At 32.5% G+C, this 60,948-nt stretch overlaps 2 protein-coding genes across 7 annotated transcripts; both read right to left on the bottom strand.

Annotated features, from left to right (window-relative positions):
* Positions 1–5,553: 5,553 nt before the first annotated feature.
* LOC101221336 (transcription factor JUNGBRUNNEN 1) lies at positions 5,554–8,456 on the bottom strand. Its single transcript, XM_011658683.2, has 3 exons — positions 8,122–8,456; positions 6,995–7,314; positions 5,554–6,273 (listed from the first exon to the last, which is right to left on the bottom strand). Exons 1-3 carry the CDS (start codon positions 8,297–8,299, stop codon positions 5,833–5,835), a joined length of 939 nt encoding a protein of 312 aa, XP_011656985.1. The 5' UTR covers positions 8,300–8,456; the 3' UTR covers positions 5,554–5,832.
* A 9,834-nt stretch (positions 8,457–18,290) lies between these two features.
* Positions 18,291–52,956, bottom strand: LOC101220625 (molybdenum cofactor sulfurase). Of its 6 annotated transcripts, none has more exons than XM_011658681.2 (22): positions 52,572–52,956; positions 52,254–52,352; positions 50,617–50,679; positions 50,229–50,389; positions 49,684–49,835; positions 48,115–48,241; positions 42,333–42,435; positions 42,196–42,241; positions 41,618–41,656; positions 40,728–40,884; positions 39,955–40,057; positions 35,272–35,388; positions 32,985–33,062; positions 32,772–32,873; positions 30,429–30,531; positions 27,652–27,762; positions 26,705–26,769; positions 20,332–20,483; positions 19,912–20,144; positions 19,629–19,768; positions 19,050–19,160; positions 18,291–18,945 (listed from the first exon to the last, which is right to left on the bottom strand). In XM_011658681.2, exons 2-22 carry the CDS (start codon positions 52,332–52,334, stop codon positions 18,832–18,834), a joined length of 2,358 nt encoding a protein of 785 aa, XP_011656983.1. In that variant the 5' UTR covers positions 52,335–52,352; positions 52,572–52,956; the 3' UTR covers positions 18,291–18,831. The 6 variants fall into 6 exon arrangements, with proteins under 6 accessions (XP_011656983.1, XP_011656980.1, XP_011656981.1 ...); XM_011658678.2 differs by having other exon boundaries at positions 50,617–50,675; XM_011658679.2 differs by having other exon boundaries at positions 18,291–18,942; positions 50,617–50,675; positions 52,572–52,954.
* Positions 52,957–60,948: the final 7,992 nt, after the last annotated feature.

The raw sequence follows: 60,948 nt of genomic DNA, 5'->3' as shown, positions 1-60,948 counted from the left end.
AAATACACTTGTGTCTTTATTTAGAAAAAAAAGGACTTGGGATGACTAACCTTCTTCTTTTAGTGAGTTGATTATTATTCTATTAGTGCAGGGTTCATTGCCTTGTGGTTGGGCAGGCGAGGATGTGACCGAATACCAGCCTCTCTTTTAGTTCAGGGGTGTATTTGATTATTAGCGCTTGTTAGACTTTACAGCCTACATGTCTAATAATTACTAATCGGTCTAGGCTTCTTATTTGGTTTGGCAGTAATATTCCTACACTCCCTTCATTATTTTGGTTGGCTATCCAAGACCATTTGTAGACTCCTGACTGTATGCGTCGTTGGTGTCTCGAGACCCCTTCTGCCTACGTCCTATGTAATTTTGGTATGCAAACTAGAGATAATTCCATTTAGTAAGGCAATTTGAGGTGACATGCTAATTCTATGGGGTTGGTCTTCTCATAGGATCTCCTATTGGGTGATTCAACTTTTCAAGCTTTTCCATCATATAGCTTTAAGAATAGGTTTAGATGAGATCTGTTTGTTTGGTGTGCTTTCGTTTACCAGATTTGGTTAGCGGAGTTTGTGTACACTCTCAGGTGCTTTGTAAGACTATTATTGAGTTTGTGAATGTTGAGTCTTTTGCATGTTGTTCTAATTGGTGTGGTCATTTGCCTGTGAGAACCCAGATGGTCTTCTGACCTCTTTCCTTGATGTCTGTTTGGTTTTCCTTTCCCTTTTAGCTAGTTTTTGCTGCTTTTTTGAATTGACTATACACTGTGGGGCAATACATCACACTTGCAAAGCATTTTGTCCATTATAAGTGTTTAAATAAATTTGAACTTTTGAAAAAATATTATATTTCTAAGTCATTCTAGACGGATTATTGATTATATATATATTTGAAAATTGTACCCTTTCTTGCGTTCAGTTAAAATCTAGCTATTTAATTTTAAATTTTAAATTTACCTGAAAACATAATTTTAACAGAACCTAAAATATAAATTCAATGAAGATACAATTATATTTCATATTTACACATATATCTAGGTTTGTTATAGTAAATTCAGAAATTGAACTTTAATTGATCTTAAAAAATGAATATTCAAAGGGCTTTTATGCTATATTTATAAATTATAAAACTAACTATAATTATTACCATGAAAATATTAGGTTAAATATATACACTACCATTGACCAAGTTATTAACCTATGTTTTATATGTTAATTTTTCTTTTGTATAATTGTTAATAATATACAATATCATATGCTTATTTCAATTTAAAAGCACAAATTGAATTCTAATAAAATAAAATAAAAATACACCCTTATTTATTGTTATTTAATTTTTTAAAACATAAACACTCTTTATTCGAATTTATAATTATCATAAATGCATATTTGACTACAATAATTTAAAAGCGATGACAATCTCAAACTAAATCTATATAGAAAAAAGTTACAAATGCAAATATAATAATCAAACTCAAAATTTGTTTAGATATAACACAATACAATTTTTTCTTTTCTTTGTAGATATGACAAAATTTAGATATAGTTATGAAAGTTTATCGGTGATAAACCATATCACCAGTAGAAATTCATAAGTCATTGAGTTATCATTGATAGACACTAAGATAGTTGTGATTCTATATAAAAATTGTTATACACTTAATGATTAATCCTTGAAAATGCATTCTTGATGTAATTATTCTTATAAAAAGACATAATATAGAGTTGGTAATTAGAGAAATTATCATATATCCTTGGTAAATGCTATAAAATTTCAAATTTTCATATAGAATAATTTGGTGTATTAAAAAAATGAAAAAGAAACAAAGGAGATTTAAAACTTAAAATATTATTAGTTAGCTAAAGTGGATAAGCCTAAATATTTAATTATCTTTAAAATAACTAGAGATCTTCTAAACTAAACCAATTCAAAACCAATTACCATATTAAATAATAGTGTAAAATTAAAAGACCACTGACTATTCTTCCACTGATCTCCAATCAATTTTTTTTTACAAAACATTACTTTAAACCTTCATGTCTCCAACCTAAATCATACGTCTCTTTCTACATCTTATAAATTGTCAAAAGCTTTAGGAGTTTGTTTCCATCCAAATAAAATATTAGTTTATATTTAAAGCTAAATTATTGTTTTGAATATTGGCTGTGTTTTGGATATGATTACTACTAATTTTAATCTTTTCCTCAGCGATATAAAGACTTTTAATCATCAGAAGTTACTGATGTTTGGACTATTAGGACAACTTCGATCTAAGAATTAGGCTTTTAAGGCCAAGGACATCTTGACAGATATTTGGGAGTCAAAATCTCGAATAAATTTTGTCATCCATATCACACAAGTATTGGAAACGCGACTTGAAAGTCTCACGTTGGTTAGATAATTAAGAAGATGATGATGATGAGTACATAATTAGTGAGGACGTGGTACCAAAAGTAAAACTGCAAAGAGTCTATACTAAAAAGTAGAGAGAGTTGGTTGTTTTAATAAGTAAAATAAATGTGAGTATAATAATTAGTAATATGGAAGGGACTACATAATATCCACGTAAACAAGAGTAAAAGGTGGTAAAATGAAGAATATCAGAAGTGAAAGTTGATTAGTTCATAGTCAAAAATGCTTGGAAGGGAAAAAGAAAGTGATATAAATCCAATAGGTTATGGACAAAAAGATGAAAAGAAAGTCAAAGTGATTTGGTCAAAAAGTCGTGAGATTATGTCTTATTTCAGAACACAACAACCAATTTTATTTAAGATGGAATAAATAAAATTCATTTTTTTTTCTTTTCTCTTTTTCTTTAAAACCCACAAATAAAGAACAAAAAAATAAAAAATAAATAGAAATAATAAAAAGAAATAGAAAGTGGCCGGCTTCTTTTAGCCTCTTCTTTTCCATCATTTATGAAACTTTCTAAGGCTTTCTAATTAAACAAAAATTTCTAAAATTCTTTTGCCGGCTTCAACATTCTTATATATATAATCAAACCCTACATAACATACATCCTTTTCATTTAATCACCTCTTAATCTTTCATTCTTTCCAACTAATTAACATATAATTTGAATTATCCCTCCATTAATATTAATCACACTCCAATACAAATACAATATTTTCACTTATGTTATCAAACCTAAACTTCTTATTTTCTACCTATTTCTCCTCAACTTAATTATGACCTTTTCTTTAGTTTTTGAAAGAAAGTCATATATATGTCTAGAATTAATGGAAAAATGTTTTGAATTTTGATTCCCCTCTCAAAACTAAGGTTTTTTTTTTTTTTTTGGTTGAAACCCTAATTAGGAAAATGTCAAATATTGCCTTTTAAGTACTTAAAAAAATAATTAAGAAAAAAAGACAGAGCTTGATTTATTTGTAAGTACAACTTAATAAATATGTAGGATTTTTTTAAATACACTAAAATTGAATTAATTCTTTTATAAAATATAGCAAAATATTATATACTATCAAGTAATAAACATTGATAAACTTCTACCGGTATCTATCGGTGCATGTCTTAATTGATATATAAACCAGTTAAAGCCTATTAATATCAGAAATCGATAGACTAATAAAAATTGATCGGTATGCATTATTGATAGAATTTATAAATACTTTCAACCGGTTTTTTTCATTTACAATAACTTCTCTTGCTTCTATGTTTATGGTACGTTTATGGAGAGAAAAAATCCATCCGTCAATTTAGAAAAAAAATTGGAGTGGGTTAATTAGAAAATTTTATTTGTTAAAAGTGTCTGCCGTTGAACTAAACTTAAATATTCCTAAGTTTGTAGGCAGTAGGTTGAAAGTTGACAATCAAATTATAGGGTTAAGTGTTCTGACTTTAAGAAAATATATATGTGAAGGCTAATACAGTATGATGATCAATAATTTTTCTAAATTAAGTTAATAATAATTGTTTAAAATATGTGGAATAGAAAACATGAATATGAATATTAGGTCTAATACAAGAAAAGTCAATTTTTTCCATTGGCTTTCTATATGCTCCACCTTTTGTGGGTATGAAATGTTGACATGATATTTGTTAAATACACACATATATATACTCTTTTTTGAAACCTTCGGATTTGGAAAGAATATTGATTTAATTCTAATTTGAAATGAATCAAGTGTTTGAATGCACGACAGAAATAGGCAGAGGCTAAGCAAAGATCAGAAACGATACTGAGTCCAAAGTAATCAACAAAATAGACTTGGGCTCCAATAACTTCTTAGCCAATTACTCGTCATTAGGCTAATTAACTTATAATCCTAACATTGTTCAGAATTAAGAAAAAAAATTCATATCCTATTTTTTTTTTAATCTTGATAGAACTAATTAACTTGAACCACCTTAGGTCAATTTTTCAATAAATATATCATCATATCTAGGTAACTTGTTCTAAGCTCATTCTTGAACTTTTTTTTTTAGTTTTTAACTTATCGTTTTAGTCTTAGACTTAATCATCAAAGTGTATATGACAAACACTACATTGATATATACAAAAGTTCTTTTTTTTCTTTTGTAAACTACATATTTCTCCTCTTTAAACTAAGTTCATGTCCCGTAAATGTCAAATACATTTTTCCAATTTACATTTTAACATTTTGTTATGAAAAGATACGTTGGGTCAATAGGTGCACCAAGACATCTCCACTAGGTAAACGAAATAAAGTCATATCTTAATTCTAAACGGTTTACATTGTTTTAAGAAAAAGATATACTACGTCACAAGAGTACTCAGATTAGCAGTTTACATTTTAACATTCATAAAGTAAATGAGATTTGAATTTGAAATTTTGGTTTTGTTTTTTGTTAAGAAGGAAAAGATTGTTTCAAAGAGACAGATTTGATCAGATTTTTAAACTTCAAAGAAAGATGTTTTCAATTTTGCTCCAAGAAAAGTCAAATGTTTCTCCATGAAGGGAACTTTTTTCTTCCCTATCAAGAACAGTCAACATGAATCCAGAAACTCAAATGTTTATACTATCATTTGCTAAGACGAGCTTAACTAATGGTATTGATATGATTATTATCTTTGGAAGTAGTGGTTCATTTTTTTTTATTGTTATTGTTGTACATTAAAATTAAGTCTATATAAGTACCACTTTTATCTCTAAATAATATTTTTATCATTGTTTTACCATTGTTTTTTATTTTGCTAAGATCTTTACTTGAAAAAGATGCAAAACGTTGAAGAAAATTGTGAATTAAGGAATAAAATTAACTTTAAAAAGTCCAAGAGCCAAAGAGTACTTACTAAAACGAAGTCTTTAGGTTTCTCTATTTTGTTTGTCTATTATATTTGTTTGCCATTTCTTTTAACTAATAACAACAAATTCCAAACTTTTCAATGCAACATTTTTATCCCAAGTCACCTAATCCAAGCACACTAAAGGGAATTTTTTATGTTACAATATGTGCTTTTAAATTAAATTTTAAAAAACAGATCAAGTCATATTTAAAATGGTTAAAAGTTTTAAATCATTCTAAAATATATTACTAAATTAAAACTTAATTTGATAATTTTAAACGTACTTTTCATACTATTAAAATTAATTTTATAGAATCATTCTCAAACATACCTACAACAACATCCTTCTAATATTATTTAACCACGACATCGACGACATTAAAGCTACATAATTATATCTCAGCGTATAAAACTCTCCCACCAAAATGGAAATTAGGTATAATTGAAATTAATCAAACCCAATATATCATAATCATATAGTTAACGACTAAATAATATAAAAACTTCTTCTAATTTTAGGAGATAATTTTAGTTTATTTACACATAATACATGATGGGGATGAAGATAATCAACGATGATGATGAATAAAACTAGAAAAATCTTGGTTAAGTAATTGAAGCTTGTTCTTATCTTTGTATCCAAATAGATCAGTTGCATCTCCATCAAAATTTGAGTAGCTTGATGGCGATAATTCTTCAATTGTAGAAGAGGAAGGAGCTTCTTGTTCTTCAGAAATGGAGCTAAAATTCATCATCATCAATGGATTATGGTTATTATTATTATTATTATTAATTATAGGTTTCTTTTCCTCAAAATTAATTAAGGAAGAGCTGAAACTTATGTAATTGCTTTCATTATCATAACATTCTTCACTATATGCATTGCCGTTATTATTATTCATTTCTCCAAATATTGAACCTCCATTTCCTCCTGCTATCTCCCTCCAATTTGGTGCATATTTTGTACTTGAAACACTTCTTTTGAATATTCGACACAGTGTCCAAATTTCCTGCAATTAATTCAAGTGTTCAATGTAAATATTAATATACAAAAGACTATAAATATACATGATTTGTTTTTATTTTTAAAAAGTGATGATCTTATTGGTTTAGAGTATGGCCATGGGAGTTTATATTTTACACACACACCAAAAAAAGCAAGTACTAGCGAGGTTAAACAGCTATATGAACTAAAAAACTTAATACTAGAGAGAGAGGAACTGTTGTATAATATTATGAAAGAAGTGTAATATGTTATTATAGAACTTAATTATAAGGTACATCTTAAACTTTGCCTAAACTAAAAAAGTTAAACCAAGAGAGGAACAAATTGTTGTATGAAGTTTAGTTCATATTCAAGAGTAATTTGGAAATCGTTAAAAATCAAAATTTTCATGTTCAAAATCACTATAAAACTGTATTTGCATGATTAAAAACATGTTTAAGATTGATTTAGAAAGTGAAAGAAGGAATGAAAATGCAATGGATATGTCGCCCTAATTGAAATATATATCCATATATGGTACCTACTAATCCTTCCACCTCTCATATTTTGTTAGAAAAAACACCATTTCGGATCGATATACTGTGAAACACATGCCTTAGACAGAGGAAATATGAATTTCTATCCAAATTTAATTTTTTTTAAAAAAAATCTAGCTAGAAATGTAGAAACAAAAATGATTAGGAAAGAGGTAAAGAAAAAGGATATGAGAATAATATTGAACTTACAGCATCTTGGAGTTTATTAGAAGAAGTAGTGATTCTTCCAAAGATAGAAGAAGTAGTAGTATGAGGATTAGGAAGACGAAATTCATGCATCATCCACTCAGTTTTAGTGCCTCTACCAGCATTTCCTTTGTAATAAACAAGAGTTTTCTTAAGCCCAATAATATTGCTTCCTTGTGATCCATTATAAATTGCTTTGTCAATTCCTGTTGCTTTCCAAAATCCTGATCCTGTTACCCTATTTGGTCTTATACTGTTCTTGTATTTTCTTCCTCTTTTGCAAAAAAAGTACCATTCTTTCTCTCCTAAATTATTACTCCCATCTGCAGTCACATTATTACACAATTATTAGTTTTCATTAATTAAAATTAAACAGGTATATTTAATTTCGTTTATGTATGTATATATTTAGAGTTCAATGAATGCAGAGAAAGATGACAAAACAAAGGAAAATTAAATAATATATATTGAAAGATGTGTACATAGGGGTTTAACGTATTAAAATATTATATAACTGTTCATCAATAATGTTTATCTTAATGTCTCCGAATACCATTTAAGAAGCAAGCAATCTATGGAAACATGGGACACAGATCTAATAAACCTTTAGAATAGATCTAAATTGCTTTGGTAATTGTATTTCTTATATCTCCTTTGTTAAACTACAAAATTGTTGTTGCTGTTGTTTTTTTGGATTAATTATAGTAAATTATACTGATTTTTTTTTTGGGAGAATCCAACACCAAGGTCATTTGAATGTTTTATATCTCTTGTTCAGATTAAATCCAAGATCAAAACTTCAGTGTTTTTTTTCCTTTGAAACTATATAAGCTAAGGTTAGTCATTTCAAATCTTTAAACTAATTCCATCTTTAAATAAATGAACGCAAAATTACATCTTTTTAAGAAAAGAAATCAAAAAATTGAAAATTTTAGCTCTTGATATTAAACCCAAAATATATTATTACTTAAAAAGAATATCTATATATGAAATTATGAAAGTACTTTTTACTTAAAATCATTAAACTAAACCTATATAAAAGTATGCAAAATTAAATACGTTTCAACGAAAAGATAAAATGAATTTATGGAAATGAAACATATAGGTACAAGAGAGTAATTGAATCATACTAGGAAGATCCCAAGGATTATGCTTATAGATATCAATGGACTTGATGAGCTCGGTACCGATAGCCTTTTTATCGACCTTTCTCCGGAGATAAAATCCGACGAGTTCTTCATCAGTAGGGTGGAATCTGAACCCTGGAAGTGGGAATTGATAATCATCAATCTCAGGCTCTGCAAACATTTTTCTTTTAAACAATGGTAAAGAAGAGGGGGGAAAAAGGACTCAAAATGAGAAAGGGAGTTTAATTAGAGAAAATTAAGTTAAAGTAATTGGCATTAGAATTAGAACCTTAAATTTATAGGGTTATGGATGGAACCTGAGATGAAGGTGTGGAGTGTGTATTAAAAATGTTGAGGATTTTTTTTTTATTTGACTGCAAGAATTATAAATTAATACAAAATTAAACAAACCCCTTTAATTTCCCTCCCCCACACCACGTTCTTGAAACGCTCCAATCGGTCTTTACAAAATATTCAATTTTCTTTTGGAGTTTTACAAGTGAAATATGATCTACATAGATTATTATTATTAGTGATATATATTTGGCACTTAGTCTATTTCTAGATTTTGTTTCTTTTGGGAAAGTGGTTAGATGTTTCCTCTCTCTTTTTAGTTCAGTAACCCATGATATGGATTTTTCTTTACCAAATTGTATTTTTTGTATTCATACCTTTTCTTTTTTTTTCTTTTAAGAAAGATTCTATGTCAGCTACGGTCTCCACTAAATTAACCCATATTCATAGCACTCTCATCACAAAAGTAATCAACAAAGAACAAGGGAAAATTGAGGAGTACATGAACGAAAGTGGAAATAGAAGCAATGAATAATTAAGGCTAGAGAGAAGCCTCATAACAGGAAGAACAAAATAGAGGCGGTTGCATAAACATAACCAAATTAGTTTCCCATGTTTGATTTACACTGTTTGAAGTATTTATTGAAGGTGTGATTACTTCTTTTCAGGTAGGTAGACCAGCAAAAAGCAATCAATGTTGTTTCTTTTGAGTAGACAAGTTTAAGCCAACCGACGTTTTTGCAAAGGGTGGCAATCTCATTTGCGTTGAAATAATTTCACCAAAATATTATTGATTGTAATTGGGAATATGATAATTTCTCTTCTAAAGTCTTTATATGCTGCAAAAATGAATATATCCCAAACTATTTGCAAAGAAGAGGAAGTGATTCTAAGACCACCTTTACCTTTTCGGGGTCACATTTTATTTATTTTAAAAGAGTAAAGGATAGAGGGAAACTAGTCACTATAATTGCAAGCCTCAACAAAGGCAGAGGAGTGAAAAAAAAGACACAAATGGATCTAATAGACGACAAAATGTCAAGCACGATGTGATAGAAAATATGTATAACAAATATAGGCAGTCACGAGAGCGAAACTGAAAAATAACAACACAAAGATTGATAACCTAGTTCGATGTAAATTCATCTACTTCTGGGGGCACGTTGTGTTTAGTGAAACAAAACTTTTTCACTGTATAAAGAGTTTAGTAACTATAACCAAAATATTTATTCACAGACTCCCTCTCCAGTGACTCCGATAAAATTACACAACGATCAAGCTGTCATCATACAAACCACAAGTGTCGACAATATGTATTAGAATCATTCAAATCAGAGTTAAATCTCGATGTTACAATGCCCTACTTCAAATTCTCACAAACGTCATAAAATAGATTGAAACCATAGAAACTCAAGCTAGAAAAAATAGTACCTTAACTTCTCATTCACATGTCGGATGATGAGAAAGAATTAGAAGACATAAATGAAGAAGAAAAACTCAGAAAATTGGGAGAAAACGTGCTATGGTTGCTGGATCAATTTCGATATGGATAATGTTGGTGATATATAATTAAATTTGCCTTCAACCACCGGCTTAAGCTTTTGGGTGAATTGGTGGTTTAATATGGTATCAAAATAGATGGTCTAGGGAGGTCCCTTGTTGGACCTTTCAAATATTCGCTGATAGACTCGTATGAGTGATAGATCAATATTTGCATTAATAGAATTTGACAAATTATAAAATGTTGCTGTATATTTAATTATTTTGAATCTAATTGCTAAAGCTTTTTGGTGAATTGGTGGTTTAATAGATAAAACTTAGTGGCAGAAACAACTTTTATAAAAATGTTATCGCAACACTTTGATGTTGTGCGCCTTTTGTAAATTCTGATCATTCTGCCTTACAGTATCATGCATAACGTCGTGGGGCATCGCGATGCTACAAGGTAGAAGCCCATTTGACTTCTCATGCTTTTGTCCTGGTTGATGCCTTATGACTTCCATTTTGCCCAATTTAACTCTAAATTGACATCAACATTGAATTTTTATCTTTAGTTGTTCGGAATTTACAAGATAGCAAAATAGGAACAACGTAAAATCATGGAACGATCCCGAATTAAAAGATATTAGATAACACATTTTTGGTGCTGTCAAACCAACTTAATCCATAATTATCATGAGCAAGGTAGAATAAAACACACAGTCACACAAAATCATAGCCTGCTAAGTTGTCAAGATGCTTTTCTGATGCCTTAACGGTCAACAAGAACCAACCATGCAATCTACGATACAATCTAAAAACAAGCAATTAATTGATGTAGAAATTAGAATTATTACTTTAGATGATCTATATATTCATGCAAAAACAAATCTGAAGCTCTTCTAGTTAAGCTTAAACAAAACTCGGAATAGACTTAAAAGGACCCTCAATTCACATTCCCCTACTATGCTAAAAGTAAGATTTAAATGCAACTTCCTAATGCAAAGTGGCAAAGTCTAAGTATTCGTGCAAACTAACTTCAAGTCTTATTCTCCTTTTGTTCTTTATTTTTTTTTTCAATTCATGCTAGTCGGAATTTCCTTGGCACTAAAATATATTTTTTAACGAAAGGTAGAACAATAAGTTGGTTTAGTCCTTGCACACACATTACTAAATTGACACTAGAAAGGTTTTTCACGGTGACAACAAACATACATATATGATAAAGCTACCTCTAAGCATGACCTAGGATAAGCATGACCTAGGATAGTCAAGCTAAAGACTTAGGTTTGCATGAGAGATGGAAGAAATGTTTCAGAATATACTCAAAATCATAATTATTTTCATCATATAAATGCTTCAAACATGCAAGATTCTAAGAGTGTATTATAGGCACACGCCATAGAAAAACACACAACATCAAAGCAAACAATCATAAAAGCACGTACAATAACTCAAGCTTAGATGCTCAATGGTTTCAGCCAGAACACATGCATACCCCCACACTCCAACTTAAAATTTAACATTGTCCTCCATAAATATAAGGGAAACAAGAGTAAAAAGGAAGGGAAACATAAAGCTTCCTTGGAATTTTGGCACAATGGAGGATGTAGGGTGCGTGACTCTACAATAATCTATTCTCTTAAATTTCCTACAACCAAGAAGGATAGAAAGGATTAATTATTAGATAAAAAAAATAACATAAAAGATACTCAAATAATGATACATACATGAAGGTTGCGGTTTAGACAAACTTTAAGCTCAAAACATTCTATCTACACACTTTTCTTATAAGGTGACTAACCCTAAAAATGAAAAGATCAGTAACACACGCACAAATATATATATATATATATATATGGCTAGCCTAGAGAATATTGATTTAGAAGAGAATAAATAATTCTTGCATCATAAAAAAATTTGTGTTTCATGTATGAAAAGAGTATTTCGTTGAAGTTGCTGTCTGACGATCCTAATGTTATCACCAATGTCTTTTACATGTTGCTCAAATTTTATCTTTTGATAAAGTTAGGCAACCAAAACAGTGAGTTTTTCAATACTTATCGAATGTCATTTATACAAGTAAGGAATTTAAATATTAATAATAAGAATAATAAAACGTAACTAATCCTTGTTGTAGTACTTGGAAACATATACTGATTTAATATATATGTTATTTCATTGCACTCCAAAACAACATTATTTGCCATAAATTTCTAAGGTCAATAAAAGAAAATAAACTTGTCATAATAATAAGCTTCATTACCCTTTATCGTCTAATATATATTACGATAGAGTTTTAGAATGCCTTGTTGAATTTTTCTAAGAAAACAAAACGATAAACGATAAAAATTGATAGATGCATATAGATATTTCAGTTAAGTTGACACATCCATAAATATAGAGATAAAATTAATTCATATATAAGAACTAAAAGTATAATATATGTCATGTTTATTTCGTATAAAGAGTCATTTATCACGAACCAAGTTAAAAGGTAGTTAATTGTAGGGTTCACTATGAAATATATAATCAACAAAGGAAATTTGATGGTGGAGTTGAGGTGATGAATTCAATTGTATTTAAAAAGTAGATGAACCTACTAGCATCTTTTAGAAAATTTAGAATGACTTTTTCAATTGTGCTTATATGTACAAACTGAGAAGTAGTCAGTAACATTACATTATTCATCTCCGTGTGTAAGTACCAAAATGTAAATAACGTAGCTCAATTCGTTAATATAATCTTCGTGTGTAAGTATCAAAATGTAAATAACATAGCTCAATCGTAACGAAGTTGCTTATGCAAATTGACTAAGTAAATATGATAAAAATAAAAATAAAAACAATCCAATTACGTTTATAATTATAATCCATTTTGATTGATTTATCAATGAAAATCTTTTATCTTTGGTATCAAAGTTGATTATGGATCGCTAACTATGATCCTAACTCTTTAAGATCTCAATTTAGTTAAGATCATTTATGAAAATTTTAGTTTTTATTATTGAACAACTGGAAACATAAATTCATACTAAAATTGGTTCATTAAAAAGAGATTCATTTTGAAAATCTCAATTCTCAGTAGTCCAAACTTTTGAGGATACCCAAAAACTTCTGGTTTTAATTTAGTTTATATAAAATTTATTCTATGGGTAAACTTAGAAGTAAGAAAATAATTACTTTATTCTTAAAGAAAAACCATATTAGAGATTTTTAATAATAATTTAATTTCGAAGTAAGACGACAAGATTGAAACTAAAAATGGTTGGGAAGTAGCATCAAATTGTATAATTAAATTTGTATCATTAAACTCTTAAGAAATTATATTTTATTTTGCACCCACTAGCTCCAATTAATAAATCTATGGGATAAAGATTAGTTGCAAATTATGAAGAAGAAAAAAAAAAAAGAGAAATGAATTAATAATAATGTAATAATACCATAGTACTGCTGTCATTAAGTTCATAATCACATGTTATAAAGCATAAAAAGGGAACAGACAATGAAGCACCATATGTGGTGCTCTCTAGCTAAGCAATGTTGATAGAGAGCAATGTTTGATAATATATATATACTTATATATGTATGTATATATATACACATCACATCACATTAACGATAATAATAGTTCATCTGTTTAAGGAATTCTCTTGTTTTGTTAGTGTTTGAATAAAGTCAAAATGATTATTTCTAATGAAAAGACAAGATGAGGAAATTTAGTGACTTGTAGTCTATAATATTACAAAAGAAAAGGAAAATAAGAAAATGTATACACATGTGATTTTGTTGCCATCTATTGATAAAAAAGAAAACTTTCATTAAAAAATATACCATTGTATATTCTTCCTTTCTAGAACTTCTAGAAGTACTATCATAAAACAGAAAAAAGAGGGCAATTATTACTTAGAACATACTTTATAGTTCACTTCTTAATTAATTCACCAATTACTTCCATCATTCTATTTATTTTTTAACGTTTAATCTTAATTTATTGGATAATATTATTATTTAAGACATTTATATATGGATAAACTATTTCGCAAAACATGAATATATTTCTTCGATTAGAAACTGAAGTAGTTAATAGTAATATATTTTCTTTATCTAGATACTTATTATTTTACAATCCATCCAATGATATAGCGATTAGGGAATACCCATACTCTTTTTTATTTTTATTTTTATTTTTATTTTTATTTTTTGAAGTATTCAAGAGATATCTAGGATGGTCGAGAGATGATTTAAACCTTCAATCAAATTCGACCACTTGCTCAAATTTTTATCATCTATACATATATCTATGAAAACGTTAGTTTTAGAGATTAGACTGTGAAGAAAAGAGAATAAAAAGGAATGTAGAAGAGAGAAAAAAAAAGAAGAGGGAAAATATAAAGGTATATTAATTAGTTATAGATTAAAACAAATGTGACAAGAAATGGAAGAGGGAGGTGAATCAATTGATGGTGATTAGATAATCTTTTTCTTTTGATCTTTTCTTTGTTTACTTATTTTTTTGGAGAAATTAAAGATAACAATGAGAATTTTGAAAGTTAAAAGAGTATTTTTTATATGAAAACTACAAAATTTTGAAAGACATTACCTATCATTTAGCAAAAGATAAATTATGTTTTTAAATTAGCTTGATTATTTAATAATTAGGGCAGTAAATGTTGTTTGAGATCTTGATTGTGCTTGAAGGTTTATAGAAAATCAAGAAAAGAAAAAATTAATTTCAAATCTATATGGCTATGTTCATAAGTTAGAATAATACATTACAGTGGCTCCCAACAAAATAGAGAGTATAAGTGAGGGTGGTTAGATTAAGTTTTAAAATTAGTGAAACCCTAAAGTTAGCTTCTAGATTGTCAACAATAATGAACTCAAATTTAAAAATCAAGAATCTAAGCGAATTAAAAGCCCTTAAAGTGACACAGCTCAAGAGTTAATTAATTATATTTCTTTAAAAAAACGTAGCAACAATTTATTTAAATCTGCCAAGTCAACACATCATGACAAATACCATATACAAATTTAGCTTTATCATTTTAAACCCTAAACTACAGCAGTAAATTTTGAAAAGTGTATAACACTATTATTATTGTTTTAGGTTTTGTTTGAAAATTAAATTTCAATATAATTATGTGAAACTTATAAAATTTTTATAAATTAAACTCCAATTTTTTTTTTTATAAATGAGTTATGTTAGACTGAAATCATCAATGTATTTACTTTAATCATCCTTTTTGTATAACTAATATCTAAAGAAGTTAACATGTGTTTGGAAAGTTAATCATATATGATTTTCAAACGTAATTATTAATGTATATTGAAATTAATTTAAGGGTTTAATTCAAATTATAAGTTTCACACAATATTTGGTCTTACGAAATATGGAAAAGAGTGTGAATTTGACATACTTTACTATAGTTCTACACAATCATTAGTTCAAGGACTTAATTGATACAATACTAACCGTATGTTTAGATTATAAATTGATATCTTTCTCAACCAATGATTTTGATATTTTATAGCAAGATATCGTTTTCAAGAAAAGCCAATTTGATAATCATCCAGAATGAACTAAGAAAATTTGATTTGAAGAGGTATCTAATATGGTTGTATTATATTTAATATTGAATGATAATATATAGCTTTGTTTTTTTTTTCTTAATTAGTTATTTCTTTTTATATACACTCTCAAATATAATAGTTAGTTATATATTAGTTACTTCATCATTAGAAATAGTTAGTTCACTAGGCTAACTTAATTACTACAATTTACCAATAGTAAGTACGTAAATCCATGAAATAAATTTTTAAAATCTAAAATAAAATGTTCAAGTTAGAGAAAGACTTGTTAAACATGTTTAACTTTTGAAATCCTCGATAACATACAAATGAACTCAAACATCAAATTTGAAGGATTAATTTTAAACTTAAACAATTTAGGACTAATATTAATAATAATTAGTGATAAAAAAAAAAAAAAGAAGTCATTGAATAAATAGAAACTGAAAAGTGAAAATGAGAATAATTTATGTTGTACCAGGTTGTCGATCCCTACTCTAAAACAATAATATTCTTTTTCTTGTAATTAATAAAGATAAAGACGAAGCCTATCATATTCATAAACTTTGAGAAACTTTAGATATTAAAATATACTATATGAATATGATAGCCATAGTATAATTTAATAAACATTGATCCCACCAAACAAATTTTTAATTAGTTTATTAGAAATATATTAAATAATAGATATATAATATGAATGGGACCCTACATAGTATATGCAAACTCTTCCTATATTCTATACAGTCTAAAAATGTAAATTCAAATCAATAATTAGAAAGTAAATGCGATTAGTAATGGAATAATAAATAATCATAAGGATTGAAAATGGATATGGAGTGAATATATCATTAATAAAGTCTCGATTGTATAAATAGAAGTTTAAATACAATGTTCAGGTAAGATAATAAACATAGAGGTACTATATGGTAGTGTCTCAAGTACATAGTATTTTGCAAATGATATTGATAAATATAGATAATAAGTAGATGAAATAAGTATTTATTATTATTAAGAATAATTTTTCTATTATTTTTGTTGGCTTTTTACCAAAAACAAAAACTCCCTCTTGTCCAACGACCCCGATAAATTTAGTGTACTTGAAGGGACTCATCCCCAATTTTATGTTTGCTATATAGATAGATAGATGATGTCATAGTCGGAGAGAAATCAAATAACATAACTAGCCAAATTTTAGAAATGATAAATGTATTTTGAATTTTGATGGATGGATGAACTTAGGAACATATTGTGTAGTTAGGAAAAGTTGAGTTTATTAGTCAAACTAGAGAAAAAGATAGTATTGATGTATAGGGTAAGGTACAACATTTGATCAAACAAAATCAGATATTTTCAGTTTTGATAAGGGGGGGCGGCTGATTTTTCTTTCCCTTTTTTATTCTGATCCATAGTTCATCTAAAAATGAAAAAGAAAGAAAGGAAGGAAGAAAGAAGCATCGATGAAATTTCCTAGGATTCGATTGTCAAATCTATTCGATCTTCAAGTAAAATTTGATCCTAAGTTTTCTTTTTATTAATGTTTAACATTTGTTGTTGGGAAACCAAACATAGAAACATAAACAATATCTTGTTAGTGTACGTGTAATTTAAGACCCAAATTATGATTTCCACTTGTTGTTTGTCTTTATCCTTTTTTCTTCCTATTTTTTTAAAACTCTCTCTTTAAAAAGAGAACCTTATTATAAGATTTAAATATTTAAATCATTATTATAAAATTCATATTTTTAACAATAATTTTTGGAGAATGACAATGGCGGCTAACTTCCATGTGAGGTGACGATCTAGAATTGGGTAGCAGCCCTTAACCATTCAATGAATCTAATTTTTTGTAGCATTAATTTAATTGATATATATATATATAAAGAAAAGAAAAATAGAGTTTGAATAATTATGAAGCCTGTGTGGCTTAGATTCTAATCAAGACTATTCAAATTGGGGTGTAATAAAAAATCAATTATTTGGGATTGTAAATAATAAAATGTATAATATCCGAGAATGACATCAATGTTATCGTAGGAAATATTTTTGATAGCAACTCATTTGATTTTGGTTTTATTGGGACAAACTACTTTAGTATTAACATATATGTGTGAAGTTGGAGAAAGAAGATTTTGTATACTTTTTTTTGGAAGAGAAGTAATTTTGAATATCATTTGAGCTTTCAAATATTAAAATATGAAAGTAAACTATCCAGTGAATATGATTCCTATGATAGTAAGTTTTTGTTTTTGGAGATAATAAATTGATATCTTTCTCATTTATACTATAGAACTAATACTTGAGGAGACTTCAACCCACTTGGTGAGTCAAGGGGGGCGAAAATCTTGTAAATGCAAGAAAATATTAATTGGACTTAGCAATTTAAGATCCCAAATTTTTCTAAGTAGATTAAATTAAAAAAATTAATGGTTATGATAGCTCATTCAACGCTAATAATTTCAATGTATAATTACATTTTAGAAGAATTATAAATATAGCAAAATATATAAATGGCTACTTTATTGCTATTAGTAATATAACTTATAGACACATTTTAGCAATATAGACAAGAATTTAATTTTCTTTTTATATATATTTAGAAATATTGTTGTATTGTGCTACATTCACCAAACTTACTTCTATATTGCTGTGTCCTATAGGAATAATCTACAAACAAAAGCTTAGCTACCTCAACTGGAAGTTAAAACGTCATGACTTTGACCAAAAAGTTTATGAAAATAATTTTTCTACACTGGAGAGAAGATTAAACTTCGATAGTAAAAAGTAAAAAAAAAAATGCATCATAATGTAAAATTTAGAAGAAAAAAATTGAAAAACTAAAAATAAAATCATTCCCTAAGTAATCCTTTTAACGTCTTTTGACTTCAAATATTTAATAACACATATAATATAAGATTGTGATCGATACATCAACCGAGAGAAAAAAGAAAAAAAAGGTTTCCATCGCCATCCTTATTATTGTAGCTTGAGAGTCAGAATTCATGATGGAAGAGAAGCATGGCATTGCCATCTTCCTCCAAAAGAAATCAAAGACGAGCCTTTCTCCCCGATTCCCTTATCAATCCATTTGACTATAAATTCAACAGATCTCCATCTTGTTGAATATCTTTGTGTGTGTAGAATAATGTCCATCTTTTATGACTATCAAATTGGTCTCTCTTTTTTAATCCCAAACCTGTCAGCTCCCTATCTCAAATAAATACATTTTTTTTAAAAAAAATTTAGTCTATCATTTCTTTACTTTACACCTGAATTAACTAACTAGTTTATCTTAAAACTAATCTTGAAAGTGGGTAAGGAAGGGAGATAATGTCTTCCCCTATTTTAATACTTTACCGATGTCTCGAAGCTACTCGCAATCTGGGATTATACTTTCTCCAACCTGAAGCCATACGTCACCAGTCTTCCCTTCTTCAGCGGCACATTCATATCTCAGCAGTACCCCAAACATGATTTTCCCCTGCTTCAATGGAATAGGTCGTTAACCTAATGTTAGGTTTTTTACATTAAAAATATATATTTAATTAAGAATTGAAAGTAACATTTAAAAAAAAAAAAAACCCTAACCTTCACCCTACGGTATGATGCTAAAGTAGCTAAAGGTTCGTTTGTCTTCTGAATTTGTTCAGCATCAATAACAAAATTGATCATCTGGCAACGGTTGCATCCACCTAACGACTGGAATTGTAAACAACAGATATGTTTATAAACAGAGTGATACGACATCACATCCATATCTAATGAATATATATACCTCCCAAGGTATTGATACGACTTTTTTTTAAAGCCGATCAAGTTAAGCTTTTGAATTTAGTGGTAATTATAGTACAGTAAAAGAAGTCGTGATCTCAAACTGCTATTGTAAAGTTATTTGCTCTCTATTTAATGTTGGCAACCAACTTCCTAGAACTTTTAAATTTTCAAGCTCAAAAAAGCTTAGAAATGAGGGAATGAGACATCAAATTAAATTTACCATAACACATCAGCCTACTCTTTTCTTAATATATAATTAAACATAAATCTGACATTCCAGAAAGATTTTCAACGAGGCTGGGTTACAATAGATTTATCATAGCATTCTAGTTTCAGTACAACACTCAGCAGCATATCAGTCATTGATTTGCATCGATTGTAAGGAGAACTTACTCTGAAGCATTTGTTGCCAATTTTAATATTTCTCCACTCATCTTCAGCATAAGGTCTGCCTCCAGATATGACAAGATTTGGCCGGAACCTCATAGGATTAATTTGAAGTAATGTTTTACGAACATCCTTTTGAGCATCTGCTAAAAACCATGCGACTTAAGATCACCACATTTGAAATTCAATGAATCTAAGTCCACATCTGAATTACAGTGAGTTGATTCAAATTCATCAAACAGTATTAAACTAAGATGCCACTAGAGAAGTACAGGATGGAATTGCCTACTTGAATTCAATCTGCTATTGAGGTCTGATACACTCTCCTCAGATATCAGCAAGAATTGGGCTTCATTGGGAAAATTCAAGAGATTTCGTGATTCTCTACAGGTACCTACACCATCTCTCTCACACGAGCTAACACAATGATTGGAACTCATATGGCGCAACAAAGTACATGGTCGACCAATAGCTGCACTAAACCAAGTATCAACTTCCTTGTCGTAACCCTGAACTTGATATCTAAAGTATGATAGGACAATTAGTTTCAACCTTAAAAGTTCAAAAGAGAAAAAAAAAACAAAAAGGAACATAGGCTTGTAAATTCAATAACTTCAAAATTCATTGGTCTGTCAGGGAAACAGAAAAGGCCCCACCCCAAATACGTTAGGCCATGCAATTTGTAATTCTAATACATAGTATTACTCACATCTGACCATGCAAACTTATTTGTTCTCTCTTGTCATTGCAAGGACTTGAATTCAGGGTGATCTGCAGTCTCTCTTTGCAACGTGGGGATTCAATAAACAATATCCCCTGACTGAGGTCAATATAAGTACGTACAAGTGACATTTCAGGAACCTAAAAAACCAGTTTCAGATGAATTAAAACTCAATTACAAATATTTGAACAAGAATGAATGTCTATCATCTAAACCATATCATAATTTCTCAAAACAAAGTTCAAGCGGGGAGCACAAAACCCCAACGTGCTGGGACACAAGCAAAAGTAACATGGACACGGGTTCTCTCGATATAACATTACAAAAAAATCATTTCCTTATCACACTTTGTTGGAAATAAGGGGTTGCATTCATAGTCTATAGCTCGAAGATATTTCAGTCTTTTCCTTTACCCTAAGTTTATTTCATTTTTTGTATTTGGGGTTGCTAGAGCTTATAAAGTTGTCTTCTTTTGTAACTTTCATTATGTGTGGAAATAATAAAAGAGATTCTATATCATGGTTTTTTCTCCCTGTTTGAGGGTTTTCCACATAAACCTTGTTTTCTCTTTTCTACTGTTTAACATGCTATCTGTATCACCCCAGACCCAAGATTTGGACAAGGATTCAGAATCTGAATTCGGCAACTGACGGTCCTGGCATTCCCCTACGTCCCCTGTGACTTGGCTACGTTATTCTTACTTGTGTTAAAGGCTTATTAGAGTGAAAGTTGTCCCACAAACCAACACGATTCTATATCGAATTCACATGCATCCTAGAAAAATTCATATCACCCAACATAAAATTGTTCCAAGCTAAGCTCGCTTAACTTTGGAGTTCCTATGATTAAGCCATCAAAAAGGAAGGCGCACATTGTTTGTATACGTAGTAATTTCTAATTCTTTTAAGTATTTCCTATCTTTACTTTTATGTCCTCAGGATCCTCTAGTTTAGGTATCCAACTGGTGAGATACCAAGACCTAAACTAGGGGATCCTCAAGAGTGCATTTGGAAAGGAGAAGACTCCCTGCTTCAATCACTGCTGATTAGTAGAATAGAACCTCAGATAGGGAAATGCAGCATGAGATATCTGGGATGCAGTTCAAAAATTCTATCGTCTCGTCTTTTCACTCTGCGTAAACAGATTCATAAGCAAACAAGGGATGATGGATGTCACTTCATACTTTAACAAATTGTACCCAATCTGGCGGGAGATGAATCTGTGTCGTGAAATTATCTAGGATTGTTCCTGTGGAGGTGTCAAGTATTCCTAGATTAAGGAAATCAATTGTGTTTGTGATTTTCTAGCTATTGTGAACTCCAAGTTTGATGTAGTGCAAGGCCGTATAGTGAGACAAAGGCCTATACCTTCTCTTATGAAAGTGTACATTGAGATGCGCCTAGAGGAAGACAAAGTCAGAGCTATGAACTTCACGGTTGTATCTACTAAAGATTCTGCTGCTTTCAGTGTGAAATTATCTGGTTCTAATAGTGACAAGCAAAATGGGAAACATACCTCAATGTGTGAACATTGCAACAAATACCGGCATACGAAAGAAATGCTGGAAGTTACATTGTAGACCACTAAATGGCAGAAGACGTCCTTCAAATGACAAGCCCAACCCTAGTTGAGCTCTTATGAGTGAATCAACGGGTGCCCCCCAATCACAATATCAGGTGAATTGTCAAAGTGACCTTGATGCCTCTTCCCTTAAGGCCGTTGTTTAATTAGGTACCCCTCAATCCTTAAGTCTTCTCAGGTAAATAGTAAGAAATTATGGATACTTGATTCAAGGGCTACAGATCATTTGACTGGATCATATGATAATTTTTTATCATATTTTTCAATTGTTGGTAATAAAAAGATTTGGATCGTAGATGGGTCCTTTGCAAGCAAGGATCATATTTCTCCTTTCGACGGTTTAACTTTGCAAAATGTGTTGCATGTACCAAAAATATCTTATAATTTACTCTCTATTAGAAAGATAACTAAAGATCTAAATTATCAAATTGCTTCTCACCAGGTAATGTTCTCTTCCAAGACTTGAACTCGAGGAAGAAGATTGGCACTGCCCGACACAATAGGGGACTCTATCTCCTTGACGATGATGCTCCCTCTAGGAATTGTTATAGGACTAGTTTGTTGTTTTCTTATTTTTCAACTGTATGTTGTAGCATTTTCCCTCTTCCCTCTTCCCCCTTCCCCAATTTCCTATGTATTTCCTCATTTATTTCATAAAGTTGATGACTCTTCTTTGTCTTGTCATGTGTGCATTCGTGCAAAACAACAAAGAGTCACCTTTCCATCTCAACCTTATAAATCTTCTCAACACTTGACCCTTATTCATAGTGATGTTTGGGGTCCCTCGAGCAATGCCATCTTGCCCAAATAATATAATTCTTGTATATTTCACAAAAAAGAGAAGGATTTTCTTAAATAGAAGAACACCCCATTAAAAAGAAGGAAAAAATAATTTAGACAAATATAATACAACCAATACAATAAAATAAAAGAAAGGAAATAATCAACACTCCCACTCAAGCTGGTTTGAAGATATCAGTCATTGCCAACTTGTCAATCTGTTGAATTGTTGCTTTACAAGGCCTTTAGTTAACACATCTATACTTTGTTTTGTTGTTGGAAGATCGGATATGCATATTACTCTCACATTGATGTTTTCCTTTACAAAGTTTTTATCAAGTTCAATACGTTTCGTCCTGTCGTGAAGGATGGGATTATGAGCAATGGAAATTGTTGTCTTGTTATCACAGTAAGTGTATGAGCATTGTCTGAGTGAATCTCAATTCTTCCAACAGTCTTCTTATCTATATACCCTCACAAATCACAAATACCATGGGCTAAAGCTCTCAATTCTGCTTCTGCACTACTTTTTGCAACCATGCTCTGTTTTTACTTCGCCAAGTAACAAGATTTCCTCTAACAAAGAAGCACTATCTAGAAGTGGTTCTTATATCAGTTGTGCTACCTGCCTAATCGGCATCAGTATAAACTTCAATAATAAGATGGTTGTTTATTTGAAACAACATGCACTTTTCTAGAGTACCTTTCAAATATCTTAGAATTCTATAAATTGCAACAATGTGAACTGGCCCAGGAGCATGCATGGACTGACTTACTAGACTAACTGCAAAAACAATGTTAGGGCATGTGTCAGAAAGATATGTGAGTCTCCCCACATGTCTCTGGTACTTTTATCTTTCCTTTATCTCATTCTTGGTTGCAGCTTCCCATTTCAGATTTTGCTCCATAGAAATTTTTGCTACTTTGTAACCAAGTAAACCTTTAGCAGGTCAAGAATATACTTCCTTTGGTTGGCAAGAATGCCACATTTGGACCTAGCAAACTCCATGCCTAGGAAGTACCTTTGAAGCTCTTGGGTCTTTTATTTGGAAATCATCTGTTAACTTTTCTTCACAAAAGTCAATCTTGTCTCATCATTGCCTGTAAGAATGACATCATCAACATAAACCATCAAAACCACAACCTTTTCAATTCCTAAATATTTGTAGAGCATTGTACGATAGGCTTGACTTTAACTAAATCCATAACTTGTGACTGCTTTTTCAAAGAATTCAAACCAAGCTCTAGAAGACTGTTTAAGATCGTATAATGATCTATTTAACTTGCACACTTTGTTAATCCCAAGATCTACCTCAAAATCAGATGACAAGTCCATAAATACCTCTTCTTCCAGTTCCCCATTGAGAAAGGCATTCTTAACATCCAGTTGATAAAGAGTTCAATTAGAGTTAATTGCAACAGGCAGCAAAATTCTACTAGAATTGATTTTAGCAACTAGAGCAAATGTTTCTTGATAATCAACTCCATACGTCTAAGTAAATCCCTTACCAACCAATCTAGCCTTGTACCTTCAAACACTACCATCAGCTTTACATTTTTCTGTGAACACCCACTTGCATCCAACTGTTTTCTCTTCTCTTGGTAGTTCAACCAACTATGTCCCATGTGCAATTTTGTATCAGCGCATTCATCTCTTCCATCACTGCTAATTTCCAATTTGAATCATTCAGAGCCTCTCGAAAAGAATTAGAAGAAATAGAATATCAAGATCAGAGACATCAGGTAAGGAATTATGAAACGAACTAGGAGAATTAGAAGAAGTAAAAGGACAATGTATGTTATCTAGATCTTCAGAACCATTTATCGAAGTATTAGAATGGTTCTGTGATAGATCAACTCTTTGTTCTCGATTCCTTTGAGTCAAGCCTCTTCTAGTATAAACCCGTAGTTTAGGTTTTTACTTGTCAAATAAGTATGTAGTGTTTCTCCCTCTCAAGAACTTTCCACACTTGGCATCAAAGAACTAGAACTCATAACTTTGGAATCAATGATGTTTGGAATAGGTGAAGTGTCCCAAAAGTTAGCTTCAAGGTTAGGTGGCTCCCCTGAAGAGAATTTTGGCTAAGAAAAGGTTGATTTTCCAAAAAAGACACATCCAAACTCTCAAAATACCTTTTGGTCAATTCTTATGGGAGACATCCTACAAAAAAGAAAAATGCATTTAATAGCTCGAGGGTCAAGTTTAGTACAAGTAGGGTTGGGATTATCAACATAAGGCAGTGCAACCTATTAAAAGTGATAAAGACAAGGACACCAAGTTACATGGAAACCTGAGTACCAAGGGGAAAGTCAATATATTTTGATCTTAATAATTTCTGATGAATACAATAGGTACAAGAGAGAGGAATAAATAGAATGGTACAAAGAGACAAAAAAGGAAAGGAAATTAATTGAATGGAACAAGTTTTTCTACCAGGGGTATCTTCTTCATATCTTAGTGTGTCATAGTCTGCTTGGCAACCATTGAAAAATCAATGGAAAATTACCTTTTTAGTCCCAAATTTTGGAGAATATGTGTGTTTGGCCTTTGAGTTTTAAAAATGTACACTTTTAGTTCCCAAGTTTATAAAAATAGGTCTATTTAGTTCTACTCTATTATTAATATATCTTGGTGCGCCTCCAGATCCTTAGGATGAAGTGGGCCGTTTCCTTTTCAAAAAAAGAAAAATAGGTCTATTGGGTCCCTAAGTTTTCGAAATGTACCTTTCTAGTCCACTTGAGTTTTTATAATAAGATTTACAGTCTTTGAGTAATTTTTGTTTCATTTTCTAGACATAAATATATGATATTTAAAATGGAAAAAAAAAAAAAAACCCTTTTAGAGAGGATGTGATTTTAAAAAATTATTCTTCTAATTTAAAATGTCATATAATTATTTCAAATAATAGTATAAACTTATTGAAAGGACTTTTAAACTTTTTTTTAGAACTCAGAGACTAAATAGGTACATTTTGAAAACACAAGTTCCAAATAGGTCTATTCTTATAAACCTGTAAATTAAAAATGTACATTTTTTAAACTTGGGGACTAAAAGCACATAATTTTCGATACTTGTTGACTAAGAGGGTAATTTTTCCAAAACTCAATTTAATACTAAGGACCAGTTCCAAAAGAGACATCCCCAATTACAGTCCAAGCACTTATAGCCACAAAATGTGTTAGACTATATGTTGGAAGTTCACACCTAAAGTATATTAAATCCTTCTATGACATTTGTATGAAACTAGTTAGTTTCTCTCATTTGCTTGGGTCATTTTGAGAGCCTCTATACTACACACTAGTTCATTCAAATTATGCATTACCAATGTTCAAGGGTAAAGCAAAGGCTACTTGGATCTAAAAGGCACAGACAATTTAGTTTAACTAGCATGTCAGTGTCAGGCACTCCGACACTTGTTAGGCACGTAAAGGGCACTTGTTTGTTCAACATGTGTTAGACATATGTACAACACTCCTAGTGTAGACTAAAAAGACATATATATGACAATAGTATAAACTTTTGAGCATGAAATACATCAAACTAAGTACTTTATGCATATAATTGCATTAACCTATTTATTTTGGATTTCCATTTGGTACAAAAAATATCTATATTTTTAAAACTTTATATTTTAATAAACATGTCATTATTGTGTCGTGTCCTAGATTTTAAAATATGGCGTGTCGTCATGTCCATGTCATATATTTTTTCTCGTATCCATATTAGTGCTTCTTAAATTTGGATACAATCAAAAGTGTCTACAGCACAAAGTGTAATTAAACCATATGCTGTTGGAGAACAGTTTGATCAAAAACCATCCAAAAGGCTTGAAACCAGAAAATTTGAGCAGAATGCAACGCTGGGTTTGACCAAGTTTCCGAAGTTTTGAGCAAACAAATATTGTTTTTCACTATTTCAGTTATCGACTTTCTTGCAATGGTGAGGTGTTCAAACGTTTGATAAGAAAATATCTAAACAAAGAAGATGTTGAACACTCACCTTCTTCTGTGTAAGAGTTTCACCCGTCAGGCTTTGAAGTAGCCACTCACGATCATGAAGAAGCCCTACTCAAATTGAAGGGAGAGTTCAATAAAATAAAATAGTAATAGTAATAAATGGCTAAATTAGGAAAAAATCAATAGAACCACAATGAAAATCATGACCATCTGTAAACCTTAGATATTATTGAAGCCTACGTTAATATAATAATAGTCTTAAATCACCCTGTGACTCAAAAACTTAAGTTGATGAGTGAAGGTAAATTTAATATTATGTCATTCAACACTCTCCCTCACTTGTGGGCTAGAAATACAAAGAATGAACCACAAGTGAAAATCAATTTTTAATTGGGGAGAAAATAACAATGCAGAAGTTTTAACACTGGGTTTTCCTAGACCACCTGCTCTAATATCATCTTAGATCATCAATTGATCCAAAAACTTAACCTAATCTGTTGAAAGCCCGAGAGTTTGTTAAGATTTTATAGTGCCCTAGTTATCTTTTATTATTTTTATATTGGGTTCTACAACTTATAAATAAATGTTCACTGTATCATTATGAGATATAGAAAAATAATAAGAAAATAGCATCGTGGTTTTTCTACCTGTTCTAGGATTTCCACGTAAAATAGTTTGTTTCTTCTATTTTCTTCTTTCAATAGATTTAGTTTTCTGTCTCACTATATTACTCTGTCCATGGATAAAAAAAGATTGTTTTTTGAGATATCCAACAAATCATTTAACATTTACCAAAGCATTGTTGATCTATGGATTTTCTTGAGATTTCAGATAGTCATTGCGTAAATTTATTACTCCTTGCCCCAAATCATTTTCAAGCTCTCCAACAAATGTATCAAGCCACTATCAAAGGTCTTGTGAAGAAATTATTGGTGCTAATGGTTAACTATAATCAGCAGAATGCACAGCAATATACGAGTAAATGTATACCTCGACTGCTTAACGGCCATCTATCCATGCTGAACCCTGCACATGATTTGATTGGATAGACAGTAATAGACTTCAGGTCCAATTGAGAAGCTGAATATCTGTTCTCAAAACCTGGGATAAATTAACAAATGGAGAGGTGATCACCAACAGTAACGCAAGTAGATACAAAATCAAGATGTTGGATCCCTATAACTTAGTACAATTACACTAGAACAAAAGAATTTTGTTTCATCATGTCAGACTCGAAGCAGCTTGGTTGATTGTCTTTTCTTGATGTGTCCTCTCAGTCCATCCATTTTGAAGCTTTCGTGTGCAAGTGTTCAGTTGTCTTTAGGGTTTCTCCTTGAAAGATTTTGAAGTTTTTAAGTTTGTTTTGTTTTTCAGATTTTCTTTGTTTTGTTCAGGGTCTTGAAGGTTTTGATTAACTTGTTTGCACTTTTGCTGTCATTGTTCTTTAAGTTTTTATCTGTCCTTTTTGCTCTTAGTATAATTCTCTTGTCCTTTAACCTGTAGGCTCTCTTATTATCATTCACAAAAAGTTTTGTTTCCGATTCTAAAAATTGTACAATTATACTAGGACCAATTCAACAATACAGATAGATTTGAGTAAATTGAAGAATACTTCTGCAAGCTACATCTTGAGATTGAAAAAAGAAAAAAGAATACTCAATAGGGTCGAGAGTAAAACTTAGCATGAATAAACATTGTAATATGTCGATGGAAAGAATTGAAGAGGGATTGCATTGTATAAGGAGTCTGCGCAAGGTGAGGGATGTAATCTCCATATCCAACTTTGAAGTTATTTTGTCTAATAGAGATCAGGTTTTCCATAGAGGGAATTCTCCAGTTTTTATTACTTTATAAATAAAACATTGTTTAACATTAAGGGTTGTTTGGGAAGCTAGAATTAAATCAGAATTATTAGAAATTTGAAGGGTGTTGAAATGTGTGAGGAATCAAGGGTGGAACGAAAAATAGGATCGTGAAGCATAAAATAATTGGAAAGGAGTGCTAGGTTAAAAACTGTGGAAACAGAATGAGTTTAGTATTGTAATCGGATTTAAGGCGCTCATTCAAACACAACATGAGTTTTTTTATTACATTGCATTACATTACAAATCCATTATTTATGAGCGTCTAAACGCACTATTAGTGAGTACCTTTTATTTTGTGAAGAAGAAGAAACAATTTCATTGATTGATAAAATAAAGGAGTGAAGTCCCCAGCACCTATTGGTGATTACCAAAAAAGCTCTCCAATTGGAAATTGAGAAATCAAAATGTGCTTTGATTTACACCAAAATAAAGTAGTAGAAAGAATCAAATCCATAAAACAACCTAAAGAGAAAAATGAACCCGAAAAGATGACCATTTTGTTCACCCTACAAAAGCCTAAAACATCCTAGAGTAAGAGCCAACCAAAGAGTCTTCTTAGTACCACCAAATGGAAGACCCACCCAAGTTGATGCAAGCAGATCGATGATATTATTAGGATGGCAAAAACCAACCAAAAGCCTCTAAAAATAACAACTAAAAATAGGAAACAAAAGAACAATGCATAAATAGATGGGCCAGAAACTTAAAATGATTTCAACACATGTGGCTAAGTACTATTATCCCTCTTGTGTTTGGCTGACTATTGTTAGACAGTCATCAAAGTCCCTGTGGAGCTCCATCTGCCATGCAAGGACTCAACATTGCCTTGGTACAGGTAACACTATCTCTTTTTGGAAAGATCGATGGCATGATTGTGGTATTCTCTCTATGTGATTTTTTCTTGTTTGTTTCGTCTCTCTTGTACTCCTGATATTTCTGTTGTTGAAATGTGGCTTGTTGGTGCTAAGACTTGGGACTTGCACTGTAGACGTAATTTTACTGATCATCAGATTCATAAATGGGTATCTTTGTCGACTATTTTGTCTTCTAGCAGATTTCATATGGTGCCTGATTCATGGACTATTGACTCCACATCTATGTTTGCTGTGAAATCTAGATTGATGACTTAACAAGCGCTCTCGAGCCTTCATAAAGGGATTTTTATTCGATCATTTGGAAGATCACTTCTGGAAGAAAATTAATTTTTTTCTTTGGGAGCTTAGTCATAAAGTTCTAAACATTGTCGATCATCTCTAGCGTCGTATGCCTTATACATCTCTTTTTCCTTCTTGGTGTATTATGTGTTGTAATAATGTTGAATCCACTGCTTATCTTTTTATTCATTGTCCTTTTGCTCGACAATTTTGGGATCTCATATTGGAGGCTTTTGGTTGGTCTACGGCTTTGTCCAATGACATTGCGGACATCCTCAACTTCCTTATGGTGGGTCACTCGTTTATTAGTTGCAAGTACCTACTTTTGGATTTTGTGGGGTGATCGTAATAGCCGTCTTTTTCAAGACTCTTTTTCATCTTTTAGTTCTTTTTTTGACATGGTATTGTCCATGCTTTTTATTGGTGCAAAATTGGGCACCCTTTTAAGAACTTTAGCTTAACGGTCTTAGTTGACAATTGACGCTCTTTTTGTAATCACCTCTATATCCTTGGGATTTAAATGAAATGTTTGTTTCTTATCAAAAGAAAAAAGTGCATTTAGTAATAACTTGCATGTCAAATAATACAGAAAAATTATCCTTTTTATTATTTATTAGTTCAAATGATTAACTTTACTAAAATATTTATATTATACATTAATTCAGGAAAACGGTAATAACAAACAAAAGAAAGACCAAATAAATTGAATTTAATAAGCTTAAAGCTGAGAGAGAAATTGAAAAGTAACCTGTGTCTGCGCAATGGATTGACCTTCCACAAAATTGTGATCGAACATCCTTAGCGTAAGTTTGTGTTGAGACAAAGAAAGTTGCCACAAAATCGATGAATTTCTGCGATAAGATAGAGCTTTGTATGAGAACATCTACACTGTTGTCAAAATTGAGAAACTGCTTTGTACTTAAATTAATTGCATGAATTTCTGCTGTAAGACAGCTTTCTATAGGAACATCCAAGAGACATAGGGAGCCATCCAAATTATGTGCCCTCAGTGTTTTTTTTTTTTTTTTTTGAAAAAGGAGACGAGTCTAAAAAATTTGTTAATAAAAATGAGACTAATACTAAAAGTACAAGAGAAATCTCAACTAGGTTGGCACGTCCTTAGTGCCATCGTCATCTTCTCGAATAACCAAAACCAAAACAAACAATCAAAATATAGGCCAAATCCGTCCCCACCCCATACGAAGAGTCCTAAGAAAATAGGATCAGCCCAGAACAAAACAACTACAGGAAAAACTAGCAATTTAAAAAATAAAAGCCCTCCTATTTAAGCTGATCTCCTGAATGCTAAAAGCTTTGAATTCTATATTAAGGTAGCACCAAGCTGAAGCCTTACGAGATGCCGAAACAAAACTGTCCAACCACCTCATCTCCTTTCCATGAGCGTTCCTGTTGACCATATCGAAACAATGACGTCATCCCATTTCTTTTGTTGTAATAATCATTAAGCACTCCTTAAGCCAAAAAATGAGTCCAGTAGATCACGATATTATTTTTTGATAGAATCAACAACTTTCATTGAGAATAAGATGAAAGAATACGAGAGCAAACATAAACACCCCAATTACAAGAAGGGGGTCCAACTAAGTTAAATGTTATAGAGGGAATAGTTACAAAAAGTCTTCAAAATCGAAGCCCACATGGACATGCAGAATCTAGCCAAAAACCAAACCTCACTAAGATCCCTTACCCTACCACAAAAAACCTGATTGTTCTTCTCTCCCCAAACATCCCAAATAATAACACACACCCCAACAAGCAACAAAAAAACACTCTCTCTCTTAAAGGCAGATGGAGGACGAACTCCTCAATCATTGCACAAATGCTCCAATATCCAACATAGTTGACTCCAAACTCCTGCAAAAAATAACTCCACATAGCTCAAACATACTGGCAATCCCAAAAAAGATGATCAAGGCTTTTCTCTGCCTTCCAACAAAGCAAACAACAACAAGGCCCTACAACCAAGGTCCTCCTAACAAGCCTATCAACAATATTAACCCTGCCTTGGCCAGATAAAGAACCTCACTTTCTTGAAAACCTTAATCCTCCAAACCACAACAAAAACTGACTCCCTAGAAGGGGATGGGTCCAACAACAAACTGAACAACGATTTACACATATAACACTGACTCGAATTAGGACTCCAAGCATGAACATCCTTTCTCCCCTTTCTAAAACTGCACCTCTCAATCAGAGAAAGAAGCGAGGTGACCTCTAATGTTTACCTATTTGTCAAATTGCAACGGAACCCGAAAGAAAAAGACAGAATTCTCAAACCTAACTAAAAGACCTGAGATCATACAATTTTTAGAAGAGGATAAAAGATAAAGATGTGCAAATAAAGAGCAAATGGATCTCTCCCCCACCCATTGATCCTCCCAAAAGTACACGCCCTTCCCACCCCCTTAAAAATGAGGCGACTTAAGACATCCAAAACAATTAAGAACAAGAAAGGAGAAAAAGGGTCCCCCTGTCTTAAACCCCTGGTAGCTTGAATCGACCCTTTTGGGGTTCCATTGATGAAGATAGAATATTTCACATTCCTAACACACCCCCACATCCACATTCTGGACTTGTAACCAAAATCTTTCTTCATCATCACTCTATCCAAAAAAATCCAAATCCACATGGTCATACGCCTTCTCAAAATCGAGTTTTAACACTACTTCCTTTTTCTTCAACCTATACTCCTCAATGGCTTCATCAGCTATAAGAGCTCGATCCAAGATTTGTCTCCCCTCTAAAAGGACGCCTCAGACCTCAGAAATTGTAGAACGCAACACTTTCCTTAAACGATCAACAAGATCTTATAGACACTAGTGTTAAGACTAATAGGCCTAAACGCCTTAATCTTGTTCGCATTTTCCTTTTCTTGAATTAAACACATCAAGGTCTCCACTAACGAACTGTTCAAAATTTATCTTTCAAAGAATTCATTAAACACCCCCTCCATATCACCTATGATAAAATTTCAGTTATTCTCATTCGTCAAGCCCACATGGCCACATAATATTATTTCAAGTTACCACATCACCAAAAGAATTAATAGAACGGAAAATAAATTATTTACCTTGATATCTTCATAAGTTGACATGTATCCCAAGGATACTCTCACAGCACCAGTTGGTTTTCCATTAATTATATCACAATCATCCCAGCAGACATGACCTGCCTGGACCAAGTAGCCAATTAATGAGAACCCTAGAAATTGGAGTTGAAGGGAAAATGAAATTTGGAAATTCTTTTATGACCCACAAATTGAAGTAGGAACAAAAAGATTTACCTCAATATTTGTAGCAAGATCCGAATGAGTTAGACCAAGATATTTTGCACATGCACCAGGATTGCAAAAACATCCTGTCTACACAGAAATTATAATGAAGAGATGGTCAGTGCAAACAAGACATTAGTACAATTTTCTTATCACTAAAAATTTGAAACGATAATTTTCCACCGAGTAAAAAGTGAGTTTCTAGGGATTGATATGGTGGTATAAGTGTAAATTGGGATATGGTGGGATAAGTGTAAATTGGGATATCTTGGTTAAATCTTTAACTGATTCTGATTAGGATTGATTTTCTTGACTGATTTCGATTATGATTAGTTCACTAGTTTATTAGGATTAGGATTAGGATTAGATTATTTGATTAATTCAAATTACGATTAATTTTGCTTTACAACTCTATAAATGGAGGAATTGTCTTCTTGTATTCACAAATTTTGATCCAAAATAAAGTATTTGATTTTGGGGCAAAATACACTTTTAGTCCCTAAGGACTTAAGTGTCTATTTGGTCCTTAAAGTTCTAAAATGGGTATTTTTGGTCCTTGAGATTTGAAATTTTATTTTAAATGGTCCTTGAGGTTATTTGACCATCAGTTAACTAATGGAAAGATGATGTGGCATGGTTGAAGTGGCAACTTTTAAGTGATGTAACAAATTTTTTCTTTTTGAAACGGGGACAAATTTTTTTATTAATAATAACTCAAACAAGTTTTATTAATTTATATTAATAATTTTGATGCTATCACTTTTTTTTCCATTTTATTTTATATTTCTCCTTGTCTCCTTCTTCCTCAGCTTATACTGCTTTCTTTTCTTTACCACCCACAATCACAAGATCAATGGCTGTATCAAGTTAACAATCATCAAATCTTCAAGCTAATACTTGATCGAAGAAGGAAAAGCAGAAAAATTTATATTTTTGGGACAAAAGCCTAAAACTTTGGGCAAGGAATATTCTGTCCATACAAATATTTTGCCCCTGTTCACAAAATACAAATCACTTTAGTTTCTGTATCACTCAAGTAAACTAGGGAAAGTTATTTTCCCCGTTTACTCACCCCCAACCACACCCGTTTCCCCATCTAATCCAAGCTTGGTGCACCTTAATTTCCTCCATTGGCATCGAACGCTTTCCCACTCCCAAACCCCACATCCATAAATCCCAGATCCTCCACCTCATTTTCCCATTTCAAACTAAGCTTCTTGAAATTTAATTTGTTTGTGCAAATCGTTGAGATTTTGAAGGATAGGTCATCGTCTCATCAAAATATAAATTGGGTAAAATATTTTTCTTCCGTTGGTATGCGAGTGTCAACTTTCTTGCCCAAATGTTTTGGGTTTTGTCCTAAATTCTAATTTTTGAATTTGCCGCCCTGTAGTTTGATGATTGCTAGTGCAGCCATTGATCTTGTGATTGTAGATGGTGAAGAAAAGAAAAAACTAGCAGCAGAAGATGAAGGAGGAGAGATAAGGAGAGATATAAAGTAAAATGAAAGTAAGAATGACACATCAAAATTAATTAATATAAAATTAATAAAATTTGTAACATCACTTAAAAGATGCTACTTCAACCATGCCACATCATCTTTCCGTTAGTCAACCAACGGTCAAATAACCTGAAGGACCAAAAATACCCATTTTAAAACCTTAGAAACAGAATAGGGGTTGGAGATACTCGAAAGGAGAGTCAGCTCTTTGGCTGTTACCAGAGTCAACCAACCTCCAAACTCTAGCAATGCTGACCCAAGGGCTTCTTAGGCTGTTACCGGATTTCTCTTTGGTGAACCAAGCAAAAACCTCCTTACCATGGATGCTTCTAACTATTTTTCTCCAAAGAGCTGACTCTTCTTTCAAGTATCTCCAACCCCATTTAGCAAGCAAAGAGAGTTGCTTTGATACTCCAACTTTGGATAAAATGGTTGAGCAGAATCTTGGTGGCAGGAATGTATGTAGTTCTTGACAACCAAAGAAAATATTTGATGACGTCATAGTCATCCTTTACAGTTCTTTAATTGGGCTCCTTCAATCTTTTTAGTTGCAGTGCAACATGAGGTGACAATTTTATTTGGGATTTTTTATCGGGTTTAGGGCTCCTTCAACCTTTAGGCTACATCAGCTTGAATATGATAAAGAATAAAGTATCAACCTTCATATTTTTATCACAGAAGGAAATCAAAAAGAATAAAATCAAATGAGAAGAATCAATTAGAGATAATTTAAAATAGAAGTTATAAACATAAAATTTAAACAGTATGATGCAAAAAACAAGAAACAAAAAGATTTACCCTTAACTGAATCCCAGACAAAGAGGCCAATTTTTCCACTTCTCGATGTCCAACCCAAGATCCATCTGGTTGTTTCAAGTTGAATGAGACTACAGGACCCATTTCGTTACATAGTGTCTAGAAAGGAAATATGAAGTACATAATAAGAGCTCTTCTCATTGAAACCAAGAGTTCAAGGGAAAATTTGAAAGCGCAAGAAAGCATAATTTATCAATACATCACGTTTATGTAGCATGCTAAATCACTTCATAGGCATGACCTTGTTTAATAATAGAACCAAATATTCATATGAAGAGCTTGAAAGTAATTAGAATAAGAGTCGTGGTTAAGTTCCATTTTAGGGTTATCCACCCTTAAAAATGCATGATGTTCATTTGTTGAAATACACGCTCGACTTTCATATGGCTTCAGATATTGGACCTTATAATGACAAAAACTAACCAAAAAAATACTGTTTTCTTATTATTTTCTCATAACCACAAAAGATACAAGGGGAAGATAAAGAGGCAACATGAGTCAAGATAAAAAAGAAAGAAAACTTAGGGATACAAAGAATCCATGGGCTTTCAACACAGTCCAAGCCACAAATTTCAACACTCCCCTTTAAGTTGGGATGTAATGTCAACAAGACATAACTTGCTCACACAAGAATCAAAACTATGTCTAAGAAGGCCCTTGGTGAGAATGTCAGAAACTTGTTGACTTTAAGGAAGGTAAGGAATCCATATGCTACCATAGTCCAGTCTTTCTTTAATGAAATGTCTATCAATCTCTATATGTTTGGTTCTATCACGCTGAACATGGTTATTAACAATGCTAATAGAAGCCATATTATTGTAGAATAATTTCATAGGCACCTCATATTCCCATACCCATAGCCTGTACCCAGCTTCAACACTGCTTCTAGCTACAACTCCTTGCCTTTTACTCCTCCAAGTTACAAGATTGCCCCACACAAGCTAGAGGTGGATTTCCTATCAACAACAGACCTTGTTTAATCTGAATCAATATCAACCACAATACACTGCCTGTCAGTTTTCCTATCAACCCTTTACCAGGAGTGGTTTTCAAGTACGCCATAATTCTGTTAACTGCATCCATGTGTTCCTCGTAAGGAGGCTGCATGAACTGACCGACTGTACTAACAGCATAGAAGATATCGGGTCTAGTATGGGATAAGTAGATCAACTTTCCCATCAAGTGCTGATATTTTTCTTTATCAACAAGAACTTTATCAACTGAATTTTCTAGTTTAGCATTGAACTCGATGCGCGTATCAGTAGGATGGCATCCCAACACACTTGTTTTAGTCAACAAGTCAAGAGTGTACTTTCTTTGATAAACAGAGATACCTTCCTTTGATCTAGCTACCTCCATCCCAAGGAAGTACTTTAGATTTCCCAAGTCTTTAATCTCAAACTCATCCCCATCTTCTTTTTCAGTTGGATGATCTCAACGGTGTCATCCCCAAATAGCACAATGTCATCAACGTAGAAAATAAACACAACGATTCTCCCAGCCTTAGAGATTTTCATGAACGGAGTGTAATCAAAGTGCCTCTTATCGTATCCGTGGGACTTGACGAAGGTAGTAAACTTGTTAAACCAAGCTCTTGACAACTGTTTCAATCCATACAAGGATTTTCAAAGTATGCAAACCCGATGGCGAAACTGGGCTTCAAAGCCTAGAGGAGGACTCATATACACTTCCTCTCCTAAGCCTCCATTCAAGAATGCGATTTTAGCATCTAGTTGGTATAGGAACCAATCCTTATTCACAGCAACAGACAGCAAGACCCTGACAGTGTTTAACGTCACAACAGGTGAAAAGGTTCCAGAGTAGTCAACTCCATAAGTTTGTGCAAAACCTTTTGCAACTAACCTAGTCTTGTGTCTGTCAAGAGTTTCATATGCTTTATACTTGAGTGTAAACACCAATTTACAACCCACAATTTTATGCCCCTTAGGGAGAGCATAGAGCTCCCATGTCTTGTTCTTTTCAAGGGCTCTCATCTCTTCCATAAGTGTAGTTTTCCACTCAGCAGCAACCGCCTGGTGGGCTTAGAGAGATTCCATGACTACCTCCTTAGACTGTTCAAAAAGAGAGAATTGATGATGTTTCTTTCGCAACTGGGATTGAGTTCACCCTTGAAGTTACAGGTATTCCTACTGAAAGAGGTCAAAGAAATCACGCATAATCCTAATACTAAAGGAGGCAAGCAACTTCGGATTAAAGTTACAATAGCAAGCAATCTGACGAGATATATGATTATGACAATACTTGTGACTATGAAAGATCTCATTTACAGGGTCAAATACGGGGTTTCTTGAATGAAAATCACTCAATTAAAATACGATCTTTATTAGAATGAGATAAGATCTTTATTGACGAGTCGGCGTATCCTTGCAGAAGATGTCCCATGAGTATACTTGGTACTGATTCTCACCAAGGCCTCATTTTTAATATGGAAAATTCATACATGGCACCCTCTAATGATAGATACATTAAAAAAGGGTGAAACTTGAGTCATTTTGATATGGCTTTTTCTTTAAACAGGAAAGACTAATGCTTAAATTACAATAATGGTACACAGAAAGCAAGTCATTTTGATAGGCAATCTGTTTTAAGTTTTTATGGTCACTAAGTTCAAAAAATATGCATTGGGTAGGCAATATGAATTATGTTATTGAAAACTGTTATCAGATAACACAATCCAAATAGTGCATTATAAATAAATTAGGGAACAAATAACACAATCCAAATAGTGCATTATAAATAAAATGTCCTTACAATCCAAATAGTGCATTAAGCACAGGACCTCCTTGGACCACATGCTCTGATACCATGCCAAAAATTTTATTTTCCGTCTTATTTCTTTTTGTTGAAACCACTTTCATTGAGAAAAAAATGAAAGAATACAAGGACATTCAAAAACAACTAACCCAAGGAACACACCCAGCAAACCACATTCCCACATTCCTCACTCCCACGCCTAACTACCTTCCACAATTACTTTCTCACCCTCTTATCAATTTTCATCTACCTCTCCGATTTCCCATTTTCCTTATCTAATTAGCATATTTGCTCCACCCAACCTAACTTTTGTCTTTCCATGATTTTTCTTCATACAGGTGAGCGAATAAAGCCTCACTGATTTAGCATTCTGCTGATGTATTGCCTTTCTGTCTAGGTTCGTTTTTAGGTTGCCATCATATTTATGTTGTCCAAGTATAGTCTTTGTTTTAGTTTTAGCATGTATTTTCTCTTAGTTCTGCTCTTAGTATAATACTTTTGTACTTCAAGTTCTAGTCTCATTTATTATCATTATAAAGAGGCTTGTTTTCATTTCAGAAAACTATAAAAAACCTCAATTTCATGATGTTTTCAATCATGGGATTTCATCTTTGTTGGCTTGAGCTCAAGACAGATGAACTTTGGGGTCATCAAGGGCATCCCCTTACCTGCTGATCTATGGTAGCGTGGGATAAGCCACCTGACCAGATCAAGGGTAAGAGTGACACCAATCACCTGGAAAGGTGGGTGCAAATTGATGATATGGGAAGTAACGTAATGCCAGTATTTAGCCCACTAGAGTCATCTGCCATCCTGGTGATTGCCTGACTAGTAATACCAGAAACAGAAGCGACTGACTACCATATATTGAATGTCTAGAAAGTTAACAAAGATACTGAAATGGTAATAATTTAATTTTTATCACATCTGGACGCCTATCTTATGACTTGGTAATATTCTCTTCAGATTTTTCCGTATTTCTAAATCCTAAGCATATACAAGTTTATGGGTTTAAAGCTAAATGCAATTCATCATGGAATCGAAAGCAGAAGTTCCTGAGTTTGAACATTTGCAGTATCATTTCACTTTTTTTGTGTCTCATGTAATGTAATAGTCCACTGATAGACCCCCAATTATACACCAGTACAGTAGAAGGAAAAAGAAGAAGGTTAACCGCACGTGCTAGGAGAATAGCCTTAGTTTTAATATTGTTAGTAGATGCTCCATAATAAAATAATAGAGCATAAGTAGGAGTTTGTTATGGAGAGAGAAAGTTAGTTAGAGTATAAATAGGAGTTGGGTATGGAATATAAATAGGAGTCTGTTGGGAGGAGAAAGGTGTGAAGAATTAAGGCTGCAATATTCCTTGAAAGAGAGGAAGGGCAAGGGGTTAGGGTTCTTTATATTTTCTTTTACTGCTTTGAGATTGTAATTCCGTTGCAAATATCAATAAATAGAAACACTATATCAGTGTTCTATCATCCACTTGTTAAATTTGGTACTAGTTTCTAATTTCCAAGCACACAAGTGTTAAGAATGCCCGTCAGTGTGTCAAAAATTAAAAATATCATGACCCATCATCTTAAGCTTTTTTTAATATATATATATATATATATAGAAAGTTAGAAACAATGCTTTCATTGAGAAAGAAGGAAAGAATACAAGGACATACAGAAAAACCAAGTCCACAAAAAACCCAACTAAAGAAAGGGTTTCCAAATGGGTAAAATAATCCCTAGATGATTAAGTTTAGAGCTAATTTAACACATTAGGTTCTTGTGCAATAATAAAGATTTTTGTAAACATTATTTGAACACAAAACCTTTAAACCAACAATATGGGAGTTTTTGGAAAAAATTGAACTAACCACAAGTTTGTACTAGAACAAACCTTGGAAGAGCGACTTCCATAGATAGTGCATATGCTCGTTCCATTTGGATGCCTCAGGGCCACAAGGATGTTCCTCAAGTACGTGGCAAGTGATGAAGTATGCCTTATGGTAATGATGTCAAGTATGCATAGTAAAATAAGCAGTTGATAAAAAATAGAAATATAACAATTAAAGGTAATCAGAAACAATAAAAAATGGGAGAAAATAATGGCCGATGAATGCTATTGTCACCAGTTAAATTCTCCATTACAAGGACGTAATATATTGGCCTTTACAAATCAGTGTTGCTTTTGTGGTAAAAAATGCAAAACATGCTTACCACAACTGAGAAAGATAGAGATCTAAAATGAAATACATTGCAGCAGCAAGCAAGAAAATAATCTAAAATTATAAAGAAACTAAAATTGTTCTGGTTCGGTTTTAGATTTGAAAACCAAATCGAAAATCAAATCGAATCATTAATACATATATAATCAAACCGAACCAAACCATATTTGTGACTCGGTTCAATTCGATATATATCCAAACCTAGTTTTTTAGTTTGGCTTAATCAAATCAATTTGTGAACAGGATTCCTAACTTTAAAAGCACATGTCAAAACAGATAGAATCCTCAAAACAATTTTAGAAGCAGCAAACTACAAAAGTCTCAAGAATTAAAAAAAATATATGATTTTATATTATTTTAGCCAAAGAATCTGGGTAGATGAACAAGATTTTTCATTATTTATTTCCAGAGAAAGCATTAAACCTAAAAGTTGAATTTTTCATACCGAGATATTGCAGGTATAGTTAGAGAATTTAAAACTTTGAACCCATGGCATAGAGAGGCTATGCTCAGGAATGGGATTGTACCATCTTCAAAGAGCTCCTCGATGCCCTCTCTTCGTTTAACATAGTTAATATCAGCAATTGAAGCAGCAACAGTGCCTACATAGTTAGAAAATTTGTTACAACTTCAATTAGTTATCCTGCAGTCTGCAGATAGTCTAAACCTTTTTCTCAGGTTGTGCCACCTAACTAATTAGCAGAAGACAGTCTATTGATAGAGTCTGAAGTGAAGAAATTCAAAGCTGGAACCAAGAATAGATGGAAGTTGAAGAATATTATAGCATTCTCTTAAAATGGGTGCTCTTCGATGCAGTAAAAGAGAAAACAACATAGTTTGGAAACTAGTGAGATCTGTTTATTTCTGGAATAGTGGGTTTAACAAAATGTACTAAAATCCAGCTTAGAAATCTTTTTATGCACCGTATGCTTGGTGTAATATCGAAATACAGGAACTGTGGACAACTGGACCATCTATTCTTAAACCGGCCCTACACACTTTATATATGTTGGAGGCAATTGGAGCGATTGCAGAAGGTTTTTGTATTACCAATCAAAATCCAACAAGGCGTAAAACTTTTGTGCCACAAAGGTTTAAGGAGCAAATTTTTGCAGGTTTGAAAAGTATTGGCAGGAGCTTCTGACCTCATTGTTTTCATAGTCTCCTCTTGGAGCTATCTCTCTAGCTCTTACTCTTCCTTTTCTATAAGTAAGGTCGATGGGAAGGGTTTTTTCATAACTATGGTTTTGGTTGAGGATATTTCCCTCTTTCTAACTTTTTAAGTGGGACGAAGAGGAAGAGAAAGGCCTCCAGTTATCATAGCTAAATACAAACCTCCACTGAAGTATGTTCTCTTCAATAGCTTGGCAGCATCTGCAATATTCAAATAATAAAAGGACGGCATTAGAAAACTAGAAGTTAAAACCTTTCCAACAATAATACAACTTTGTTATGTGACACATATCTCTAAACTATTTTACCGTCAAATCTACTTCATTAAGAAAGTGGGAGAGAGAAATAAACTAATTTCAGGAAAATCTAAGGTCTACTAGTTTCTTTTTATCTGGGTCTCTAGAAATGAGGAGGAAAAACAAGAGAGCGCGTTACATTTTAGCAAAAAAGATCACATCAACATTATGTCAGTTCACATATGTAATACACATTTGAGAACCGGCAATATATTTAATCACGTGTTTGTATGATTTGTATAATTGTTTTGTTAAAATTGAGGCTTATACCTCGTATTGTTTCGAAATTTATGCTCCACCACTTCAAGATAAAAAGTCTCGAGGCTTGAGGCCACCTCTTATTTAAAATAGTAGTGATACGTCAAACACTAACCAAGTGTATTAACTTGAAGTATGTGGATGGGGTGACTTAATAGATTACAAACTTCTTAGAGAGATCCTTACCAGTATGCACTATGAGAGCTCCAAGTCCAGTTGGATACCCAAACAGCTAGATCAGAAAATATAAAGAAAAAGTTATTAAGATTTAACAGCACAGCGCATAACTTGGCTTTATAGAATCCAAAATATTGTGAACACACCTTATAGAAAGAGATAACAACAAAATCAGCAGGATACTTGGATAAATCTGGGGGTTCTGTGGCACATCCTTTTGCAGCATCGATCAAAACCTTCCAGCGTCCCCTGCATGTTTAATGAATAGATGTAAATTCAAATAAATAGATGTTAAAAACTATTAAAAGCAGAAAAAAAAAAAGACACCGAGTTACGTGGAAACCCGAGAACCGTGGGAAAAACTATGATCTGACTTTCTTATTATTATTTCTTATGAACAAGAAATACAAAGGGGAAAAAAATAGATTACTGGCTTACGATAAAAAAAGAAAAGAAAATTAGGGTAAATCTTTCCTTGGGCCAAGCCCAATAATTCTAACACTCCCCCTCAAGTTGGGACATAGATATCAATGAGATCCAACTTGCTAACACATGAATTACAGCTCTATCTAAAAAGCCCCTTGGTGAGAACATCCGTCTGAGAAGCACCTCATAGTCTTGATGAAGGTCAGATAAAACCTCTGAAGCCGAATTTTCTCGCATATCCTAAAACTCATAACCCAACACTCAACTTCAGCACTGCCTCTGGTCACAACCCCTTGCTTCTTACTCCTCAAAGTTACGAGATTGCCCCATACAAAGGTACAATAGCCAAAGGCGGATTTCCTGTCAACAATGAACCCTGTTCAATTAGAATCAGTATAGGACTCAATAGCTCTTTTGTCGATCTTCCTAAACATTAACCCTTTACCAAGAGTTGTTTTTAAATACCTCATAATTTTGCTAACTGCCTCCATGTGTTCCTCATACGCATGAACTGGCTAACAACACTCATAAAATTCGAGATATCCGATCTAGTATGTGACAAGTAAATCAACTTTCCCACAAGACGCTGATATTTTTCTTTCTCAACTGGAACTTTACACCTGAATTTCCCAATTTTACAGTTGAATTTAATAGAAGTATCAATAGGACGACTTCCCAGCAGACTTGTTGAGCCAAGAAATCAAGGGTATACTTCCTCTGAGATACAGAGATACCTTCTTTTGATCTAGCTACCTCCATCCAAGGAAATACTTCAGATTCCCCAAGTCTTTAATTTCAAACACATCACCCATCTTCTTTTTCAGTTGGATGATCTCAGCAGTTTCATCCCTAGATAGAACAATGCCACCAACATAAACAATCAACACGGCAATCGTCCCAACCTTGGAGACTTTCGTAAACAAAGTGTGATTAAAGTGCTCTTGATTGTACCCTTAGGACCTGATAAAGATAGTAAACCTATCAAACCATGCTCTCGATGACTATTTTAGCCCATACAAGGATTTTTTTAAGTTTGCACAAGCGATGATCAAATTGCGCTTCAAACCTTAGAGGGGGCTCTAAATTTGGAGTTCCCCAGATTGTACCCTTGGGACTTGACAAAGATAGTAAACCTATCAAACATGCTCTTGGTGACTGTTTTAGCTCATAGAAGGATTTTCTAAGTTTGCACACTCAATGATCAAACTGGGCTTCAAACCCCCAAAAGGGCTCATCATATAAACTTCCTCTTCCAAGTCTCCATTCAAATAATGCATTCTTAACATCTAGCTGATATAGGGGCCAGTCTTTATTCATAACAACAGATAACAGGACTCTAACGGTATTTAGTTTTTGCATCTGGGAAAAAAGTTTCAGAATAATCAACACCATAGGTCTGAGTAAACCCTTTTGCAACTAACATGGTCTTGTGCCTGTTAAGAGTTCCATCTGCCTTGTATTTAAACGTGAACACCTATTTACATCCCACGGTTTTGTGTCCCTTAAGAAGAGTACAGAGCTACTAAGTTTTATTCTTTTCGAGAGCTCTCATCTCTTCACAATTTTCCACTCAGGGCACTCTAAAGCACTGTGGATATTTTAATCTATCATGGTAGAGTCAAGGCTGGCTACGAAGGCCCTGAACTGTGGAGAAGACTCTCGTAGGACACAGTACCTTTCCTTAGAGCAATAGGAATGTTAAGAGAAGGATCATACACATCAAAATTACCTGAATGATCCTGTTCAATCTCATTACCACTAGTTTCTGCTCTAACCTCAATCTCATCAACATTGTCCTTTTCTCCCATATCTTCAGAAACAGCAATATTGAACCTATCATTCTCACTCATTTTATTGCCAACATATAAGTCAATAGGATTAGTCATACCTTGATCTCGTGGAGGTTCAAGAGTCTTGGATCAGAGCCAACTGATCAATAGAGAACCCAATTTCCTTTCTCAGATTCCTCCTATAGTAGGTTTTCCAAGGAACTTGGTTTGTAGGTAGGACCATAGGATGAGGATTGAGGTCATATAAGGTAGCAAGAGTAGGACTGGTAGTAGACTCTAAAGGACAATTAGACTGTTCACTCACATCTTCCCCTTAAAGATGGCTAACGGGAAAGAAAGGTCAATCTTTACGAAAGATGACATCCATAGTGACAGTGTTTATAGCCTCGTTGATGAAGGGGATACCCAACAAACACACACGCCTGAGCCTGAGGGGTAAATTTGGTCTGATTAAGGCCAAAGCTATGAACATAGGTTGTACACCCAAACACATAAAGAGGAACCTCAGAAGTGAGGCGGGTAGAGGGATACGACTCCTTAAGACAATCTAAAGGAGTCTGAAGGTGGACACAGAAGGGAATCCTACTGATGAGATAAGTTGCAGTAAGAACAACATCTCCTCATAGATAAGAAGGAAGAGAAGTAGACAACACAAGGGAACGGACAACTTCCAAGAGGTGATGGTTTTTCTGCTCGGAAACCCCATTTTGTTGAGGGATGTAAGCACCCGAGCTTTAGTGAACAATCCCTTTGGAGGACAGAAACTCACTAAGGGTATGTTTTGAAACTCACGACCATTATCACTTCGAAGAGTTGCAATTTTTGCGTTGAACTACATTTCTACGATGTGCTAGAAGCTCTGGAATACAAAGAGACCTCGGATTTATCAGTGATAAGGAAGACCCAGGAAAGATGGGTATGATCATCAATAAAGGTCACAAATCACCGAACGTCATGACCCTTTGAGGGACCCCAAACGTCACTATGGATAAGGTTGACCAGTTGGGTTGGCTTATATGGCTGTGAGGGAAAGAAAACTCAATGTTATTTGGCTTGAATACACACATCACAAGATAAAGAAGAGACATCGAATCATAGAAATCTTATAAATACCAAATTATAGGAAATCTTTGGCACATGCAACACATTCCGGAGGAATAGCCCCTTAAAAGAAAAATTTTGCCCTTCCCAGCAATTGGTGTTAAAAAACCATCGACTATTCTAATCTTTTCATTACCAGCACACGGAATATGAGAAACAAAGTGCTCGGAGGAACCTGCCAAGTGATTTGTATCACCCAAGTCTAGGGTACAAGGATTCTTCCCATCAACACTGATAAGACTAAGGAACTAAGGCATACCTGACTAAGCAATAGCTCCTAGAGTGTAGGGTGGACTAGGACCGTTCTGGTTTATAGTAGGGCCAGATGGTTGAGAGGTTCCAACAGACTCACTCATGTAAGCACGCCCTGAATTTTGTTTGTTTTGAGGAACGTTTCTTACCTCCTCGAGGACGACCATGAAGTTTCCAACACTGATCCTTAGTGTGCCACTGTTTCTTGCAATGCTCACAGATAGAGAACCATTTCCCGTTGTTCTTCTCACTATCATGGGTAGAGGATCTAGCACTAAAGGCGGTAGAGTCAGTAGTAATAGTAGTCAGAACACTCATGGCACTCATACCGTCTTCTTCAAGACAGACTTCATAACATACTTCCATTAAGGAGGAAAGAGGTCTCTGCCTAAGTATACGACCACAAACAATGTCAAACTTTGAGTTGAGACCTGCAAGGAAGTCATAAATTCAATCAGCTTCTTCAAATCTAGCACACTGTATGCCATCACTCGAAGGATCCCATATTGTCTCTCTGCACATGTCCATCTCTTGCAAGAGTAGGAAAAGTTTACTGTAGTAGGAGGTTACCAGAGTTCTTTGCTTGCAGTCATGGACTTGTTTCCTTAGTGTATACAGACGAAAGGCATTCTGACACTTCGAATAGAGTTTCTAAGTAGTGTGTGTCCCATAGATCCTTCCCAATTACTACATAAAGCAGAGGCTTGAAAATTTGTGATTCCATACTATTAATCGACATGGAACGAATAAGAGTGTCGTCCTCCCCTCTCCAAAAACATTTATGGGCATCATTGGGTGGGGTACGAAGAGTCTCCTCTGTCAGAAAACCAAATTAGTGATGCCCCTCAAGAAACATTTTGACGGATTGAGACCAAGAAAAATAGTTTTGGCCATTCAATTTTTCTCCTAGAAAGACACCTGTAGATGGTGTCAGAGAACTAGTTATATAATTTGAGGACAAAATAGGAAACGAAGTTATTGGGTTCTTAGAATACATCGGCAAGTCAATTGGTTTGGATTGTGCCGAAGATTCACCAACTTCAAACCCTGATTTATCATGGAGTTGATCGATTCTGGTACCACAAATGTGTAGCTGCTATAAAGAATCGGAGGGCAATGACGCATGAAACAAGGGCAGCAGCAGCGTGTGGATGTGCGGTTGACCAAAAGGGTACAGTGGTTGGACTTGGGAAATCAGGTGGGAGTGGTTGAACGGTGGAGGAGTCGGACGGCAGCATGTGGGCATACACGCTAGGCAGCGGCAGCGCGTGTGCAGAAGGGTTGGGTGCGAGTGATGGAACTCCTCTTGGATCAAGTAAAATTTACTTTATTACTTCAGTAATATTGCAGAAACAGTAAGGAAAATACAAGAATAACGAATTGAGAACTCCTCAATTCGGAAATATAAAACTCTCTTCTGCCTTTCTATCTTTCAAGGAATAGCCTACAACCAAACGATACTCTCTAACTAACTCTCTCTCTCCTTAACAACCTCCTATTTATACTCCCCCCATTATGAAATATCTACTAACAATATTAAAGGCTATTTTCCTTGGCACGTGCGGTTGCTCCTTGCTTCTTCTTCTTTCTACTGTATTGGTGTATAATTGGTGGTCTATCAGCGTGCAGCTGGTTTTTTCCACTAGGCGGCACGACTGGCTCTAAGGGTAAGACAGAACTACTCAACAGCGGCTTCAGAAGCTGTTTGAGTAGTTTTCCCACAGCAGCAACGACGGAGGCGTTGATCCCAGCAGCGACGACAGCATTGCTCCCAACAGCTGTCTCGTGGCCAGTTTGGATTTCATCAAGATCGGTGCCTAGGGTTTCATCTTTACCCCTTTGTGATACCATATTAAAAGCAGAAAAAAAATAGACAATGAGTTACATGGAAACCCAAGAACCAGGAGAAATACCACGATCTGACATTCTTATTATTATTTCTTATGAATAAAAGATATGAAGGGGAGAAATAAATAGAAAACAGGCTTATGATAAAAGAAAAAAAAAATTAGGATAAATCTTTCCTTGGGCCAAGCCCACTAATTCTAACAATAACAAAGTTAAGCTTATATTAAATAGTTCTGTTAAAAACTGTAAAATCTCAGTCAAAAAACATAGGATTCAAATCATGCATCCATATTCAACAATAAGCAGTTATGAATAGAAAGGGTTGATAGTACCAACAAAAGGATCTTTATCCAATATGAATGTGTTTAATTATATATATCACCTCAATTTATCCATATACCACCCCAAATTTCATGTTGCGTCAAATAAATTTGAAGTTCAGGCTTGCAAAACATGAGGAGAAGTGGATAAAGCTATTAGAAACATAAGACAGAATGGGGGTATTAATTACTTAAGAGATGGTGAGCCATCAGAGTATCTAATCAAATCTTCTTTAACAATCTTCACCAATTCAAGGCAAAATTTCGAACCAGAGAAATTGCACTCTGAAGGGAAGGCAAACAAGTTATACGCACTGCCTGCACAAGTTGGACATAAGATAAAGATGAAGTTATGGAAACTACTTCAAAATTGATGCTATCAGCATCGAAGTCATAACATAAGTCAAATTCTTTGACAAAATGTACAATGAGCATGGATTTTTCCATACCTCTTAAATGCAAACAAGATGGATCAAGATTAAAATTGCACAATACAATGATCTTGTTAACAGAAAACAAGTAGTTCATATGCATTTTCTTTATTGGAGAAAAATATGAGTCAAGTGAATAGCACAAAATAAACCAGAAGAAAGCATTATGGATGCAGTCATGCATGCAGGCCATGAGTCCCAAGACTCAGGAAGTTAAATTTCTTTACACGTAGAAATTCAGGAATCGGGAAGTTATAAAAAATTCTTTACAGATAGAAACTCAGATATCAAGAAGTTAAACAAACCAATTTGTATGAGGACATCACAAAGGAACCAAGTCATATAACAATCATAGCAAAGTTAGGACATGGAGGCATGACTAGCCATCCCAAATCAAACCCATAGCCTCAACAGTTAATATTAATCCTTCTGAAGGTTAATCATAACACCTGAAATCTGCCCCATATAGACGTTTGAAAGATTATAAATCAAGACAGGTGCCTCGTGTACAAATATTTGGAATGATTATGAAGTTATTGATATATTTTTAAATTTGAATAAATTCTGGTTTAATATGCTCTATGGTGAGATGAAGTACATATACTTTCGAAAATAATAGAAATAATCCACAAACAGTTGTTGCTCACTATTGAAATTAAAGACAAAGAACACAAATTTACGTGGAAACCCGAGTACCAAGAGAAAAACCACTATATTTTTCTTCTTCTTATTTTCTGATAAATTTTACAATAGGTACAATGAGGGAGAATAAATAGAATACACAAGGGAATAAAAAAATAAAATATAGGAATTAGGATAAATATTTCCATAATCTTTCCAATAAATACCCTAAGGCCAAGCCCACTAATTCCAACACTCACATAAAATATTTTGCAGTTTTACAACTTTAAGAGTGAGCAGAAACTGTGAAAGCATACTAGGTAAGCCATTTCCCAAAGTCCAAGTGATTATAGCAAATGAACAGATAAAATAGAAAAATATTTCAGTCATCACAGACACAGATAATAGCAGATTTGGGAAACATCCTATAGGAGGATAACTTTTAGGAAAAGCAACAGTATGTTCTTATACTAAATGTTACTGTTAGGACTTGATAAGATTGTCCTAACTTAAAAAGGAAGAATAAGTTTTCATTGAATTATTAAACCAAGGGGAAGCCCGGTAATCCCCATATAATGCCATCAAACGATCCAACTTTTGAGACCAGAAAATTTCAAATAAATTATAAATGGGCTAGAAACCAACACTCTCAACTTGCACACATAGAACATGATAACATGAGTTATCCCACTACAGCCAAAGACAAACCTGTATGATCTTTATCAAGAAACTTGGCTTCATTTCTCGTTAGTATTTGGTGCTTTGTTGCTTGCACTGATGCAACATTTCCTGTGAATGCATCATGTTCTGCTTCTTCAATATCTACAGCATAGGCTTGAGCGCCTTGTTCAAGAGCATATCTTATAGCAATTAAGAAATTTGACATGGATTATAAACAACAAAAAATGAGAATCTCCTCAAGTGAAAGACAGAAAAGAAAAACAAAGACTCTAAGAAGCAACAGCAAACAGAAAAGAACACAAATAACATATTTGTATCTTACAGAGATTTGGCCTATGAATCTACTAAATAAGTTAAATACAGGCACAGAAAATGTCAAAATGCAACTAATTACATAAGAGTACATTGAACAATCAATAAAATGGCCAATAATCACTGTATCACAATAATGTTCAAGCTTGGCATCATCAAGTAAATCCCCTGAAAAGAACAAAAACATACAAATAAAGGTAGCCAAAGCTGTTCACATGAAAGTAATAACAAACAGAAATCACGCTGAACTTGAAGGATACTCCCTGATTCCAAGAACACTGTTGTGATTCTCCATTGTGTACACAAAGCTGCTCTGGTGACTCCATGGGAAAGCTTCACCAACTAATTTTAGTGCTGCTGTTGCACCAGAAGTAAATATGCATTTGTAGTCTTTCGGAGATGCTTTGAGATAGTCAAGGACCTGCATTCCACAGCATCATTCTTACGACAAATATGAAGTGATGAAAATGTGATTGCTCATAAGAACAGTGAAAACCATAATTAATCCAAACATTTCCCCCATATCATTTTTTTCAAAGCTGTGTGGCGGTGAAATTCAATGTTAAAAGACCTAAACAAGTTGAAATAATTACAAAAAGAAAAATTCAGAGTTCTTTGGCCAGGAACTAAAGAGTAAAGTACACTTGCCTGTTGACGGGCACTCCTTACAATTTCAGAAGTGGCAAAGCTCGAATCACTTTGGCTATCTAACTACAGCTTAAGAAAATTCAAATGTAACAGAATTCATGCTACATTGTACGTTTCTAAGGTCTAATCATCAGAAGTCCAAAAGAAAAATAAATTCCAACCCAAAAAGAGGAGCCTGGTGAACCTTCCATTAAGCTAAACATTACCCCTAATCACTGTGACACTGTCCAACAGGAGAGAGTGAACAGTCAAGGAGATTTGGAATGGTTTCGACTCATGTTGGGATTTGGGTCCTGAGTATAGACCTAAAGGCTAAAATTACCAAATAGATATCTCAATAAATACCCTTGTTATCTAACTTCCCAATTGGAGGATGTTTGGCTTGGGAAGTTAGATAACAAGGCATCCTTTTCAACAAAATCCCTTTCCACCAACCTCACAACTGGAGGAACATAAGATATTGCAAATCTCTTTACAGCTATCTGGAAAGAAAGCTACCCAAAGAAAATCAAGTTTTCATATGGCAAATTGAGCCATGTTAGTATCAGCACCAACGGAAAAACTCCAAAAGAGGTCCCTTTGGCTTCCTATGACCCCTGGTCGGTGCTCTAATTTTAAGGATGCAGTGGAAACTCAAGGCATTTATTTATCTCCTATCAGCTCGCATCAACTTTTTGGGAGAAAATTCTGGAGGCTCTTAATTGGCATCTTGCTCTCTTTGGCAACCCCTTCATTCGTATGGTCTCGTGTTGATGGGATACCGGTTCAAAGAGGAAGAGCAAACTACTGTGACTAAATTTCACAAGGACATTCTTTTGACCATTTGGAATGAGAGAAATAGCCACATCTTTAAGTACATGGTGAAGAGTTCTGACAGTTTTATTTTTCATTTTTTTTAATCTTAGCTACACCTGTGGCTCATTGGAAAAAGAAAAAATTGTGATTCCTTTGGCAAGAAACTTCCTCTTTTCATTTGTTAATCTCATCCGAGGAGTGAAATTCAGTGGATGTTTCTCTTTCAAAAAATAGTAATAATAACCACAATAACAACCAAACAAAAAGAAGAGCCTTTGAAGTTTGGCAGGTGACAAGATTATTAAGATTTGATTTTGAACCATCCCAACTCCCAACCGTGTAAACCCGAGGATGGGCTTCATAACTATTCTGTAATGCAAGTGCAGCACGCTGCAAGACCAAGTGTCTTATTCGAATGTTAAAAAAGGATGCAATATAAAACCATGAAGAAGTAAGTCATACACTTGTTTACCATCCCAACATAGTGTGCTGAATTTAGACATGCTTCTTAACTTATTAATTAATAAGAATCAAGACTATTTGTGCAAAAATAGAATATCTGGTGTTCTAAGCATCTTATGTCAGAATCAGATTCACTGATTTAAATCTTGAATGTCTGAAGTTAGTGTACTTGAAACCCCAGACAAAAGCTAGAGCTAAGCATCTTCGAAGAAGTCATTTTCCACACAACATCTAGAACTTTAAAGGAACAGGCTATAGCACTGAAGTAAATACTCATCTGTTTAATTCATCTCCAACAGCTCATCCAAATTTAGAGTGAAAATAAGAAGTTACTCCAGAGCATTGGAAAACTAATTTTCATGAAATTACTTAAAGGATACGAGGATTCCCATATACATTAGCAGTGAGATCTTTGAAGATCGCCTCCATTTGTAACTCGGAATACAAAGTTGCACCTGCATGGTCCAAGTAGGCCATACCTACCGAATTCTGAATGATTAGTAATGGAGAAAAGCAGGAAAAACAGAAAGTAAAATAATACGAAAAACTCTGAATGTTTGACTCCAAGCTAATTGAAATACTGGCTCTTAATAATTAAATAGAGCAAAAAGGATGGCGGAGATTAAAAGATATCGACAGCTTCAACAGCATAGCATGTCCACTACGATCACTTTCTCAAAACTGGATCGAAATCTTACCACTTAGTCGCTTAAATTCAGTGGCTCGAATTTCATCGATGGTTTTTGGACCGCCGGGATAGCCGTAGTCTCGACCGAACTCCCTGAGAAACTCTTCCTTGGCCACGTCCATGATCACCGGCTCAATTCATGCAATACGGAGCTGTGAAATCCACAGACGCCGAACGAGATGGAAGCAGAGAAGAGGAAAATATTGTGAAGCGAATGCGTCGGAGCTCGAAAACCGGTGGCTGGTTCCGACGGGGTCTTAACGTCTTTTCCGTTTGGTGATAAAACTACAGATCGTTTCGAGTCGAAATGAAGATAACATTAGACGACACGTCGACTTGATCCTTGAAATTTTACAATGATAAATTGAGACGTTATTTGGTAAGTACTTGATTTTTAGATTTTAAATAGTTAATTTTATCTAACATATCCCTCAAATATTTACACCTTATCTAACGAATTGAAAATGTTTATGAGTATTTTTTAAAAATATTTTAGGTTTGGTTTTCTTTTTCATCATCTTTCTTTTCTATCAAATATTTTAGGTTTGTCTTTGCTTTTTAACGTCATGTTTACCATGTTTGTCTTTTCTTTTCAATGTCTTTTTTCTCTTCCTTTTTCATGATTTTTTCTTCTTTTCATCATTTTTCTTCTCTTTCATTTATAAGATTTTTTTTCTCCATCATCTTTCTTCCTTCGACCATTTTTCTTCCTTCTCTTGTCATTTTTTTTAAACGATAATTTGATTCAAGATCGTGTACATTTTGTTTTCAAATTGTTGGTTGTTTAAGATCATCTATCAAATATAAAGAATCTTGAAAAAAAATGTCGTTTAGATATTGATTAAATATAAACGATTGTCTACCAAATAATAGTAAAATCTAACCTATCGTTTATCAAATATTTTATGTGTGGATTACTGGGTATTTTTTGTATTTTTCATTGTGAGTCTATGAATTTTTTTCGTTTTCGAAATTGTTTTATACACTGTAAATATTTTATTAGTTTGTTATATATTTTAAAATACCTTTTTAAATATTAAGTTTATTTTTTAAAAGAATTATTCTCTATCTTTCTCAAATAAAAGAGTTAGAATCTTAGTGGACAAAAATAAAATTTTAAAAGCTATTTTTTAAAACATTGATAGGAGAAAACAAAACAAAAAATTTAGCTTTAGAGATGTAGTAGAGTCTTTAAACTTAGTTTTCAAAAGCAAATATTGAAGAAACCTAATCTTAGACATCAAGGATTTTTAAATCTCACTTTTTTATTAGAGATGGAATTGAAAATTTAAAATTGGATTAGATATGTTCCAATTTACCTATAATAGTGCTATTAGTGTTTTAAAATTTTTAATTTTGTCAAAGTCGAATATTTAAATTTGCAATTTAATTTATGATAGTAATTGTTTTATATATAGTTGTCAATTTTTTTCAATTTTGCGATTTAACTATACCTACTAATATTTTTTATAAAGGTTAATTTTCATAAATATAATAAAACACCAAAATATTTATAACTTGCGTAACAAAATTAAAAAGTTTATAATGGAGTTAGAAATTTTTCATAAATTTCATATTTGTGCTTGATATTGTAGACGATTCGTCACTTTTCTTTCTTCTTCTTTTATTTATATTCTTTTTCTTTTTCTTTCTCTTTTTTCTTCTTTTCTTTCTTTCTTACAACTTCTCTTCTATAATACCAAGATCGTTTAAATATCACTTAAATATGATCTAAATTATCGCTTATCTAATCAATACGATCGTTTAGATTTGAAGTATTTTTTCCATCATTAGAACTATACAATGGTGTATCTTTTCCTACATGATCACCTATTATGATTGTTTAGAAAAAGAATTACACAAAACATTTTTTCCATCGTTAAAAAGAACTACAGAATCGTGTATCATTTCTTACACGATCACGTATCATGATTGTTTAGAACAAGAATTACACAAAACATTTTCTCATTGTTAAAAAAAACTACACTATTATGTTCCAATATCTGAACGATCGTATATCATTTCTTACACGATCGCGTATCATTTACTACACACCGCGTATCATGATCGTTTAGAAGAAGAATTACACGCATGTGTATGCCCAATTAATCGTATGTTAACTGAAGCATTTTTAGTATTTTTCACTATGAATCTGTGAGCTTTTTCTGTTTTCAAAATTGTTTTATACGGTGTAAAATATTTTGCCGGTTTGTTATATTTTTTAAAAAACCCCTAAAACTAACGTGTCATTATCCTTTAAATAGTAATAATAAATAGATAAATAGATAAAACTTAATTTGTTTATAATATATGGTCCACATCTTAGAAGAAACTATTTTTTTACAATAAGTAGGATGAAAATTTGAACATCTAACTTTAAAGTTAGAGTCAAACATTATTATTATATCAGTTGAGTCATACTTATTTTGATAAGAAATGAATTTTATTAATAAGCATCAAAACCCATATTTTCTTGTATAAACATGTGAATGAAATAAATAAATTTTATTTCAATATTCTGCAAAGATGAATTATAACAGTTGAAATGGGTTATTTTACTTAGCTTTAACTCAAGTTCTTTATGCTCTTTAATATGTTTATTCTGTAGCTTTGTAGGTTTTGTGCATCTAAGACACAGGGCACTATAACAAAATGAAAAACCAAGCAAACAATCTAGAGCCCTAATCCCATCAACTAACTCAAAAAACAAGGAAAAATGACCAAGTTGTATTTGGAACTAAGCATTGCACTGGTAGGATCAGCATTACAAAACAAATAGTTAAAATTTTGATTAACGCTCATCTGTAGAGTGTTTGCACCACTCTCAATGGTAAAGGTCCTTCAACGTTAAACTTTCAATGTAGAGGGATAGGGATTTTTTCCAATAGTGTTGCAATAATGCTCACCTCGAGCGTCGTAATGCTATTGATCGGATATTTTCGCCTTCCTCTTTTTGGTCAAATGTATTTTGATTTACTTGATTCTTCAAGTTCCATTTCCTCATTTTCACTAACTTTACCTTTGTTTTTCTCATTTTGGTTTGTAATAGTTCACCTTTGAGCATCAATTAAGTGGCTATGGTGTGTTATCTAGGAGTAGGAACAAACACATTGTTCCGATTGTGAATATTACTTGGTCTCTAAATTGCTAATTGAATGTTTTGCAGTCCTTATTCTTTGTTTAATATATGTGTCTTGTGTTATATTTAACTTGATGATCATCATTGTATAATTACTTTGTGTTACTAAATATTAGCTCATTATCATTGTATAATTACTTTGTGTTACTAAATATTAGCTCATTGTCGGTGATAGTTAGCTATGTGTTGATTAATAGTTGGAATAGACCAACTTTACAACATTGCATGATTAGTTTGGATTAGGATCGAAGTTGGTTATTAACTAAGACTATTTAAAGAACTAATCGTCTTTGTGATTCTCGAGTCTTAATGTATATACGAGAGTTTTATGGAACAATGCGATGTCCAATTAGTTCGACATCTAGTTTAATTAGGTTATAAATTAATGAAATATTTGGGAGCTTGTCAATGTGTTTTAGAACAAGTCCGCTAAGTACTTGTATGAATGAGAAACTATCTTTAGACATTTTATGATCAATCAAATATTAATGAATGAGTGTGAATAATAGGTGAGATGATGAATAATATCATCCAGCTATATCAAAAGTATTTAATTGAGATAGTAGCTAAAGAAACAGAAAGAACAAATAACACATAAGGTTTTGTTAACCCAGATCGATAAATTCGACCTACGTCTAGGGAGCTTCTTCGTTCAGATAAGAAATATTATTAAGATTTAAATGGGTAATCAACGTCGCTCTTAAGTTATAATAGAAACTTAATCAAAGACAAACTCTCTTGAATTCATTGATCACAGTTTAACTATTTTAGTATTGTTTCATACTTCTTATCAACAGGTGCAACGTAAATGTCACTTGTAGAACTTGAGTAATCCATCTTCATAAAAAAGACAATTTGACTACATTCCCAAGTAATAATTATTCAAGGGAGAACTTCTTCATCCATCAATGTTCACACCGAACTAAGTCAATAACTTAGCTATTTAAAGATCACGATAATACCTCAAGTAACCTTTTTAGTTAAAGATATAGATAAAAGATTCCTATTATAAAGGAAAATATTTTATCTTTAAATAATATCTCTATCTTCGAAGAATATCTTTTATTTAAATAAGCACGTTAATAATAAAAAAAAGAAACTTATTATTTCTTTTTGACAAAAAATATTCGATGTGAAATATGAACTCCTAATCTAGGTCAAGTTACTTATTGTACACTTTATTTCTTGCTATTTATTTTTTCACACTTCTATTGTCCTCTTATTCACACCAACCCTCATTTAACACTTTAACTTAAGAATTTAGCTTTTGTGAAACTTACTTTAGTCTTCCTTGCAGATCGACCCAATCTTAATACTAATGCTAAATCTTCTTTTCAACCTGCTAATCAAACTTTTAAAATTGAGTTGAGCTAAATCAATTAACTAAATCTAACCAATTATATTTCATGCAGTTGAATAAAAAAATTATGGTTTTGATCCTTCATTTACCACTTTATATAATTAAAGCTTTTTATCATAATTACTCTTACGAACCTGTATACTTCAAATTTGTTTTCTTTTTTTAAAATTAGTTTATTTAAAAAATGGGAAAGAAAGAAACATAAATTTAAATTTAAAGAATATAAAACTAAAAATGAAATTACAACTCAATAGATCAATTTTTAGTTGAAAGTTAACGACATCCACCACTTTGTAGAACAAAAGTATTATAAAGAAAAAGGTGGCATAAATAGGGAAATAGGCTTATGTACACTTTTCAGAACCTACAAGTAATGTTCTTTTTTTTTTTTTCTTTCTTTCTTTAATATCAATTTACCCTCCTAAGAGCCATAAAAATCCTTGAAATAATAAAAGAGGTTTTGGAAATTGGCAAAATAATAATAATAATAATATAAAAAAAAATTAACCTATTTATTCAATATAGCAAATTTTGTCAAATTTTATTATAGTTTAATTAAGTTGTTTACTATATGTGTTAAATAATTTCACTTTTTTTTTTGTTATCCATCAGAATTTTTAAAATAATAATTGTGTCAAACTAAATTAATAGTTAATCTCAATAATACAAGGATGGAACTTTTAATTAATGGAATCCAACGAAATTAATTATGTATACCTAACCAAGTAACATTTAAGCATAATTTAATAAGAGTGACATATATTCTCATTTTTAAGGTTCATTATTTGTTCCTTTACTTACCACATCATCAGCTACTTCTTCTAGCTCATCCTTATCACAATTGTCCTTTAAAAAAAAGTTCGTTTTTAGTAAAAACTTAATTTTGTTTACAGAATTTAACTACAGGTTTGAAATGTATTTTTAATGTAAAAATTATAATTAAAAGTTAAAATGAAATAAACATAAAAGTAAAAAATTATAAGCATCCATTGAGATAATTATATATTTTGTACGTTATTTCTAAACTAAGTATGAATAATGGTGGTAATTTGAATATATTTATAAAAATTACTCTAATACAAAAATGAATAAAACAAATAGAAAAATTTTAAGAAATTGACGGTTAGAAAATATTTAGAAAAGATAGAAAAAATGTCAAATTTGATCGACAATAAAGTGATAAAGATTAATAGAATATCAAATTATGGTTAATTTCGAAAATACTCCTTGCAAGAAAAAAAATGAAATTAACTTAGGAGATGGATAAGCTTTCCACTTCAGCTCCAAATTGATGATGTGTTGACTAATAAGGGATGAGTAATGTGTGATTAAAAAGAATAAAATTCAGATTAGATGGATTGGTAGTTAAGTTTTTTTTTTATGCCTAATACTTTTTTGCACTCTTTAAAACATAAAGAAAAAAAGTTACTTTTCTTTTTTTAGTATTTAGGTTTGGATGAGCACGTGTGTTTGGTCTTTAAGTTTTTAAAATATATTTTTTTAGTCTTTTTAAGTTTATAAGAATAGACTCATTTCATTATTGAGTTTTCAAAATGTATCATTTTAGTCTGAGTTTTTAAAAGTTGGCTTTGTATTTTTATTTTAAATAATTATATGACATTTTAAATTAGAAAAATAACTTCTAAAAATCATATTATCTCTAACACTATTTTTTAAATTTCAAATATCATACAATTGTTTTTTAAAAAAATCAAACATAAAATACTTTTAGGATCTTATAAACCTATCTTGGGACTAAAAATGTACGTTTTGAAAACTCGAGGACTAAATGGGTCTATTGTTTTAAACCTAGAGACTAAAGAGATCTACTTTTAAACTCAAGGACCAAAACTGTATTTATTAAAACTTTGGGACTAAAATTGTAGTTTTCCTTAAAATTTTGAAATATATAATTTTTTTGTTTTTTTTTCCAAAAGTAGACAGAAGACGAAAATATTTTCACCCTATATAAAAATTTGAACAGAAAATTGTTTATGTCATATAGAATAATTTTAAGAAATAGACAAAACACTAAAATATTTACACATTATAGAAAAATTTTGAAAAAGGAAAAAGCTCTCAAGCCCACAACGTGAACTAACAAAAATACCTCGTGATTAATCAGCCATACACTTGCACAAAAAATCTTCTAATTTAAACAATTATATATATAGTCCATTGATAACCTATAGAAATACAAGTTATTTACTCCTTTTAGGTAAAATAATGGTGTTAAAATGCAGGACAAAGTATTAAAACTCGTAATTCTTACTGCAAATTGATAAAGATAAGATAATACAACTTACATAAGTCTCCACTTTTGGTTAACTATGTTTTTAGTGTTTTTATTACAGGGTGTTGAAAAAAGAAGAAATATAACGAGTCACATAAAGAATGCATGAAAAAGTATAAGCAAGAAGAAGTTGCCTAACGATTAACATCATTAGTCGAGATGCCACTTCACCACGTAAGGAGATTTGCTAAAAGACAAGAATGGTATTTGGAGTGATGTGACATGACAAGGCGACATTCAACACTGACAAATGCAGAGGATGAGGAATAGAAGCTTCCAGCCCAAATAATCATGTATATACCTCAAACTTTACCATGTAAAAGAAGCTAAGGGAGGCTCTAGGGAGGTTTGTCTCTTCGGTGGCTAGCGTAAAGGGTATATAACTTTTCCTTATGTACAAGTTCTCCCTCTTTTCATCCTTTCTCTAATCAACCTTTGAAGTGAGAGCTTAGAGAGGATCAAAGAGAGAACTTACAACCATCCCCCTAACTTTTAAACAAGCCAAGGAATGCATAGCTATGCATTTTGTGGCTCGACTTAGTTCTTACCCAATTTTTTATATTTAAAATATATTATTTTGGCTTTTATGTTCTCATGGCTAAAAGGCCTACATTAATCAATACAACGCATGCTTATTCATTCTCAATCTTTCATTTCTTTACTTTTCATCTTGTTGACGTGGTATAAGTAGTCTAAAAGATTCACCAAGTTTAATTTAGTCTGAACTACATCCTATCGCCTAATTCTCTTTGAGAGAAGGCATCAGGTGCTGTTTGCCAACTACTCAAAAGAAAAAGTAGCGAAGAACATGCTAAACATGCATAGGAAGGGGCTTGGCAACAAACTCAGTTCTACCGTTTGTCTTCCATCATTTGTGCCTCGAAAGGAGAAGAAGTGTGGTGTTAGGCGCCGAGAGGTTGCTCACCTTAAATAGAGAGGTAATGTGATTCTTACAAGTGAAAAAACCTAGATAGCTATCACATAATTATCCTTATCATTTGTATTCCAAAAGGTGAACAAGTGTGGTGTTTAGGCGCCAAGATGTTGCTCTCCTTAATTAGAAGATAATTATGTAATATCTATCACATCAAGGATCGTCACATGTCTGAATCACTTACAACGCGGAGGCCTTCCTTCACGTTTCTCTAATACATGTTATTTCACTTTCCATAATCATGTCATTCCATGCCACCTTCTACATAATCTCTAGTGTACATAATAGGATTAATATACATTCACACTATATTGTATAGATACTTATACCCCCTAAAATGAGAAGTAGATGCTATCACTATGCTTGATAGAAATTTCCTGTGTTCGACCATGGCCTATCCATGAAACTTCTTGCTTTACTTACACTTTAGTGTAGGTAGGACATCCATTTTTTATTGCACTATCCTATCCTCGTTGCTTACGTAGTCGCTCAATTAGAAGCTCGCATGACATATCTTTGAGTGAATGTTTGTAGTTATTACACAAACAAAGTCATCCACCTAGTCCACACTAGCTTCCTACCGCTCTAATCAATATTGCTCTAGCGTAGCTTATGAATATATATATAATGATAAATATTGCTCTAATCAATATATAATGAA

The sequence above is a fragment of the Cucumis sativus genome, chromosome 6 (genome assembly GCF_000004075.3).
Source record: "Cucumis sativus cultivar 9930 chromosome 6, Cucumber_9930_V3, whole genome shotgun sequence".
Taxonomy (NCBI): domain Eukaryota; kingdom Viridiplantae; phylum Streptophyta; class Magnoliopsida; order Cucurbitales; family Cucurbitaceae; genus Cucumis; species Cucumis sativus.
This window is presented reverse-complemented; position numbering and strand designations above follow the sequence as displayed.

Excerpts from the sequence above, each read along its gene's own strand:
- LOC101221336 (XM_011658683.2), bottom strand. The coding sequence starts at position 8,299 with ATGTTTGCAGAGCCTGAGATTGATGATTATCAATTCCCACTTCCAGGG. Across the intron at positions 7,315-8,121 it reads TAATCCTTGGGATCTTCCTA|ATGGGAGTAATAATTTAGGA; the intron begins GTATGATTCAAT and ends ATGTGACTGCAG. Across the intron at positions 6,274-6,994 it reads CTAATAAACTCCAAGATGCT|GAAATTTGGACACTGTGTCG; the intron begins GTAAGTTCAATA and ends AATTAATTGCAG.
- LOC101220625 (XM_011658678.2), bottom strand. The coding sequence starts at position 52,683 with ATGGACGTGGCCAAGGAAGAGTTTCTCAGGGAGTTCGGTCGAGACTAC. Across the intron at positions 50,676-52,253 it reads TAATGTATATGGGAATCCTC|ATAGCCAAAGTGATTCGAGC; the intron begins GTATCCTTTAAG and ends AGCTGTAGTTAG. Across the intron at positions 18,946-19,049 it reads CATCATACCGTAGGGTGAAG|CAGGGGAAAATCATGTTTGG; the intron begins GTTAGGGTTTTT and ends ATTCCATTGAAG.